This window comes from Sinohyriopsis cumingii, chromosome 15 (genome assembly GCF_028554795.1).
Source record: "Sinohyriopsis cumingii isolate HCF-2022 chromosome 15, ASM2855479v2, whole genome shotgun sequence".
In the NCBI taxonomy this organism is placed as follows: Eukaryota; Metazoa; Mollusca; class Bivalvia; order Unionida; family Unionidae; genus Sinohyriopsis; species Sinohyriopsis cumingii.
Window position 1 is genome coordinate 129375526 of NC_142975.1, and position 72089 is coordinate 129447614.

Consider the following 72089-nt stretch of genomic DNA (forward strand, 5'->3'; position numbering starts at 1 on the left):
ATCGTATATTTTAATTATTCCAAAGCTTTAAACGACTCTCATCCATAACATAATACAAATCGAAAATATTTTATTCATTTTATTGCAAAAGAAATACAAACTACACACTTCTCCAATCATCAAGATTTACTTATGACAGCACTGTACTGAAAAAACATAAATGTCAACTTTGTCTTTGTATTGTGTTTTACGACAGATCAATTTGAATCAAGTGTCAAGACACCATACGGTAGCCGACTAAGGATGACTTGAGGGTAGAATTTGAACCCACACATTTTCGATGGCGAGTCAAGCACGTTAACCTCTTAACCACTGTGGCTTCTTTGAAATGAATGCTGATTAGATTATATACGTTATAAAGACTTAAAGAATTGTACAATTGATAAATCTGCCAATTCGTGACTAAGATACCTGATAAAGTTCCTTATTAATCTTGCTTCAATAATGTTGTCACGAGCATTATTAATTAGCATGAATATAAATGCTGGTGAAGCTATCTTACGTGATGTTTACGGAATTGAACAGTATAAATCTTAGCAGAACTCAACGTGACCAGTGTATCTACAGGTCAACAGACCAACATGGTTGGGAAATTTACTTCTTTCGTTGTCGGCATCTAGTGTCAGCCATACTGTCACTTTAGTTTTTGAGGTTCAGCACAGGTATACGTTTAGCAAGATGCTGACAGTGATCACTTTTAATGCTAATGGAGACCAGCTGAGAATAAATATAATATTTACGAAACGTTTTCTAAGATACTATTAAATCAATGACTATCACTTTTGACTCTGTTATACCTTTTCCGTGCCCACACGAGGATCAGATGTTAATGTTGAAAAGGCAGTAAGTGATAATTGTCGCCTTTCGTTAAGTTCACACATTTCCCTCACCCCTTTTGATCCAACAGAATACATTAATAATTAAAGTAAACAGCGAAGTGTGCGTCAAGTTTGTTTTCAAAGAAGAAGGAAAGACTGAAAAACGCTCTGTAGTCAATTATGATGCTGATTTGATGATGATAAATGCCAAACGTTACGTTTTTAAACTCTGAATTCTGGCCGAAAATGTACGGATGATCTTTGAAAATTCAAGTGAAAAAGTGAAATTTTGGAAACTTAATTAAATCGTGATGTATCCAAGTCTAGTACTACCAATATTACAACTGATCATTGTATCCATTATTCGGGCAGGTGTTTCAATACAAGTCGGTAGTTCGTGATTTTTCACCATCTCCTAGCACAGGAATCGCTGTTTTCAGTTCCAGAATTTCCGAAACAATTACTTTTACAAGATTTTATAATAAATTGCTGAATTTCGTTGGTGACAATATTTACATCTTTTTCTATTCAATGCAGATCATTATAAGTTGAACAACGCTAGGTTTTTCCTATTCATCATCATTTAAAGCTTTTTTTTCTTGGCAATATGATCCAATCTACATTATTCAGAGAACCATAAATGTTCAGTCTCTATTCTTTCATGCCCGAATAATTATATGGGGTGGGGGGAGGGAGTGTGCATTGCCAACAACCAAGAGTGTTCCTCCAGTCCCTCTCAAATCCTATATTCTTTTCTAAGTTTTCGTTTCTTTTATTTTTAATCCCTAAATGTTCATAAATGTTTGAAGGGGGGGGGGGGCTTCTATTACAGAACTCTTGTCAATATTTCACTGTAACGTCTTCTCGATGTTGCCATTGTATGTTGTAATATAACTATGGTGAAGTAAAATAGAAGTTTTAATATGTTTAACCAGCTCTAGTAACATTTCACCAGTATGGTAATCAAATGACATGAAAAAATGCTGAATCAGAAATTTAAAGTGACTATATTGAACGCTAAAAGGTATTGACTCTGACTTCTCCCTACCTGTGCCAACTTCAACCTATTTTGACACTAGTCCGAGAATGTCTGCGACAGACTTTAATTGTGCCTCTTTATCAACTTACAAATTACATGTGAAAATCTCTGTATATGTGCACATAACATGTATAATATTGTTCGAAATAAAAATGTACACTAGAGAATCAAAAAATAATAGCATCACTTACTGATCTTGTACTTGTTTTTTTTATAGCAATCACTATTAGAGGTGTGCCTAAATTTCTCTCTGGCCTGAAGGACCAGCAGCTTGAAAAAGTTTCAGGTCCTCCAAAACTTTACCGGTCCTCCAGATTTGATTAACCTTGCATATTTGTTTTATCCGGCCACAATAACCAGCTAGTTTAATGCTTTGTTAGCCCAGTTTGAAAATTATTAGCATGATTCAGCAGGAGGAACATATGTTTTAATTTTTCTTACGATAAGGATGATTCAAAAGATTTGATTATATACAGATAACAATACATATGTGAGAAAATAATTGTAAACTAATCACTTTGAATATTATTTTAAGAAAACCAAAAACTGAACACTCGCAACAATGTATTTTAGGTCAAATACCTCAAAGGAAACGAGTCTAAACGTTACAGTTTGAAGCTGTAATACAAATTTCACAGGGTGTCATCAATGGCAAGAAAGTACATATGCGGGAAACTATACATTTGCGCAATACGCTACCAATTAAGATCAACAAACAGTTACGAAATATGGTTCATTTTGGCACCAATTAACATATATATACACCTTTAGAGTCATACCAAAGACTTATAAATATGGTACTAACAGCTGCTTGCCTGGCGCTCAGCTTTAAGAGGTTAGTGTTAGGACTGGTCGACCGGGTGTCAGGATAATGTGACTGGGTGGGGGACATCATGCTACATGTCGGCGGCATGATGTCCCAGTGCTAGATATCACTATAAACTGTCACACTGCAGACATCGTAGCGATATGACTGAAAAATTGTTAAAGCTACGTTAAAAATCCAAGAAACACACCAAATAAACACAGAGTATTTGACATCAGAAGTGATCTGGTGTTGCCCTCCACCCACCCACCCTTGAGACAAACTCATTCAGTGTACATACACAGTGAATGACATAGTCTTTACCAGTACAAGCATATTGTCCGGGTCAGATGCCTGCTGAATATCATTATTACCCCAAGAATTAATGTAGGTGAAACATTATTATTTCCTGTGAGATTTTAGTATACCAAATTGAGCTCGTACCTTACGATTGTTTGTATGTTCTGGACAGATATTTCTACATTGCATCACAAAAAGGAATCTTACATTACATCTTCAAATTGGGTTAAGAATTAAAATGACCTAATACATGGCACAGAGGTTGGACGTTTATCAATGTACATTTTATTTACAAACTCATCTAAAGAAAGTATATAAAATTATTGTGATGCCCAATGCTCAGAAAGGTGACTCTCCTGATAGTCAGTAATTACTATCGAATCTTACCGGCCAGTAGCAATTACCAAGTGCTCGAGCATATTGACTGTTCTAACATCGTGAAGCATTTGATAACTTTGCTATCATATCTGATAAATAGCACACCTTCAAGACAATACACAGCTATGAAACAGAACTGTATTAAATTATTGATAATTGGACTAAACATTTAGAGACAGGTCACCAAGCAGACATTTCTGTTTTTTAGCTTAGAGAAACCATTTGACACTTCCCTGCACGAATTGCTAAAGAGTAAACTATTTCAGTATGCAATTGCTGGCAAGAATACGCTTGATATACTCCATTTTATGTTTCTGAGCACAATGTGTGGTGTAATAATAAATGGTTTCAAATCTGTTAGGTCCAAATACAGCTTCTGGGGTATCTCAAGGCACAGCACTTGAACCAAAGATTCTCTCCTTTCGCATCAGTGACACCATATTGAAAATGACTTGGATATTCGCATCTTTGCATGATACCAACACATGACAAAATGACATTAGCAAAGTAGGTCACTATCAAACTTTTATTGACCTCTGTGCTAAATTTCTGCAAAGATTGCTGACTAAGCAAGATAATTATGCATATCTTTTTTCAATGTCAAATCCGCCTGCAGGTACAACGTTTGCTTCTGTAGTGAATTGTATATTGTTCTTTACTGTAGACAGAGTTTGGGCACAGTTGGTTCAGTACTCTTGCAATCGTTGAATAATTTATTTTAGAGGTCTGGTAAATCATTTTCACTTTGGGATATTTTTCTCTGCGCACGGTGGTACTCCTTGCAGTGGTAGTGTGAATGTTTTGGTAACTCAAAACACAAATCAACGATCCACTCTATATCAATAAAACGGGATGTTTAACGACGTTTATTCTATTCACATAATTTGGTAATCATTTCCCCTTATAAAGTGTTTACCGAGCATGTATTGGTGCCTTGCACAAACATATAAACTGTCTGAGCAAAGATACATAATATATGACCTTAACCTTGACTACACCATGTAATTTTAGCTTCCCTTCGTCATCATCATATGCATCACCAGCATTGGCATACGCACGCAGTGTCATAAAATCTCCACGTATAACTCCACTTTTAATCAGAAAAACATGTCCCGCCCTGTCAATAGTGCAAGTTCTATATACATAACATTTTTTAAACTGACACCATGATCTAAGTGTACTAGTGTGCTGGGTCACGTTTATAGTTTCCTTTATATATACATGCTGAACTATTCGAAACTGTCGTATAACATTAGTGTTTCTTTCCAAAGACAGAAGTCATGAAGGTCACCTGGTAAGTTCAGTTTGAAGCGTTACATCACATCCTGTGATTACTGGTAATCATTGCCTGAAATGTTACAGTAACTCCTGCGTTAATAAAACTTCCTTTTAGGGGCCATTCTATTTCGTTTAATCGTCCAAAAATTATATATGTATCCATATGGGTTAGCATCCTTTCTCAAAGATGTAGGTTAAATGTTTCTACATTGTTTCAATCACAGCGAATTTGTCATAATTTGAATTGTTACCCAACCATTTTAATGAATGACCCATGAACTCAAAGCTATTTATAAATCCAATTGTTAATTTAACTGGTTTTTCCTTGACATCCATCATGAACCTTTCAATTATGAATCGTTATGAATAAAATGCACTTCTTATCATTGTTTCGTATTTCTACCTGATCATCAAGATCGTAATTTGCTGTCAAAACCAGACATGTTATGGATAAATGAGGTGGGGGTGTAATTTGGGTCCAAAATATCTTATATAAAAAAGTTCGAAACTCGCAGCGGCATCCCAGTTTGTTCTTACTTTTTCTATTTTTATGTTCAAACCTTCGTTTAAACTCGCTCATCCCAATCTTTTTATCATTTTTGTACATTTTTTAATATTTGTATGTTAAGACTGCTTTTATTATTGATTTCAAACCTCACTACTAAAAAAAAAACCATGGCATTCAGATTACGTTCAGATGGAAGAAACAAATTTAAACATTGCACCGAAACGTATAATTCGTACGCATATTTTCCAGTTGTTGTTGTATAAACAATAGGAAAACTTCTTTAAACCGACAAATATTATATAAACAGCCAGCTTTGTCTTTCAGATCTGTGTGTAACGGCTGCCAAACAAGAGGTCGCTAGTTCGAAACTCGCGGTGGCATCTCACATTTCTTAAATACCGTTTTGTTCTCGGAGGGACAATTATCCTAGTTAAATTATGATCTCTGTGGGCAGGACCAGTGTAATTGACTGTTAAATAGTCGTGGTCTCTTTGACTTTTAATAGTCCACTTTCACAGATGTAGCATATATTTGTCGACTAAAATGTTGCTAATCTCCTTTTGCAAATGAAAAAGAGTCCTTGCATTTGTTAACTCCGTGGAAATTAGACACGCTATCGTACACAGACGGAGGCAAAACACGTTTGCAATACGTACCGCTGTAAAATGTGGACTATTACATTCGTAAATGGATTTGATGTACACAGAAAACCTAAAGGTAAAGTGATCATGTGCTTTTTATTCAAGGATGTATTGGTCTGAACTGTAGTAACATTACAGTTCTGAGTTAAGTAGCTGGACACTGTACAGTATGATGGAGATTTCAAAGTCGCATTAAACGACATATGAGACTTCCAACTGATGATGATTGTGTTGTTATATATATATATATATATATATATATATATATATATATATATATATATATATATATAAGTATTTGAGAAAACTGTATTTTGATGGTAACTACATTAAAAACTATATTAACAAATATTCCATCCTTATTTTGTTTTACTTTGCAAAATCCCTTTCAAGTTTCATCCATTCAGGTAAATCTATACAAGAGTCCGGTATTATTGACTGACACCGTGTCTGGGTGCAGTGTTAAATGTGCAAAACTCTCTGACATGCAACATGTTGTTTTGTTTATTTCAAGTGCATATTTGACCTGTATAATGTCAACAAACGTCAAGCTGCGTCATCCATTGCACATCAGTTCATGATGTTCAAAGGTCTTGGCCTGGCCTCATTGGACACGGTTAACTGCACATCGACCCTGTCCTGTCCGGAAACGGTTGAGCGTGGTCCACATATGTCGTAGAAGGTTGATGGCTCAGCTGCGAGCGACTGCTTTACATCTGTGGAAGACCACTCATCACTCCATGGCGAAATAACAGTCACTTAATATAGTCACGTGATTAATCAAACTGTTAATCCAAGGCACAAACGGCGCGAGTGGACGTTTATGCTTTCACCAGGGCCGCGGACAAGGGACGTCAACTAGGAGGAAATTCCGGGGACCCACCGCAGTCACAATTTGTGATTCATAGGGACCTATTGGAGAATTTTTCCTAGGGCCCACAAATCTTGTCCGCGGTCCTGGCTTTCATATTAATGAACGTGATAATAAAAGGGTATCTACTGCTGTCGCCTATGGGACGAAAGATTTTTTTAAAAATGGATAGTAAGGTATTCTCTTGAATTAAGCACTGTTTACATGTAGTTTTAGAGCAGTAGATAAGCAAGAACATTCTCTTAATTGGATCATGGGTGTAATCTCAAAGTGTTACCAATTGAAAGTTTACGTTCTCTCTCTCTCTCTCTCTCTCTCTCTCTCTCTCTCTCTCTCTTGTTATCAAAAAAAAATAATAATAAAAGGGTGAACCTCTATATGCGTATTTTCAAGGTAAACACATACTAATACGAAGTTCAACCTTTTTGAAAGCGTAATGTTAATAAGTGAAGCTGTATAAGAATTTCAGCTGGGACATTGAAGACAGATTAACCCCCACACGTAGATGGGGAAAGTTGATCCCATATAACGTCAGCTAACTGGCATGAACTAATAAAAGGATATATTTTGTATAGGTCGCAACTCTTGACTACCTTTTAAGAATGAAAGTTAGTTTTATTGAGGTTAATGAAATTAATTTGAAAGAATGAAGCATGATCTTGAAGATGACACAAACCAACTTCAGATCTCTACCTACAAGACATTAAATCTTTAGATTTTGACAGAAAATAACTATTCTCATAAATTGTTCCCATCCCAAGAGTTACAACGAAAATTTTATAATCGATTCGAAATCAGGCTATGAACTAGATCATAAATAATGAAGCCTTTTCAGTTAATTGTTTTGAGACGTCCTTCTTTTTTTCGTATCAACTTCAAGTCATTTTCCATTGGTTGGATACGTATAGCTCTGTAATATCGATTGCAATTTCAGCTGTTTATTCTTTCTCCGTCTTCGACATGATACTAATCCCATCTGTACAGACGGTTTTCCACAAAGCACATTTCCTCTTCTGTGCGTTTTCCTCATACTAATGTTAACATCGAATCATCATCTTTTTTCGGTAACAGCCGCAGTTCTTTAAATTTTTATACTTTATTCCTGTGCGCTATTTATAAACTACAAAGCTACGTTCGACGCTTTTCAAAATCGGAAAGTTTGATTTCGATTATTTATGTATACCCAAATGTTTGACGGTACTTTATGGGTCAGAAACTTTTGTTTTTGCAAGACTACATTTCTGTAAAGTTGTCTGGAATTTTATATTTTTTATATTATTGCTCTTTTAACGTGAATTGTAATGCTTATATTATAATATTGCGTGGAACTATTAAAATCGCAGTAGAAAGTGCTCAGCTATATGCTTAATTTATTCACGGTGTTTAAATGTTTATAAACATTTCAAATTCTTTGCCAGCTGCCATTTGTCCAAATGTGTCCAAAAAAAATTATTTCCGGAAGTACGTCCATGGTTTGTACCCATGAAATAAATGCCAAGTGACGTAAGACTGGAATATGACAATTAGGCACTGGTTTATAAAACTATCGTTTATGATCTCCCTGTATTGGTAATATTTACATCTGTGATATATTTCATTACACTGTACTTTCAAAAGCATATTAGCTGGAATAAAACACTTATAAATAATTATTACTAAGTATCACAGAAGAAATATGATGAAGGCGTATATATTTTATTTCAGTCTTTCGAAAGATGTATCATATTTCAAGATGTAGTAGATTTCTAAAAGATTTTGTATGCTATTTCATAACCAAAATCTATTTCACCCTTCTAGAAAATATTTCAATGAAAAATGCATTCTCCCTAACATGATATATGAAGTACATGTTCTATTAACAGAGTTTAGCATTGCCATCACATTGATCTCTGCAAGGGTTTCCCGCTAATACAAATATATAGACAACCAACTTGTGAACAGCCACTCTGAAATGAACAGCTAACACTCGCTCCAGAACCACAAACATTTGACAAATATGGCATTAGTCAGGTTGGACACTTCCATTGTGTTTTCTTTCTGAAATTCATTTGAACTGTATTACGCATTTAAATTGTATTTCGTTGAATATTTAGTAATCAGTGTTCACCGTCAATGTCAACGAAAGGTATTGACCCAAACGATGGCATTAAGTTCTCAAAACAAATGCGTGAGGTTGTGAGACACAATAGGCACGAATCTCAATCTGATTAAAATCAAAACTCCACTGTCCTAAGTGAAGATCTAACAGCGACCGCTTAGGGGTCGTGTTCTGGACACCTTTGAATTAGCCTATGGAAATGAAGCCTTCAAAAATATGAAAGCGAATCAAATCGTTCGGCACACTTGTGCTCTTGAAATCGTCTCATTGCCCAGTCTACAAGCGCGAAGATACAAGTTTTCATCTGACTGGCTGATAAAATTAGCGACTATGGTAATAACATATGTCACCAGAACATGACCGCAAAGCGGTCGCTGTCAGATCTTCACATAATATAGTGGAGATCTGATATTAATCAGACTGACACGAATTAAATACGTACGAAGCGAAGACGGTCGACGATAATTAAGTTAAGCCAACGTTTTATAACTGTAAACCTTTTTGTAGAACAGCAACGCCATGAATACTATGCGAGACAATGGTGTATATAGAGTAATTAATTATAGTGCACAATGCTTCTCACTGTACGGCTCACATGCTTGGTTAGGTTCGTTTGGATAGCCGTCTCGTACGTTATGCAAAGAGCGTACCACTCCGGTAGAAAAGAGATATCCCGGCCAAACAACGGCTTTGGAATTCTCTTTATATTTGGCTAGCATTTCTTTTTGTTTTGATTTTATTCTTTATTTGCCCGTTAAAAATTTGCGTGTATTTTTCTTTTGTATGCTAATGGAAATACATGAATAGTATGTGTGGAATATGTATACATGTGTGTGTATAGGAGAGGGTGAAATGTTAAAATGTACTAACAAAATAGTTGCTGTATATATTTCTCCAGATATAAAATTCTGAAATATTGCTAAGGCCACTACACTGATCTCCACACCCGGCACCCGTTCCAAGTAGATATACTACAAAATTTACTCGCTCAACATACAAAATGCACGGCACTTAAGAAAATACAATGTAGGAGTTTATAGCTGTATTAAAGAAGAACAATCTCTATCACTAAATATATAAATATCTGAGTATTTGTCATACTTTCTTTAGAAACTTATGGGCAATAAACATGTACTGTTAAAAGGAAGTTGTGACATACATTGTAAGTCATATATGTTATAAAATACTCCTACTTCACATTACTTACGACACCAATTTATTCTAGTGGTTTCTAAAATCTACAAATGTAAAGATCCAACGAACAATGATGCTTCCCCTAATCAAAAAAAGTAATAATGAAATTAACAATTTTCGCAAAACCATAATTAGATACTCACAAAAACAAACTGATTCAATTTATTCTAGGACTCCATATCAAACGAATTCAGTGTACTCTAGGACTCTAAACCAAACCGATTCAATATTTTCTAGGATTTTAAACCAAATAGATTCAATGTATTCTAGCACTCCAAATCAAAGGAGTTCAATATATTCTAGGACTCCAAACCAAACGGATTTAATGTATTCTAGGACTTCAATCCAAAGGAGTTTAATATATTCTAGGACTCCAACCAAACGGATTCAATATATTCTAGGACTCAAAACCATAGAAGTTCAATATATTCTAGGGCTCCAAACAAAACAAATTCAATGTATTCTACGACGTCAAACAAAAGGAGTTCAACGTATTCTAGGACTCCATACCAAAGGAGTTCAATATATTCTAGGACTCCAAAAACCAAACGGATTTAATGTATTCTAGGACTTCAATCCAAAGGAGTTTAATATATTCTAGGACTCCAACCAAACGGATTCAATATATTCTAGGACTCAAAACCATAGAAGTTCAATATATTCTAGGGCTCCAAACAAAACAAATTCAATGTATTCTACGACGTCAAACAAAAGGAGTTCAACGTATTCTAGGACTCCATACCAAAGGAGTTCAATATATTCTAGGACTCCAAAAACCAAACGGATTTAATGTATTCTAGGACTTCAATCCAAAGGAGTTTAATATATTCTAGGACTCCAACCAAACGGATTCAATATATTCTAGGACTCCAAACCATAGGAGTTAAATATATTCTAGGGCTCCAAACAAAACGAATTCAATGTATTCTACTACGTCAAACAAAAGAAGTTCAACGTATTCTAGGACTCAACACAAAACGGATTTAATGTACTCTAGGACTTCAAAAAACCAAAGGATTTTAATATATTATAGGACTCCAAAACAAACGGATTTAATATATTCTAGTACTCCAAACCAAAGGAGTTAAATATATTCTAAGACATCAAACCAAACGGATTTAATGTACTCTAGGACTTCAAACCAAAGGATTTTAATATATTATAGGACTCCAAACCAAACGGATTCAATATATTCTAGAACTCCAACCAAACGAATTCAATGTATTCTACGACTGTAAACGAAAGGAGTTCAATTTACTCTAGGACTTCAAACCAAACGGATTCAATGTATTATGTTATTCCAAACCAAACAAATTCAATGTTTTCTAGGACTCAAAAGCAAACAAATTCAGTGTATTATATGCCTCGGAAAGGAGTTGCATCAAGACACCATTGTAGAAACCCTGGCAAATTTCTGCATATAAAAGACATTGGCGATGTTGTACTCAGTTCTGCTATATTTTCTAAACGCATTTCCAGGTGACGAGTCTTTTTGGAATAGAGGATTAAATGTATGCTTGCCATCAGTGGCAACAACCAAATTCAACATAACACATTTTATGTTTTTATTTGAAATGTAACCCCAGTCATGCAATAATTCGGTCCATATGAACTACGTTTCAAAAACGTTTAGTACAGAAGGAGGAAGAAATAATGTAAACATCTCTCTGATTACACTGGACCTCTATGCCACAGGTGTTTCTCCTGTTAAGCTTGTTCAGTAAGACTGTGTCGTAACAAAATGTAACTTAAAACCTGAATATTGTTTAGAGTACAAAACAAACAATATAAACAATATAAACAAGTCAAATTATTTATTTTGAAAGTCATTAGACTATATAAAGTAGGTATATTAGACATATTACATGTAAACAACACGCTAATGTGCAATCGAAAATGTACAATTTGCAACTGAACACACTGTATGTGTGATTATTCATTTACCATCAGACAAAATATCCTGAATTATATCTGATCACAACAACACTACAATAGAGATATACATTAGTGTCAAACCCGAAAAAATGTCTAACTTAGAAACAATATAAAAGGTTTTTAACATATACTTTTCAGAGCATTTTTGGTGATACATTACGACGTATATCATTTTGTAAAAACAAGTAAACAAGCATGCATGTATGTATGTATGTATGTATGTATGTATGTATGTATGCATGTAAACATGTAAAGGGCATGGAATTTAACATTTATAACCGATGATCTTATATCTCTGCTTAGGGTAGAAAAATACAAGAGAAAAGCATGTACCAGTTTAATTAAGAACAAGAAAGGACTCAATTTAGCAGTTGTGTGTACGAGCCCACGACATCACAAATTTGTCGTGTTACTTGTATTTGTGTTCACTAGCACATATGTATGTATATGTATGTATGTATCTATGTATGTATGTATGTAGGTATGTAGGTAGGTAGGCAGGCAGGCAGGCAGGTAGGTAAGTAAGTAGATGCATGTATTTGTTTGTGTGTACATGCATGTATATCCGTCGATCCTTTCACTAAAACCCATCTGAACAAAACCTCTTGAATATTACAAAATGCAATACACATTCAAAACAAAAAAAAGCAAACGTAGGAAAACATATTCCTTGGACTTTATATAATCATATGAATGGTTATGCAAGAGAGTTTATTGTAAACCATCTTCACAGTTCCTAAATTGGTCTATGCAACAGAGTTTATTGTAAACCATCTTCACAGTTCCTAAATTGGTCTATGCAACAGATTTTATTGTAAACCATCTTCACAGTTCCTAAATTGGTCTATGCAACAGAGTCTATTGTAAACCATCTTCACAGTTCCTAAATTGGTCTATGCAACAGAGTTTGTTGTAAACCATCTTCACAGTTCCTAAATTGGTCTATGCAACAGAGTTTATTGTAAACCATCTTAACAGTTCCTAAATTGGTCATACAAGGTAATGCATGACAAACGTGACAAATTCAACTACAGCTGGTTGGGTTTCTTTCTTTCCTTTTAATCATATTACATTGTTAAAATGTTCATGAAAATAATCGTATTTGTTCTTTAATTCCCAGAAATTAAATGCAAATACGAGTCAGTGCACAACATAATAATTATACTTACCATTCATGTAAGTTTATAGACCAAATATATTTTTTGAATTCTGTACTTTTTATCTTTTGTTTCAAAAATGACAGGCATTACAAGTTTTCTGTGTCAAGGAAACTATTTACACATGTATCAATTAACATACATAAACTAATATCAATTAAAAAAGAACACTGCACAGAGAGAGAGAGAGAGAGAGAGAGAGAGACAGAGAGAGAGACAGAGAGACAGAGACAGAGAGAGAGAGACAGAGAGAGAGAGAGAGACAGAGACAGAGAGAGAGAGAGAGAGAGAGAGAGAGAGAGACAGAGAGAGAGAGACAGCATTATAATAGTTCATAAGAAAAATATTTATAAAAAAATAAACAGTAAAAACACAATTAAATAATTGACAAAAGATGATTGTCGACCAACGACATTTTTGGGCAGAATCTTTAAGTATATAACTCCATCACATGCAACAAATCGCTCACGAAAGTCCAATTTTTTTCTTTCTTACTTGTGTTGTTTCATAAATCTTGCCATACATTTTTTCTTTCATTCATTGTAAATGACATTTTCGAGTTGACTTTCTGCTGAGAAGATATTTAGATATAAACAGCATTTAAATCTACAAAGCGTACAATTTATGGCGAGAAACAATTTTCTCATTCTAGACCTTCGAAGAGAAGTCATATAGGTCACATAGGAATGGTTATTTGCTAGTAGATAACGTGGTCATGGATTACTAATCCAGGGATTAGGACCGTCTACCCATGGGGAATGGTTATCAGCTGGTAGATAAAGTGGTCGTGGATTAATAATCCAGGGTGTATGAACATCTACCCATTGGAAATTATTAATAATTATATCTTACCGCCTATAAATACGAAAATTACAACAAGGTGATAAGACCGTGTTAGACGGTAAGGCTCTTGATCTTTAGTGTACATGTACCAAATCATTCCGTTACAGAGCCTTCCAAGTGTGCTAATTTTGATACCGTTGTTCAAACAATTGTAAGTATAGTGCGTCTGGTTGTCCCTTAAGAAAACATGTTTTTTTATTTATAAAAGACAAAATATGTTTCAGTTTATCTATTCAACTGTTGTGAATATGATGCAAAATTTTCCCTTCTAGTATTCATTTTAACTGAGTTTGAATTCACCGTCATATGACTTTTTAAAGTAATAAAGAAATTTTAAAAAGCCCGCACTTAGGTCTTTTCCTTTCTCAAATTCCGCAAAGAGATCAAGCAGCTTGTTGACAGTTTTTGGTGCTTTCTTCCATTTCCTTATTTCTGTTCTAAAGAAATGAACACAGTCACTGGCCTGATCTCTGTTCGTAAAATGGCTGTTGACGTCTACAAAAACAGAGCAAACTAATAATGCACACTGCACAACTTTAGATATCGCAAGGACACTTAGTATTAAAAGCAATATTCATACAAATATACAGCATCGAAAAAAGTTTTCAACAGAACTTTAGAATGTAAATGTGCTGAATTTAAAACATTTTGTGAAATTGAAGTGATGCTTAAATACAAATAAATAATATTTTTATTGATATATAAATGCTGTTTTTCTTTTGTGATTATTCATCTTAGCTGGGATTTAGAAAATCTAAGTTTAAGTTTTACTAGTTAGGTAAAAAAAGAATCTGGGTAAAACGTACAGAGCATTTACATATAATAAGCAATGATTTTGTTTTATTTTATATTTAAACTCTTCCCGTTATTCATGGACTTAATTTGATCATTTGTTTTCATGACTTTTGGTTATGACACATTTTTATATTTTCACCATTATTTAACCCACACTTTAGTTTTTGATTTATGTTATGTATATTTGATTTAATTTAAATCTGATTTAATTGTTACTTAGTTTTAAAATATTTTATTTTTTTATTTCATTATATGTCAAAATAATGTAGTTCTGTTTACTAGGAACTCGATACTTTTTCCAGAAAATAGTTTGACCTTGACTGTTCATTTTTGTAAACACATAAGGCTGGCTTGGTTCCCGACCTTAATTCAAACTTAGTAACAACCACGTCAAAAAGTTTTTCTTTTATTTATTTTTATTGTGGGAATAATAAGGTCGAGATCGAGATCGTGTTGGATACGTGACCCTCGATTTTAGTGAAGTAAACAACGTCTTTTATTTTATTGAGTAAAATGATTGGTTTTAGTCAGAGCCATGCTGAGAGTAAGTGATGTAAACATGATCACGTGACCCTTATTCGGGCATCTGTTTTGTGCGATATTCAAGTTTATAAACCATTGCATAGAGAGAGATCTCACAGTTGGGCTTCTAAACACTGGGACGTAAGGGTGTTTCTTTTGTTGTGTCATTTTGGCAATGACATTTTAATGTTTATTCGAATTATTTGGACTCTAAAAGGATTAATTCATTTTTCTGGAAATATTTTGAGTGCTCATACAGAATTCTTGAACAAACAAATTTCATTAATTCAAACATCTGATTATGTCTTGTGTTTCTACAATGAACTGTAGACTTCAACACAGTACAGGATACAACATACGTCATCGCATTCCATCATGGATTCTTCGTCGGGACTCAAACTTGAATTCGTTAGAACATTTTTTATTAGGATTTCTAGAATTTTATTCGTGGTTTATTATTTTATTATCTTTGGATTTGGTTCTTAAAACTTTAAGTTGTTTTTTATTTTTACAGTATTTCCAGGAAAATAAAGAATTTGTTAAATATTTCAAAACTTGTTGCTTTCATTCTTTCTTGTGTTACTGTTTTTTAGAGCCTAAACACGTAACATAAGATTTATAAGAACTTTCTAAATGTAAGTAGCATGAGTTCTACATTTTAGTTTTGTCACCGCATGATATGCAACCCTTCATTGTGTCAATTAATCTGTACAACTGGGTAGAAGTAAAATAATTCCATCCTTACCAAACTTTTCAACACAAAAGCAAATTTTTTTAAAAAACTCGCTCCTCTTCCGCCCTTCAAGAAGTTTCTCTTTATACAGGTTGTTGGTCATGAACTGACAGACGTGCATCCATTTTCGGCCGTGGTACATGCAGTCCTCATGTACTGACTTCGGAGATGCCACGGAAGGGGACTGAGGTGACTTCGATGAAGCCATTGAAGAAGACAGAGCTGGCGTTGAAGATGATTTTGACGATGCCTCTGGGCAGTACTGAGTGCTGGATGTCGAAGTTCCTTTAAGGGCATCGGCATACGAAATCTGTATAATAAAAAAGAAGAAAAAAACGTGCATGGTTGGAGGGTTCAACGCTTGCTGGATTAATAGTAATTTGTGCCAAATGCAGAACGTTCTGCATAGAATACTAAGTAATATTTTGTGACAAAGTGACTTCTGATAAGAAGAACATTTCAGAAGTGTCACACGATGCCCACTACCAGAGATGATTCAATGAAATCTCAGATTGGTAATTCTTCTTTAAGGCTGCACGTAAAGCTGTGTAGGTTATAACCAAAACTTTTCACTTGCATTTCAGAAAACATTACAATTTATACAATGTCACCTTTATTTTTCTCTCTGCTCAGTATGATAAAGCATAATATTGAAAACATAGCCGGCTTAAATGACAATTAGGGCCACAAGCACCATTCTTCAGTAACTAAGTCTATGATGACACAAAAGTTTCATTTCTAAAGTACTGGCATAATACGGTGGTGCACTGGATTTGCAAATATAGATATAGGGCAAGATTTTCGTACAAAGAAAGCAGATAAAACTTGCCCTGACCGGAATCAGAGATTTTGTCCGACAATGGTATGCTTATTAATCTAGGATGAAACTAACTCAAAATTTGAATAGTAATTTCTCACGCAGTTAGTTTCAACATACTTTATTGTCACAACAACAGGACATAATGGAATTGGGCACAAGTTCTAACAACGTAAATAATCCCCTTCACTACATAATACAAGTAGCACCACATATTCAACAACATAATAATAATGTGTGTGTGTGTGTGTGAGAGAGAGAGAGAGAGAGAGAGAGAGAGAGAGAGACAGTGAGAGAGAAAGAGAGAGAGAGTACATTATTGAAATTGTCCGGTATTGGTAATATATCTGCATAAACGGTGTAACATTTTATATTTTTCATTTGCATCACCCTTTCCCCCAACGCAGTCAATCTAAGCAAATAGTTATATATAGCACTGACAGTAGTTTTCAAATCAACTCAGTTCCTTGTCTACTTTATTTGGGACAGATCATGAAGAAATGCATGGTGGTTTCAATGCCACCGAATGAACAAAAAGGGTTGTCAACAAACTGAACATGGTAAAGATCAGAATTCAGTGTACTTGCATTATGCCGTAATCTGGAATGGATAATATCCAGGGTTTTCGGAAATGATCATTTTTAATTTACTCAACTAGATTAATTATAAACTAGATTTATGTTTATAAAATACATATGCCTCGCCAAAAACATGCTGATCAAAAGGTACGAGTCCAAAAATTAACACAAAAATAGAGAAAACGAATTTACTGATATCAATTCATTAAATACTTACCCAGGCATCTTCGTGTGCATATGAACTTTTCATTTCTCTAAGAGATTTTCGTTTTTTCCTGCTAATACTTTTTTCTTAAACAAAGAGTCGAAGATTAAAAATATTGAACAAGGGTACCACGACCGGTACTATCTGTGCCTGCTGTCAAGTTATTTTATTTGATAGGCGCCTTTCGTGTCTCAAATTCAAGCCAGCCACAAAAAAACAAAAATTTAATAGTTTTATGGAAAGTTTCTCCTTCTTTCATACCCTGCGATCTTGACTTTGAACCTGTTGATTTAAAAACAAATATGTGTTCCTCTTTCTCAAGTGCACACAAACAATCCACAAAGCATGGTCAAGGTGAATAATAAAGAACTGAAGATATTGTGTAGATTGTAGAAACCAATATCTCTTCTTGGAGAAACGATGACCTTTGCCTTCGTCTTTTAGAAACCAGATTATTTTTTTAAATTTCTAATCAGAAATGCAAGAAATGTACAAACTTTGATGAAAATACTAGGAACAAAAAAAAGTCGAATTATTGCGTAAAAACAATTTTCCTTCTTTCATCCCCTGCTCTCCTAACTTTGAGAATTTGAGCCAAAAACTGGGTTTATTTACTTGCTTATAATGCAAATCTACTTAAAAAGATCTATGTATCAAATATTTATAGGCTACAGAGTGATGGATAGATGCAGTGTCAGACGGACAAAACGATAGACAACACCAACAAAAGATATTCAACATCAACATAGGATACTCCTCTTTAAGTCTGGCATATGAAAATAGGTGAATGAAACTATTCTGAGCAGCACATTATACTCGCACACCTTTGGTATGGTTGTCTCTGTAGATTACTGACCAACGGGTCTCAACGACCTGGAATTTTGGTCAAGGTATGAGGTATTGAACTGGACCTAATGTGAAAAAATTAGTTTTGCTAAATAACTTATTTTTGTTCTAGATTAAGTTCCTTGCACAAAAGATATAGATTGCAAGAACTTTTGGTTAAAAAAAAGAAATCTATAGATTCTGGGCTCAATATGTCAAAGGCCACGGTCAAGGAAAGTCTGATAAGAAGTACTAGCTTTTGTAATTTGATCACAAATGACCTTGACTTTTGATATTTTGACCACAAAATCAATATACCACTTCCGTGTTTTAGGCGCCATCCCTCCGAAAACTGTGTTCAAGGAACTTACTCAAGAATTAAAGTTATGCGAAAACCATTTTTAAACGTCAGAGTAATACTGAAGTTTTAAGCCTAGAGCAACAACAGCTTCTTTTTTACCCAACGTATAAGTCAGCCACACACTCTGGCAAAGGTACACTGCCAAGAACAGACACGGTTGTGCATAAACCATTTTATTAATTCAGTCTAAGTGACCTTGGTTTTTGGCCACTATGCAAGTGCAAACCATTTTCTAAATATGATAACTGTCGACATTAGAAACTCGAGTTGTGCAGAAAACATGTCTTTTTTCAGTCACAGTGACCTTTATCTTTTGCCGCAGAAAAATATAAACTACTTTCTTTCTAAATGCGCAGGATAACCAAAACGTTTGGTAACTATAGTATAGATAGTAGATTGTTGTTGTTGTTGTTGTTGTTGTAGGGTTTAACGCCATTTTTCAGCACACGATAGGCTATACATGGCGGCCAGTATTAATGTTGGAGGAAGAACCCGAAAAAAAAAACCCGGAAAGAACCACCGACCCACGAGAAGCTACAGGCAAGCTTTCTCACATACCCACAATAGCCGAATCCGAGACTCGAACCCACGCAGACAGAGGTGAGATGGCAGTGATCCGTAACGGAGACCGCTTTAGACCACTCGGCCACTCGGGGCCCCGATAGTAGATTGAAATTTGCAATAATCAGACAGTTGTGAAGTGTAGGAAAGAGATAAAACTGAAAATCTTAGCTCTAAGTTTGTGTTGGTTAGTATAGCATGGACCTTATAGGATACGCTCTGAGATTTCTTATAAAAGGAATATTACGAGGCGCGGCTTACTCTCTTTCCATCTGGGTTACAATATGAATATTGTGCTCTTTAAAATTCTTTATTGTTTATGTGTTCTTTAAAATTCTTTAGTGTTTTTAATTAATATATAACTTCACTTCAGTTAACATATTCAGGGACTGACATATTAGCTTTCCCATTAGTATGCGGTTTGCTACAGTTTACATCAGCTTTCCAGTAGCGTGTCCACTTTGTGGTAACTTCCCACCCCAATGTCCCAAACCTACAACAGATTGTACGGAAGCACTGGCACCATACCGAATCGTTCGAACGTATCAAGTGTATATTTCAGGAAGATCTCATGATTGTGTATCGTATACCTAAATATTTCAAGGACCATCTGGTACGTGCCATGGTAACTTCAAACAACACTACAAATTCAGGCACATGCAACTGCAGAGACAATATGCAAACATACGCCCGAGAACAATCTTTCAGAAGTTCGACAATATGAGTAAACTACACCATCAATCTGAAGTTGGTATGTCTAGCCAATAATACAATCTATCTTCTATCATGCAATATATGTGTCATTCAACATGTTGGCGAAACCACTGATTTCAGAAAGCGAATAAATATAAACACAAAAGTCGCATTCGCACCAATACATGTAGTATTATATAGTACACGTATAACTGACAGTTAAATTGTAATCAACGCTACTAGCTCCTATGGCTATGTGATAAACACACACACACACCAGAAAAACGAAAAACAAAAACAACGCTCGTCTATTATTTCTGCACAACTTTGTATAGTTATTATCTCGTGTTGTAAATAGGGTTGTTTAGCAGTAGCTTTCGAGAGGACGTCACGAATCAGCACCACATATTGGAAACTAGTGACAGTTTCGGATCAAACGTAACAAGTTCCAGTTTCTTTTGAAAACGGGTCATTTCTATTTGGGCATTAAGGGTTTGCGAAATACAAGCAAGATTAATTTACCTCCGAAATTGAAGAGCTTTACAACGTGCAAACTTCACAAGTTCCTATGCTTTTTTGAAGGGTGCAAGGGACAGTTTTGTATGCAGAAATTTAATGTTGCATGCACCTACCCAAGACGAAAATTCATAAAACGTAAAATACATGAGTGAGGTCAAAAAGGTCTATATTTCTGGATAGGTATAATAAAGCCAAACATGAGAATATCATTCACCTGACCTGCCAAGTCAGTGAGAATTCAAAGAATAAAAAGTAGATTCACCACCACCCACCACCCAAATTTATACACGCATGTCTGAAGGCCATTTTTGAGAACACGTAATGCTCACAGTGCAAACATAAGCCCCTTCCTTGGGTGATAATTTTGCAAAACACTGTGTACTTAATAGCTTCATGCAATTCAAAATAGTTGTCATCCAGGCAGTTTTTGAGGTATTCTACTTGCCCTGAACTTACGTGTCTACTGTTATAGGTGGCTAGCTCCGCTACCAACCAGACTATTGGTATTTCTCTGGCTAAATACTGTGCAGTGACTACATGAAGTAAAATGTCTCGCATCAACTTCAATAATAGCACAAACCGGAAAGGTCAAATTCACAAATATATCCATATCTTTAATTATTAAACAATAATAGCTCAAAAAGTCACACCATAGCCTTAAGTTAAGAAACTTGACAGACGCCAATTTACGAAATTGTCCTCTGCCACCTGAAGAAACGATCAGTTGTATTTAGGCATTATGGGATTGCGAACAACAAGTAAGATTTACTTATCTCCGAAATTGAGCTTTACAACTTGCGAATCTACGTACCTCCGAAAATTAAAATTCTGCCTAAAAATATCTTCACATCTCTGGCTGAATAATCTAAGAAATGTATTCTCATCATTTATGCCGTAAGTAGACCAAACAATGCCAAACCAAAATCAAAATAGGAGCTTTGTAACACTGTTTGCCCAGCAATCACAAGTTTTTCCCCATCTTAACTATAAATTGTAGCATTGTTACGGATATCTGACATTTACAGTACTCTTAGCCATTGTATTAAAATACGTTTATAGCTTATGCACTGCATACTAATTCTTCCTAATGTTTTAAACGAATGCATCTGGATTATACTTAGATGTACCAAGAATATATTTAAAATGACAATTTAGCTGTTTCAATATCATTGGCATCGTAAAAACCACAAACCTCAGCCCCATAGTTAAGGATGGAAATACTATCTTCGTGTCAAACAGAAGAAGTAATCCAGTTACGGGTAATCTGCCAAAGTTTGAAAGACTTGGCTTCAATTATATGCATAGCCTTCAGCGCCTGCAAGGATAAAGTTTTCTGGTACATATACAAAGAGTTTTTTGAAGAAAATATCCATCCTAAATACTCATATGATTCAATCGGAATCTCTGTATAACCATAGTAAACATTTCGTGACTTCTGATATAGCCACCTCTGCGAAATACAACCACTCTTGTTTTTTCTACATTCACTTTTAATTTCCACTTTAGACCACATGTATGCAACCTGTTGAGCATATTTTGCAACTGGTGAGCTGTATCAGCAAAGACAATTAAATCGTCTGCATACAACAGTAAAAATAGTTTTAAGGTTTCCACCGATGCTCACCTGTTTCCTTCAGCTAAAACGTGTTTCAAATCGTTCAAAAATAAAGAAAAGAGTAAAGGCGATAAAACACAACCTTGGCGTACGCTCAAAGGGCAACTAGACACATCGGTGATAAGGTTGTTGGACTTAACACATGCTTTTATATCATTATATATTTTCACTAACTAGATTTTGATAAAGTAAACGTATCTATCTTGCATCCCCTTTTTTCAAATATGGCATGATGACAGCCGTTGACCAATATTCTGTATAATATCCAACGTCTAATAGTTTATAAAATAATATTGTTAATATTAGCGATATTATGTCGCCTGCAGATATAAAAAGTCGCTAGATAAAGCATCGATTCCCCCAGCCTTGCCATGTTTCAGTTTACTAAATACTAGGCGTACCTCCTCTTCAATGATTGTTCTATCTAAAGTTTCATGAATTAGTTGAATGTGTTCATTTTCCTGTATCTGATCAACAGAACTGAAAAAATTAAATAATTGTGAAAAATATTCATACCAAGTTGCAGACCTGATGCTGCTTTGCATGCCAGTACTTTGGTTCTTACAAGGCGCCAGAAAAGTTGTGAACTATTAGAGTATAATGCAGATCAAAGACTATTCTTTTAGGTTTTAATTCATATTGCTTTTGCTTCTTCTTGTAAGAGAATGATACATATTTATATCAAATGGATAATCTTTCACGTGATTCACTTGTGCCTTTTAATCTGAACTGTTTTAGATATCTTAAGGCTTTGCTTTTGACGGTTGTGCAATCTGTGTCAAAACAAGGCTGACATTTAACAATTATTCTTGGATATGTCACAGCTAGGTTTTGATTTCTATTGATTGTCTTCATTGTGCTTGCTGCATCTTGGTAAATACCAGTAATTGTTTCAACGTATTCATTAAGTTTGGTATTGTTTATATCATTTAAAATCTTATCCATATCTTCAGAATACATCATTGCAATTCTGGATAAAAGATAGACCTTTTTTGTTCCATATGTGTTATTTATTTCGTTACCTCAGAGACACTTATAGCATTTTGCTCTTGTTCACCTACGTAGTTAAGGAAAAATACAATGGGCATGTATATTGATTCCAATCTATCAGCTATATCAAAGGATGATGTATGTTAAAAAACACATACATCGGCTAAACATAATCTATTGTTGAGGCTTAGTTGCCATGGATACATGTAAATTTCCCTATCCCTTTATCTGATCCACATCTACCATTGTCGGTTCTCAATCCAGTCATCTGGCATAGTTGTAGAAGTTTTTCTCCATTGTGATTTATCTCCCTTATATCTTGATTTGCCCAATCATACATATCTTCGTCTTATGTTTAAACAAATCCTTGAAGTAGGTCAATAATACTATCATATTTGATACAATCTGGCTCCGTACAAGTATAGGAATTAAAATCACCTGGAAATTATTATTTTATAGTCAGCATATTTCATGTTTAGGTGAGCTAACTCATATTTTACTGCTGCATATACATTTTCTTCGGAATGAATAAAGGCATCTTCAGATGATAAATAAAAAATCAAAATAAAATTAAGTTTCACTTCAGTAAGCCAGCCCTAGATCTAACAACTAACCAAATACTACTTTCTGAGGTATTTTTTTCTCTGGATATATTGAAATGCTTGAAGAGCGGTCCACGAACAAACGCCGAGATCTCCCTGAATTTTCTTTTTAACTGACTGTAATTTAATTTTTCCGATATCAAAGTTCTGTAACCGTTAGTATGAAACTGATCGTTAGTTTCTGCCCATGTTTCAACAAAGCCTATCATTTGTCTACAAGAACAGCATAATGTCTAACCTCATCAAACACATACGTGTAACCGTCTATTATTAGCATCATTTCTAACCATATCAAATACATACGTGTAACCGTCTATTATTAGCATCATTTCTAACCTCATCAAACCTCATCAAATACATACGTGTAACCGTCTATTACTAGCATCATTTCTAACCTCATCAAACACATACGTGTAACCGCCTATTAATAGCATCATTTCTAACCTCATCAAATACATACGTATAACCGTCTATTATTAGCTTGTCTAATTTGTAGAAAGTGTTTTTCCTTGTTCTATGGATCTTTTCAATGTCGGGTGGAGGTTGGCAGGAGCTTTTCTCACCCTGAACGGAAAATCTTCAGCTATACGTACGTTAACTGGTCTGCTAGTGACCGCTGTTTCGTCCTTCTCAGACATGGTCCTCTTGGCTGTTTCGCGGGTTTCTTTCCTTGTTTCTCTATAACGTCTCAACACTTTCTCTTTGTCTTTATAATTTGAAAATTTGACAATCACGGGTCTTTGGAATTTCTTTTGATCTCAACCGATGGGTTCTTTCATCTTTAATCCTATATGAATCTAAACCGAGTGCATCCCTCATATACACTTTAATCGAGTTTTCTGTATCCTCCCACTTCTATTCGCGGATTTCAGGCACACCATAAAACACTAGATTCTCTCCACGGGAATACTCCTCTTATTGCTCAAGCTTTTGTTACTTCGCCTGCAGTCTTGTTTCTAATTCATTAAATTTCTCCGCCAGGTTCTCAATCTTCTTGCATAGGACCATATTCTGATTTGCCAGCAAATCATTTTCTATTTCAGCTCATCTAGGGAACATTCAGCAGATATAAATCTTTCGTTAACTTTCCTTACTTCATTTCTTATCTCTACCATTACATTTCTCAGACTTGAATAAGTTGTTTCCGCCGACTCTATAAGGGTATCATAATTTATATCTTCCCTTTCTTTCATACTATCTGCTGATGCACGGGAGTTCTGCTGCGTTAGAATGAAACACTTGCCGAGATTGGACTTGGACTTGTCAGATTTGGTTCAGAGTTACCCATCCACGTAAATAATGTGTCTTGCGAGTTTGTCACCCATTCATGGGTATGATGTAGCACTGAGGGGGCTCTATGTCGTCTGTGACCCTTTTGGATCTGCTTTGCCTCCTTGACTGGCTTTCAAGGGTCTCCCCCCTAAGCCCAGGTAATTAGTCTCCACACCGTGGACAAATAACAGGAAAAAATACACATTTCACTGCCAGATAAACCACTGATTTCCATTTTTGTGACTGAGGTAGAGTTCAGAGATTTAGTTGGCTGGATGAAACATCCAATCTTGCACCTCCACTGCTCCAAACTATTACCCACCTTAAAACTTAACCGATGGCGAACAGTATACTCATGTCAAAACTTAACAGATGGCGAACAGTATACCCATGTTAAAACTTAACAGACGGAGAACAGTATACCCGAAGCCGCTTCTGCACGGGTTTGTACATGCATCTGACCTTTGTTCACACTTTCATTCTAAATAAAGTCATTTCTTCAAACATTCATCGTATTGTCTATGTATGTGTGATATGATAAAGTTATCAATAACACATCTACAAAAACTCACCATGTGTTATCTGTAACAATATCATAAAATTTGGAAATTTACGTGAGAACAATTATCGTCACACTCACCTCGTGTGTACCGGAAGTCCAACCATAATAACAATAATAATAATTATAAACACTAGTAATTCTTTCTTCTAAATTCAACTAATATTAACGGATGATACAACAGCGTGTGTAGAAATACTGTGTACAAATCATCTCGGCTACGAAATAACGTATGCATCGTGGTGGACCCTTCTAGCAGCAGAGGGGGCGAATCCGACATTTTGTCCAATCGTCATTTTGCTTAATTATTACTTCTGCACTCAGCGGATCCGGTGTCGTCAGCGCCTGGTAAAAAAAAAACGACGTCGTCGTCGAGGGGATCGTCCGGACGTCATTTGGTTTAATTAATACCTTCTGCGCGCCGATCCCAGCGTCGTCAGCGTCCGGTAAGCACATCGACGACCGCGTCGATGTCATCGCCCCCTCTGCTGCTATGATCTTACAAACAGAGTGATCACTAACTCCTCCTCTTGCAGATCAATTAGGTTATTTGACTGATCGGTAAGTCTGAAATTAATTCTCGTTAAAAACCGATTATGGCATCGCATATAGACCGGATTAATCGGACTCTCAACGATTAAAAATCCCGGAGGGGCTGTTGGTGAAAATGAATAAAGGATATACCCCTGTTGAGCTTGATTTGATTGCTTGGTATCCACCTGGTAACTCCCTTCGATAACATCACACACCAGATTGATCGCTATCACCGATGCAATATTTACGTTGTATGGAGCAATATGCCTACCACCATCTCCGTTATCGTATCTGAGGATAGTTGATGGGGCGAGAAAATCATTAAGAGATTTTCTTAGTTTTGGCGCGTTGTATCCTGGAAACCTAAAATCGGGTAAATTGGCTTCTGCGATATTATACTCGGTTAGGAATCGTTGTTTATTATCATCGCTGTTAGCGGATATTGTCCCGATGATTCGTTCATTGATATATTCCATGTCTGATATAAGTTGATTTAACGCGTCAACGTGTTTTTGTGCTTTTGTTTTCCGTAGCCGTTCTAGTTGTAATTGGTAATAATGATTAATCTCGATAAAATACCTATTAATATCACTTAATTTAACTGTGCCCTCGGCGGACAATTTAGGAGTTTCCTTATACGGAAATATCCATTGCATGGTATTCCTGTCTTGAAATATAAACCTACTGGGTAATAACGCGTTTTTCATAATAGACAAATCAATTTGATAAGCGGGATCAATCTCATGATACGATCGCGTATTTGTGTGCAAGTCCGCGGGGATTTCATGAGGTGGATTCTTAGGCCATCCTAGTATGGTTCTTATTGAACTGTTATAAATATCAACCATATACCCCGGTGTGCTTATTTCAATCGTCGACGATAACGTCGGTTCATGAACCGTAATAGCGATTTTTGATTCCTTTCCTGTGATCGATTTTATCCTGCGTTGAAATTCTTTATTGATTTGCTCTATTTGGTATGACCCAGTTGGTATTGTAACCTCCTTCCAGTCTGGGGTCCCATCGGGTTTATTTGTCTGTGCAAAAACCAGCGAGTTATTAGGTTGTTGTCCGTTAAATGCGTCCGCTCGAATATTAGGCCAACTGTGATATACTCGCAATTTTGCCAGCGCTATTTCCTTCACTGGAACCGGCGATGGGAAGTTCACACTAAATTCGGGTTTCGTTGACGTTATTGATATCATATTTGTTTGTACCGGAGTGGTGTTCTCCGCGATCCGCTGAAGCAACTGAAACCCTTCGGGGTTCAGTGACATTATTATTATTCGTTGTCTTTAGTGTCTAATTTCAACAACCAGGTGGTTCCGGCTTCCAGTTAAAAATCCTCGATTTTTGACATCGCGGAGCTATATAACTGGACCATCGCGGAGAATTCAACATCGGATACGAACAAATTATCAATCGATAATGAGATCAACCCGGATAATTTCGAGTACGCGTCGGATACTATTTGATGTTTTACTGTATACTCGTTGAGTTTTTTCTGAAAACACGATGATATCTTTTTAGTGATTGCGTTGGCGACTCCAGCAATTGTTGTCATCGCGGAGATAGCGATTGGAACAGCGATCGGGGCTATCGTGGTTACCGTGGATAAAATAACACCGGTGCCAGCTACTATACCCGACACCGAGTACACGACCGCGTCGATGGCAGTTATTTTACGACGGTATTTTTTTATTTTTGCACGGTATTGTTCGGAAAGCGTTTTTAAGTTCGCGGAGAATTCTTTTGCGGTATCGAATCGATATTGATGTGACGTCGGTGATACCTCTGATTCAATTACCCTGGTGGTCATTTTTATTTTAAAAGAGCTAGTGTTTTTAATTACTTAGATCCACTACAAATTCCGCATACCATGTGATGTTTGCCCTAAATAGACTGCTATCAACGGCTTTAATTATAAACCGTTCGATTGTATCCTTGTCGATGATTGTTGATATTGTATTGTTAAACCCGGATGAACTCGGCGATGATATACTGAACTGCATCGCCGAAATCAATGTCAATCGATAAATACCCTTAACAATTGCGGTGACATCTATTGCATTACGCGTAGGAGTCCAATCGAATGATCCGTATTGAACCGTGTATATGCCACTGCCGATGATCCCATGAGGTGTTTTCATTTTTTCGAGTTGCTCTGTCATTCTAGGTAGTCTGTCCTTAATCGCTTCAACATCAGTTTTGATTGTTTTTATTTCCCCTCCATACGCGTCTACATTTTTTTTGTTCGCTTCAATATTAGTTTCGAGTTGCTCTGTTATTCTCGGTAGTCCGTCTTTAATCGCTTCAACATCAGTTTTGATTATTTCTATTCTCCGCAAATTCGCGTCTATATTATTCTTGTTCGTTGCAACATTAGTTTTGATTGTTTCTATTTCCCGTGTATTCTCGGTCATACTTTTTTTGTTCGCTGCAACATCAAGTTTGATTGTTCCTATTTCATATGTATGCACGTCTATACCTTTTTTGTTCGCTGCAACATCAGTTTTGATTAATCCTATTCCCCGCCAATACGTGTCTACATTTTTTTGTTCGCTTCAATATCGGTTTTGATTGTTCCTATTTCCTGTGTATGCGCGTCCACACCCTTTTTGTTCGCTTCAACATCAGTTTTGATTGTTCCTATTTCCTGTGTATGCGCGTCTACACTCTTTTTGTTCGCTTCAATATCAGTTTTGATTATTCCTATTTCTTGTGTATGCGTGTCCATATTATTTATGATCGTTGTAACATCAGTTTTGATTGTTTCTATTTTCCGTCCATGCGAGTCTACATTATTTATGATCGTTGCAACATTAGCGCTGATTATTTCTATTTCCCGCTCATGTACTACTACACCATTTCTGTTCTCTGCAACATCAAGTTTGATTGTTTTTATTTCATGTCCATACGCAGTGATATCATTTATAGTTGTTGTAATCTCATCCGGTCTGGTATTTTTTTTACCAAAGAATTTATCAAAGTTGTCATCGATCCTGTTAACATTTTTCCGTAACGAGATAAATTGGCCCGACAGCGTTGCAAAATCCAAAATAGCACCCATTATTGCTGCAAGATTTGGTTCGGTTACCGCCGGGGTCCCGAAAAAACTAGCGGTAGTGAGTTGTATATCGGTGATAGATTTTTTCACCTCGGTGGCAGATTTTTTCACCTGCGCGTCAAGTTCGGTCACCGATCTATCCAACCTTATAAAACCGTCTTTGACTAATGTTACCGCCGATATATGTTCACCCGGTTTGAGTCGTCCGTCGCCGGTATACAGCGCGATAGTGCCCTCGGCGGCGTCACGCTGTCGTGTTAAAACGTCATTCAGCGACACATTACCGGATTTCAATTTACCCTGGCGGTCTTGAAATACAACTATTTCGCCTGGGTCAACACTGGTTAAATTCAACGTATCAGCGATTTCATCCTCGATTAGTTTTTTTATGTCATCGGTGGCGGGCGTTTCCGTGGATCCTTTCAGCGCCGAAACCGGTCGCCCCCAGATATCAATCATTATTATTGTAAAAAAAAACAGCGTTTCTAATTAACCCGCCGGGCCTCTACGACCCCACTAGTGTATTCGTTTACAACCACATGAGGTGGTTTCCGCGATGATGAAATCGCCGCGAGTACGTTCAATACCTCACGGCCGCATATCGGTGGGTCACTTAACTGCTGTGTTGGCAGCGTGGAATAAAAAACCCGGGCTGAACACGTCCGGATATACCGCATAAACTCGTTCGGCGGGGCTAACCCGTATGAATCAAAATAGACGATCGCGCGCGGATCAATCGCGTACGCAACCCAATGAGCTCCCGCTCCGGAGGACCCATCGAGGTTAATTATGCCGGTTTCAATATTTCTTGGTGCCGCCGGTAATTGATCCCTCATAAAAACACCTCTGAAGTTTTTTATCGCTAGCGCGTTTGCGGCGTCTATTAAATCAAAATTAGACATGGGAGTCATAGACTCCCGAGTCAATAAACGGTTCCCGGTAGTCTTAGACCCTTTCCCGAGTACCATGAATACGGGGTTCCCGGTAGTCTTAGACCCTTTCCGGCCACGGGTCGTTTTTTTTTGTAGCCTTTCCCGGTTGCCTTCTTCAATGCCATCCCCGCCGCGGTACCAACGGCTCCTAACGCCGCCGCCTTAGCCACTGCTGGTGCGGCCGCGGCAATCAACGCTGGAATCGCAGCTAACAGCGGAAATATCCCACCGGTCTTTTCCATGTTTTTAATTGCTGCGGCTGAAAAATCTATTTGAACACCCTTTTTATTCTTCATCGCATCATTGAAATGTTTTATTTGACGCGCCGTCAACGATATCTTATGATTACCACCTGCCATCTGTGACGGCTTCAGCGTTATTGTGGTTCCGCATTGTTTAGCCGACTTTGATCGTAATTTCTTGACTTGACCATCAGTCAACTCTACACTGACGACACTATACGACATTTTATTGTAAACGCGTTTGTGTTTTCAATTACATGTTTTCTACTGGTGCATCAATGATTCTCATTCGTCCACCAACACCTTCTAGCAGCATTGATTTATCGCTGAGAATGACAGCGACCGCTCTATAATTAACATTACCCGGGGCTATACGAGCTCGGAAGTGTATATCAACGACGGATTGTCTCGTTAAATCAAGATGTTCCAGCGAAAAATAATAAATCGGATACAGGTTTTTAAAATCAAGTTGTGATATTTGCAAACCGGTGTCGACGTTTTGATCACGACCCATATATGACAGCAATCGATGATACACACGTGCGACATGGTTGTCACCGTAATTAAGCTGTATATCCTCGGATGGTTCCTGTTGTCCGTTTATTCTCAGCGAAACATCCCTGACTCCTAATTGATCAAATATCATATGGCTGCGTTCTTGATTACCCAATCGATTCCTATTCTGTAGCGCTATGAATATATGACGCGGGGCTGAAACACCCTGTTTTGACGCCAAGTGCCATGTAAACGTATCGGCGACGTTATCCTCTTTAGCATCAGTTGTTACCGCTAGCCAACTCAACAACGATTTCCCTCCCTGTTCCATAAATGCTAACAATCGTGCTTCCGTGGTAACTGATGGAGTCAGCACCGGCATCCACAACGCCATTTTAGTTAAAATGACTTTACCGGCAGCGACGCCAGCAGCACGCCATATTGCATTGTTATCATCACCCCTTCGCGTCAGCGCGATTGTATGCTTAGCCCCATAGATAACCTTCCTGACATTTCTGCAGAATCCAAATATGTGATGGAGTGGAATCGCGCATGAAAACTTTCGGCGTGGTCCTTGCAACATTCCTACTCGTGCTGCGAATCCTAGATTGAAATCATTGTTGGTGCTTTTTATAACAGTGAAATTGTCACCTGGTTTTGCTCTGCGGTCTGGGTTAGCTGCTTCATCCTGGTCAGCTGCGGTATTTCGTGGTGTCAGCACGTTGATGTACTGAATGTGATCAGCATTATCGGCGGCGTCCTTCGCAAACATCATAGATGGGCCCGCCGATCTTGTATAATCATCCGAGTATCTCGCCAACCCAATTATCGTCGTTGCAACATCAACCTCGCGTTCTATTGATTCAATTTCTCGCCCGTCAATAAGATATCTGGCACTCTCAAATAACGCCATGATACCGTTGTTAACGAAACCAACTCGAACACGATGGTCATCTGCGTACGGTGCATTATCGGCAGCATTTGTCACGAGTTCTCCCTCAATTTCGATAAACGCTTCACACGGCAGAAAGTATTTACTGGTATCTTGGACTTGAAGTTCAATTCGCGATCGTAGGTCGGGTTGCGCTGCATAATAAGAATAATATTGATAATCACGGACAGAATCATCCCTGCGCACTGGGGCGTCCATATCAAACGCGGGATCAGCGGTACGCGCAAACATTCTATTATTTATCATGTTGATGTTTTCAATTGCGATTTTTTCGTCGTAAATTCTTTGAATTTAAACCACTTCCCGCTATCGCGTTCATGAGCGCGTTGGTTGCCGCATCGGCTGATGGCGAAGTCGCCAACGACGGAGTCGTCGCCAACGACTGAGTCGTCGCCAACGACTCTAATTTTTCTTCCACGGCGTTATTTATTACTTTACTGACATTTGCAGGCATCACTGTCGTTGATGGCATTACCGGTGGTTTCTGTTTTTTTCTCCTGGATTTTACCAACGACATTAGTTTGTCTCGTGCGGCAGAAAACGCCCTTCCGGCAACATCTCCAATGGCACTAATACCCTTATCACGAATAACATCAATAGCCTTCATTCCTAATTGTTTGGCTAACGGCGCTACTTTTGGAGCCATTCTTGTAAATAACCCCGCAATGGTGCTACCGAGACCATCTCCATAGTACGCGCGGTAAACAGGCAATCGCGAGTTTACCACGTAGACGAGTACTGGTTTATCATCGTTGTAGTGTATGATCATCCTTATTAAAAACACCAGTTTTCCAATTAATCATCCACGAGCTCGTCTATGAGCGTTCGATATGCATTAATGTCCATAATACCGCCTGTAAATAACCGCTTGCAAATATCAGCGGCCTCATTGATTATTTCCGTAGAGTTATTTCCGGCTCGTTTTCCTCCGATTAGTACTTCCAGCCGTGATATATCACTGAGAACACTATTAGGGCAGGTAACACTAGCGTTTTCAACTAGACCACTACCACTTGGATACCCCTCTCCGTTTGTTTTTTTAGAACCAGCTTTTTTTTGACGTTTTTCTCGGACTTCTTCTTTTTGCTGTTGTAGTATTTCTTGTTGTTGTCGTATATCATAATCATCAATTCCTTTTTTAAATTCTTTATATCCCAATTCTTTTGTATCCAAGCGATCAATCTCTTTATTCGTTTTATACAACCAATTAACCGAGTCATCTCGTTTTATATTACTGTTTTTATACTCGTCTTTTAAAAAGTTTTTTCTTGAATGATAGCTTTGAGCGGCAAAATTACCAAAAACCCTATACTCGTCGGATTTCAGTAATTGAGGTCGTTTTATTTGTGCTATAGCCCCTTCAGTGAGTTTATCTATAAAGGGGACTCCTTTTTGAGTGGAAATTTTTTGAAGTTCACCAACATCACCCTGTTCAGAATCATCAATATCAGCTAATCGTTCATACTCTCGTTGGGTTTTTATATCACTGGAAAGTTGTTTTATCCGTTGCTGTGTTTGTTCTGTCTCTGCTGCTATCTTTTCAAGTACAGGAAGAAGAGGCGCCTCTTTCCGTTCGCCCTCCTTAGGAATATCCCCGTATATTGCTCGTTCTGTTGCAGCTGTAACATCCTTAGTCGCTTTAGTTACCGGGGCAAAGAGTTGTTCGTTTCCAACAGTAAAATCGGTTTGCATTTGTTGTCGCGTTTGAAGTTTCTCTCTCACTCTGTCTCGTAACGGTATGAACTTTTTAAGCGCTGCTAGCCGCTCTCTGGTTAGCCGAGTAGTAAGTGATTCACCTACCATTATTGTAAATTGATCCGCAATTTTCTAATTTTCCGCCGAGTGTACCATCGGGAGCTCCACGGAGTTTTCGTCTATAATCCTTCTAATGTTTTTGATCTTACTAGAAATCTCCCGGCGTCGTTCATAAACACGTCCGAGTTTTTTTCGTATTATTTCAACGGCAGTGAATAGTCCAATGAATGCATTTGCGTCATTGTGGTACAGGTTCTCATTAATCGTATGTTGTAATCGTTTTATAAAAAAGTACTCGCGGGCCAGGGTAAAACGCCCCCGTTTCGACTGTTCGTTAATAATCTCATAATCGGATAATATTTTTTCACTGTCGAGACCATCAGATAATTCAATTCCTTGATTTTTTAATTTTGAAATCTCAGTAAATATATTATTGATGTCTTCGATATTCATTATTCTTATAAACATCTTATTTCTAATATCAAAAATTTTAATAAAATTTAAGTTTAAAGTTTAATAAAATTATTGGGGTCATTTTTGACCCCGTTTTTTGTATGGACAGTACAATGCCGTAGATCTCCACTCGAGTGTTGTGGCAGATTGCAGGCATACATGGACAGTACAATGCCGTAGATCTCCACTCGAGTGTTGTGGCAGATTGCAGGCATATACATATACTTAATTAAGGATGAATATATTTACAATGAAATGATTGATGGATGATGGGACGACACAAGACAGCACAAACATAAAACGGCGGGGCGGAACTCTACGGCCAATTCAACCAATCAAAAGCAACCCAATTAAATTAACCCGGTTGCATGATTGTGAACAAAAGACAACCACACGCCCGGGTCAAGAGCGTGGGTTAGTTTTGATTAGTTGAATTGGCTTTCGAAAGCCCCAGGCTTATAACGAGTCAACTTATATATAAAGTGACTAATACAGCGGCGTCAGTCACAAGGTGTGTGTTAATTTGAATTCCCTTGAATCGTTGAATCCTTAAATACTTATTAATGGTGTTTCACGGCATTTAAATGAAACCAAATACTCAAATAAAACATTAAAAAAAAGAATACAGCTGTTAGATAATAGCGTGTATTTCATTAGTTTTCATCGTAAAATGATTAATTAATCGCAACATTAATTGGACTTCAAGGGACATAACTCTTGTCATGCGACGCTATCACAAAACGAGTTATCTCCCTTTGATGTTATATATGAAAATCGAATTCTGTGACCCGTCTTTTTTGAGATCGCTGTTTGATATATTCGTTCTGCAACAAATTGTATTGAGGCAATACAAATGTCAAAATATTTTCCTGCCTCATTCATGGAGTGAAATGTTTTTTCCTCGTGAGTTGTTGTATCAAATGACTTTACGGGTTTTGCTTTCTTTGAGTATTTACCAGTTTGGCCTTTTTTACTATTTTCACTCTGAGAGATAGCTTGCAAGTTTGTAAGAGAATTATCAGTCTTATTATTATTAATATGATCAATAACAAACCCATTCTCGATTAATCCGTTAAATGCTTCAAATACCGCCCTATGAACAAAATACTTCTTTTTTCCGGCACCAAACATCAAATATCCCTGATTATTTTTCCATCCAACCGGCTTCTTCAGTCTACAATTTCTAACAACGCCGTCGCGAGATGCCTCGTAATTAACAAACACAGGGTGAGGTCTGAACTCTTGGTCCATTTGTATAATAATACTACTTGTCTAATTCATTATTTGGTTTAATTATAAACCTTTCAACGTAGTCTTGGGGGGTTTTAATGACGAAGTCGGCGGTGGGGTCGATGACGGCGTTTTTTATTCGTTTATCGTAATAGCGTTTTAGTTCCCTGTATCGCTTTCCGCCACAATTGATACACAACTGCGATTTTCCTCTTACACCGACGTGACAAACCAAGCACGGGAGGGGGCCAAGAGAACCATTACGAACGCTTTGTAAATGATACCCACAGAATTCACCTCTGCATGATTTATTGCACGGGGTTGTCGACCCAATCATCAACCATTTGCATTTATTCATTATACTATATTCTTTTATTTAAATACTTGTTTTAATTATATGGATGAGTTTGAGAGATTAGCAGTAATTAAGCCCTGGAAAAATATTAAGTTCAATCTCGATAGAGTCCTCAAGGACACACCAAAAGCGTTAATAAACGATAAAACCCTGTTGAGTAAAATACGCGATTGTATCAATGAATTCAAGCGTGATGGTGCATCTCATAGTTGGTCAACATTTCGAATTGATGGTGTTGTTGATGCTACCATGAACGACAACCGCGCAGCAACGATAATATCACAACTTGACGGTAAAAGGTATTTCTTCAGAGTAAAATTCATTGTCCGGGTGGAATCAGGCGATTGGATCATGCGTGATAAATTTGAACCAGTTCTCAGCGACAAGAAAACAGTCACTGTCAGCCGCGACTCCAAGCCGGGGTTGTTAACCGGAATTGACAGACCATACTATGAACGAGCGTATCCTGAAACAGCAGTTGTTTATGGAATATACCCGTTAAATAAGAAACCTGATATCGGAAAAATGAAACCGATGAAACAGTCAACTGGGATAAATTGTGTAGCAGAACGAATAATAGAGCATTTTACAAATGCATGTCGAGGAAACAAATTGACTGATTTACGACGTAGCAAAATCAACCAGTGGGAACTAACCGTAAAAGAGCGTGGAGCAACCATCAGCGACATAGCGAGATTAGAAACGTCGTTGAGATTTCCAATAACCGTTACAACAATAACCGGTGAAGTATTATACGAATCAAAGTACAAATCAAATGGGGCCCCAATCAAAATTATTGATCATAACGAACACGCATGGACGCCCGCGATCACAGTGTTTCCACGGGATAGAACAGTAAGGTATATACCCGAAGAATTCCTGGGAGAACAATTCTCCAAGGACGGTTTTCTCGCGGAGAGGAAACTATTTGATGCTATTGCCTACTTGTGTAAAAACGACCCTGTATCAGTGTGGTTACTTCGCAGCGCTGAAAACGATGCGGATACCTTTGATCAGTTTGTAAGACCAAACGGCGAATTATATCGCACTGAAGCATTTCACAACAGGATGAAAAAAACCGCCATGGAATTTGAAGAGCATGATGAACAACTGCTAACAAATTGTTTTACAATTCCATCGGTTGTAGCTCGTGTTGCAGCAAGGAAAAATGCGTGGAGACCAACGCGCAGGGAATTTCTACCGGATGTACAATCCAGTTGTTTGGAATACTATCACGGTGGACTATGGAACACTGAATACAACCGCGACGCTATGATCTCGGTTGATATGGTTGCCTGTTATCCAGCGAGTTTTCTCGGGTATGGATCCACCGCTGAGTACTTTAGACGATTTGGACACCCCAGTCATGAAATGACTCGTGTTGCTATTAATGGACCACTGCCTGATTTTGATTTAACCGGATTCGCTCGCATAGTATCATTTGAGTTCGCGGCAGGACTCCATCGCTGTTGCTATATTTGGATCGGTAGACACATGGCTGAAAAGAAGTGGCTGCCAATAGCGCTGCTACGGTATATGATTGATTGTAGCATGCTAGTTTCGTTGATTGTCAGTGACGCGATTATATCATACCGGGCACAGACTGAAGTCTGGTTACCAGAACCGGAGCGTCTAGATAGCATAATTGACGAGTCCAGAAAAAACATTGATGCCGACGAGGAATATATCATCGAATGGTCCAGGAGGATATTTAACCAACGAAACCGCGAGGCAAAAGATCTCGGTAGAAGAATAATTGGTAAGTTCACACAAGGTGGAAAAAACCACGACTACAAACGATATTGCTCACGGCTGATTATAGATGACGCAGAATATGATTTCGTAATCAAGGACGCAGTGGCAAAAAATAGATACGTGAACTGCAAAACAGCTTTCTTGTCCAATGGAACGAGGTTGGGTACAGTTGTTACCTACAGCGATGGAGACAGCCCGGCGTATCCACATTTGAGGGCGTCTATGCTGGGTTATGCCGCTATCAATTTATTCTCGATGATAAATAGATTCCCCGATACCGCGGTTAGAGTAGCCGTTGATTCATTTTATGTTGACGTAGCGTATAAGGGAAACGTAGCCGAGTTTACTAGTCCGGACGAGAGTTGGGGTACATGGAGAATTAAAAATGAAATACGACGCGATTATTCCCCGTCAGCAGATGTCACCGTTGAGAACAACTACTTACGCGGTGATAAATTGTCAGAATGGTCTAATGCACCATCGTGTTCTGATCCAATTTGTAGACACAAGACGGTTTATTTAAGCGGCTGTGGCGGGTCAGGAAAGACGACTCGGGCAATTGAATTATTTCGAACGCGGGCAAGTATAATCGTGCTTACACCGACCCATAGACTAGCGCGAGAGATAAAACAACGAAATGTTGACGCCGTTACTTATCACAGCTTTTTTCGATACAGCGGCGGTGAGTGGACTCCTGATCGAATGGGTGAAAAATTTATTCCCGACATTATCATCTGGGATGAGATATGTACTGTTTCGTTAGATACTTTACAAATGTTTCTTGAGTGGTTGCTGCGCGCGAATACAGCGGTAATCATGTGTGGAGATCATGGCCAACCACCACCATTTGTCGGCGAGGGTCCACATGATTGGTTAAGGGGTTTTGTGGACTATTATGAAGAAACCGATACTGATTACCGAGCACTTGATGAACAACTGCGCGAGGTTAAAAAACTAATCAGATTACAGCCGGATAGAGTTCAGTGTGAAATAATCCGCGAGGTAATTCCGGAAACGCCGTTGAATGAATTCTGGGAAACATGGAGACCAAACGATTTGATTGTAGCGAGTAGAAAGATAGTCAGAGACACACTTCAGCGGAAGTTGTTTACGTTGCATAAGGAAAAGTTTCCAACGCGTCCAGTGCCATTATGTTATAGACCCGCGGACACACGGCGGCAGAACATTGAAGTTGAAATTCCAGCCCCGACAGCGTCGGGGACAAAAAAAACAAATTCTCGTGCTGAATGATATCGTGCTCGTTGATATCGGTGTCGTCGAGGACGCGCTACGTGCTGATAAATCCCCGTGGACGCTAGGATACGCAACAACAATACATTCCTCGCAGGGACTAACCATCACGGACACAATTGTTTGGATAGTTGATAATCGCATCGAATGGTCGAATCTAGTCTATCTTGCAGTGTCCAGAGTACGAAGGATAAATCAGCTTCGAAGAATTGTTATTGACGGAGCCGGTGACGGAGTCACTGACGAAGCCGGCGACAAAGTCACCATCGATGCAAGCGTCATTGATAGAAAACTCTCGGGTTACCGCCAACAGGATAAAAAAAAACAGCGGCGTTTTGATATTGATGCCGAATTAATAATCTCGCTACGACAACAACAGAATAATCACTGCGCGAGTTGCAATTGTATAATGAGTTGGCGTTATTCGGATAAAGACACTCGCCAATTTACCGTGGATAGGATCGATAACAGTCTCGGTCATGTCAAAAACAATGTGAGGTTGACCTGTCTTGAGTGCAATAGACGCAACGGCGCTAGTTAAGACCACGTGGTGGCAATTGAGTATCGTTAGGTATCACTTGTAGTTGCTCGCGTGTAAATCCGCGCTGAGGAGCAGTTGAATCCAGTCTATAGATCGGTGATCTACCAGTTGATCGTGTTATCGTTGATATGTTATGTGTGGTAACACTCCAAATAGGATCAGTAGCCCTTTTTTTACCGCCTTCAAGCTCTCCTGGTTCATACAGATATCTAACAGTGACATCGCCGAGAATCGGCTTGGAAACGCTATTTATTTTTGATTTTCCGGGTATATACTCGTATTTAATCGCGTCGCTGGGCTTCATGTTGATTGCTCGGGTAATCTCGTTATTTAACGCTGCAATTACACCTGGCAACCTTTTAACCCATTCACGAGATCGTTTTTCTTGGATGAATTCCTTCGCGTATTGATATCCAAATAACCGTTCAGCGAGAGTCCGATTGAATCGTTCAACAATTGCCTGATCACGATGTAGCGCAGTATGACCTCGTCGTATCGCGACGCTATGATGTTTCAGCGTTGATAAAACAGCGCCGCGAAATTCACTACCGGGATCAACTTGTAATAGATTTGGCCAGCGCAGAGGGCCTCTTCGATAAATTCTTTCAAACGCAGCGGCTACTTCAGTTGCCGACTTTGTTTTTAACGGCTCCGCTTGTTTGTATCGACTCGCAACATCAACTATGGTTAGCGCGTATTTGTAACCGTTGTCATGCGGCAAAAATAGTATATCAGCCTGATGAACTTCATTAGGTACGCTGACATCAAAGCGCGAGAAGTTGATTTGTTTAGGCGGTGGTAGATAGATTTGCCATATAGCCTGTTTGGATAACCAATTAGCCGCAGTGGTCTTTGTTACCTTTGCAGCGCTTGCAAGCTTACCAATTGCGGCCTTCCCCTTCCAGTATCCTCTCGGAGAATAATAGATGGAATCCATGTTGTTATTATAAACGCTATCGTTTTCAATTACCAGCGCCAGAAGCTCCGCTTCCAATCATTAATTTACCTTTCATAGCCGATTTTACCAACCATGAGGCTAATTTTTCTTTGACGGATTTATCGGGAATAGCATTTAGCGCGTGAATTAATTTTACATCCGCGATATGACGCTGTTGCAGATCGCTACTTTTGTAAGCAACATCATGAGCATGACACGCCTTATCGATAGCGTTTATTGGATACTCACCGGGTTTGGGCTGATTTTGATCATCGAGTCTAATATCTAATCGTGTTCCGGGGCCACAGTAGTTATATCCTGGGAGGTGCTTTTCTCCTGGATACTTTGCCCACGGTGTTCCGGGGAGTTTTGCCAATTTGGCTGCGATGTCACCTCCTCGCTTTTTTTTAAAACATCTCCGGGTCTAATAGAAATAAATCTAAATTTCTTTGTACCGCATTGTACACACTTACCAGTAAGCGCCGATCTGTTATTTCTTGTTGTAGCGGTTGTCATATCATTTGTGCCAGTACGCACTCTACACTTCACACAATATAGATCCATAATTTATGTATAGAGATATGAATATAATTGATTTTTCGGCGACTAAAACAAGAGAACCAGTTAAGCATGTTGCAGCGTTACCAAACTCGATCCGGATGATTATCATCGGACCATCTGGATCCGGCAAGACGCAATTGTTACTCAATTTAATAATGAGATGGATGAAGTGGGATAAGTTGTATTTAATCGCCCTCAGCGTAGATGATCAACGATGCTACGAGGTGTTGAAAGATTTCAACGAGAATGCATCAGCGATCGCTAAAAAAAATGTTATTGAGTTTATTACGGATATCAATGATGCACCGGGTATTGATGATATTGATGGCGACGTTAACAATCTAGTCGTGTACGATGATGTTATGTTAGACAATCAAAAAAACCCAGCTAGGATATTTTCCAGAGGCAGGCATAAAAACACTGACGTGATATATGTCACTCAACGATACACTCAGATTCCAAAAGTAATTAGAGACAACTGTAATATTCTTGCTGTGTTCAACGGCGTTGATACACACACGCTACGAAATATTTGGCAGACATGGTGCGGCGGTGACATGGACTTTAATGTTTTTCGAAACTTTTTTAGTCATGCTCAGTCGACCCCACATGGATTCGTAACGATAAATTTACATGATCCTCGGACACGATATCGTATCGGACTTGACCAAATATTCGGTTAGTTGTAAATAATTTTCATTGTAAATAACTACTTAGCAGCAGAGGGGGCGATGACATCGACGCGGTCGTCGATGTGCTTACCGGACGCTGACGACGCTGGGATCGGCGCGCAGAAGGTATTAATTAAACCAAATGACGTCACCATCGTGTAAGATGGACCGACGTCGTTTTTTTTTTTACCAGCGCTGACTACACCGGATCCGCTGAGTGCAGAAGTAATAATTAAGCAAAATGACGATTGGACAAAATGTCGGATTCGCCCCCTCTGCTGCTCTTCTGCTCGCCCCCCCCCCCCCAACGCCACCTGAATTTCTGTCAGCATATTATCGTTTATTCATTTTTTTTAAAGTGCGTCGTAAAAGAGGATATGTGAACTTGCAGTTTTTTATGACTCCAGTCCCTTAAGTCTTTGTCTCATTTATGTAACATAATGGAAATCAATTGACAGACATCGTAGCGATATGACCGAAAATGTTTTAAAGCTACGTTACAAATCCAAATCACACACACACACACACACACAAACACACACACCAGTCCTAGAACTGTTATGTTAGATGTCCATACATTGTGTAGGTTTACTGGTTGCAAACTCTGTGTACAAGTCCCCTGCTTACTAACTACTGAGTCCAACTCTTCAGTTTAAATGTGCACCTATTTTTTTTTTAGTTTTAATGTTCTATAGCCGCGGAGTGTATGACCTCAGGTAATTAATAACTATGTACTGCGATGTTAGTTGCATCAAATGTACAATACTTCAGTTGACTAATTACTGTCTCGATGTCCAATGCCGTTATATGTCCATATATTTTGGATGTTTCATTTTCTTTTAGCTCCGTGGTTTATAATACCTCACATAACTTATAATACCTCACATAACTTATAATACCTCACATAACTTATAATACCTCACTTCACTATGACTGTGAACTGTGAAACTATATGTTCATCCGTTGTGTAGTTTTATAGACATAAATTTGCAAATAATCATGTCCATTTATTGTGAGGTTGCATGTCTAGACCTTATTTTAGTTGTAGTGTCCTTTAGCTGGCGAATTTAGACTGCACCGTACTAATGAATATGTCCATGTACTGTGAGGTTTCGATTTTATACATTGTGTGGGTTAATAGTCCTCTATATGTACATGACATTAATGTGTTAATTACTAACTTATTGTCCTTAATTGGCTGTGGTGTGTACAAGACTCTCTCTCTCTCTCTCTCTCACACACACACATCTCGCTACAATGTATGCAGTGTAGCAGTTTATAGTGATGTCTAGCACTGGGGTATCGTGCTGCAGACAAGTAGCATCATGTCCCACCCAGTCACATTATCATATTTTTAGAAGTCTTTGGTATGATTCGATCGAGGCTCGAACCAGTGACCTCCCGTATCCAAAACAGATGCTCTAACCATTTAGACCACCGGAGTGGTCTGTGCAAAATTTGAACCTGCTAATTACTATGTCCAAGTATTGTGCCGTTAGATGTCTTGTAGTTTTACTGTCGTTAGCTGTTAGGTTTATACCATTTCAACTTATGAATTATCATGTCCATGTCCAGTGAAGTTAGATATCGAAACAGTGCTATGTTTTATTGTCCATAAGCTGTTGGGTGTATCAGACGTCATCTTGTGAACTATTGTGTCCAGTCCATGTTTAGTGAGGTTTGCTACAGTCTATGCGGACACCAACTGGGGGTGGGGAATCGATACCTCACCTCTACTCGGCATAGGTGAACTAATACAAACTGCAATGGCTACTGTATTGGAATTAAAAAAATAACATCTTATAAAAAAAATTTGTTGACGATTTTTTTGGTCTGTTTTTAAATATATAAAACCATCGTGTAACGTAATTGTAATATTAGGTGCCTACGCACAATGAAAATCTTAGGAGTAGTTTGCTTACATTTAAAACTTTCTACAGAAAGTTCAATGTGAAACAAAAAGAAAATACAGTAATATCATAGGGTGAACTTAACCAGGATTAAATCTTGAAAAAAAAATAATATATTTAAAAATACCTTAAATGAAATCTTAACGTTAAATGAATTTTACAGTATTTATATTTTATATTTTAAGTTTATAAAATATTGATTCAATCAATATCAAACTGATTTAATTAAAATCTTAAATTTATTTAAAAGACGAACTAAAATGGATTAACGTAAGCAGCAGTTAATGAATAATACAACATAATATTTATATAAAACTTATTTTGAACTTATACATAGAATACAACTAATCTCTGCTCCCAAACAATGTGCACTTTTCATGACTTAACGTCTTGATAAAATGAACATCAGGGTTAGCCAATGTTTTTATTTTCCACACTCCAAGAGAACCATGACTTTTCTGACTCCCCACCCCCATTGCATGAAAATTCACTTGCGTCTAATATGGCGCTCTTCACTGAAAGCCTAGTTCGCTTATAAGGAAACAGATCCGAATTAATAGTTCCTGTTCAGTAGTCCCTGTCTATTTTTAGAGCATTTTTTTCCCCTGTCTCCTTTTCATGGTGATACAAAAATTAGATTTAGGCATTTCTGGTATGTATTTAAAGGCAATTGTTTATTCCTAAGAATATTGTAATAAATTAGGAATTGCGCATTTGGTTATAGCGCCCTGTTTTACAGAATTCTTAGATTTTTGTGATTACTTGTCTGATTATTGGAATTCAGTGCAATGGAAATATCCCTTAGCCTAAAATAATTAGCCAATTACTAGGAGCAAACGTCAAGGAGTGAAGTGTTAGTGAGTTCCATGATGCCACGGTTCACTAGTAGTGAATTCAGCTCAAAACCGAATGAGTGACCCTGAAATACCATAGTCCCAATTACAATCTAGTGATGTACATTATGGTAGTGTGTGTGTGTGGTTTGGATTTTTAACGTAGCTTTAACAAATTTTTCAGTCATATCACTAAGATGTCTGCAGTGTGACAGTTTATAGTAATGTCTAGCACTGGGGCATCATGCAGCAGACATGTATCATGATGTCCCACCCAGTCACATTATCCTGACACCAGACCGACCAGCCCTAACACTAATATCTTAATGCTGAGCGCCAAGCGAGGCAGCTGTAAGTCTTTGGTATGACTCGGCCGGGGATCGAACCCACGACCTCCCGCATCCGAGGCGGACGCCCTAACCACTAGGCCACCTGAGCGGTTATTTATGGTAGAAAACTGGTAGATTACACAAAGGAATAAATAAGAAGGGACTGAGCAGATACCGTTTATGTCGCCATGATGACAAATGTGATGCAGTTTTAATGGCGAAATGTGCCTGGAAATCAGTTTCACTGGTCTAAGGTGGCGTAGTTAAAATAGTTCCGTGTTAAGGGATAGTTGTATAGTTTCTGCGGCGAGAACTGCTGGCGGTACGGAAACCTAACGAAGAGAAACCATGCAGATGTGAGGTTGATAGATATCTGGCAGGCTGTGAGATCTGTGGTCTTTCATTGATTAGAGTAAAATTTATGTATAGAACGGTCTCTTCAAATTTCCAAGTGAAATTGTATGGATGTCTTTGGAAATTTGGGGTAAGCTTATGACTTATAGTGGGAATCGCGCCTGGGTTTGACACCGATCGGTCAAGTAAAGACCACTGGCTTGTAACAATATGAGCATATGGTGTGGTTGTCTGTGTGTGTTTTGGTGACAGTGTACAGTGAGTAATAGGGTCTTGGTGATGATCCGGAAGTGAAATCCGTGTTTCATTGAACGCTGGTTTGTTTACAGTCCAGCCTCTCAAAAACATACCGGTGAACCTATGACAGGAACTTCACCGTGAAGTCATCTTGGAAGGTATGTTAGATTATCATATGATTTGTATTGATTGTCACACAGTGGAAAGTTTAGTACTGAGAAACAAGTGCAGAGAATATATAATAAAATTCACTGTGTTCTGGGTCCATATGGTCGGGCGGGCCCGATCGACATTCTACATTAACACAGTTTACGAGTAGCCTCTAAAACGACGTACGAGTAAGAGCAACAAAAGCGCACAAAATGGGCCATTTTTAGATAAATTCAAGGAGTCGTGCTGTGTCACAAATCTGACGTTCATATGCAATGCCCTATAACTGAGTTCTCCCAAACACTAGTGCCAGGTGTTTTACAAGAAAACATTGTCAGAAAAGCAGTCTCTAGGTACTCAACACTGAAACAAGATTTCACGCCTCATGGTACCTTGCTTTCAAAATTTCACATTAACTGTCAAGTCCGCTCGTTTCCTAAGAAAACCGAGCTTTGTTCTAGCTTTGTCAAATCCACTTGTTTAAGCTAACCATCAAACATCAAAGTCGGTACGTACAACATACATAACTGTTTCCAATAAGTTTTGTTATTTATTCTTTCCCGTGATTTATATTTAGATTAGCCAATTTTATCTTCTGTTAACTTCTATCAACAGCTAAATCTAGCCCTTTGTTATACATCTATAAGTTTTCTACACTAGAAATAGCCAGAATTATACCGTCATTCCCTACCAAACTCCCAAACGAGGCTACATCTACTGTATTCTCGAGGTTTTCTGGTTACAACAGCAGCGCCCATAGCGATAGAATGTCAATAGTAGCAGTAAACAAATCTTTCACAGCGACGTTAGCCAAGAAACCTCGAGTCATATGTAAAATATCTGAATGGCCCAACCGTTATTTTGCCAAGACAACAATAATAAAAAGACAGCTAAAGGTTCGTCTGGAAAAAAATTACATTCGGAAATCACATACCAAAACATTGCTGTACTGTACAACCCATTTACACATGTTCATAATTGGTAAGCTTCATGGGTTTCCCGCAAAATGAATTTGAAATTATAAATATTATAATTATCTCAAAATTTATGAGTATATAAAAAATATCATCCCAATAACGCGTATGACCGTTTCGTTTTCAGCATGAAAATTCCGGATCATGGCTCCACGCATTGCGTATCGTAATGCTCCGGATTTTCTGATGCTGACAACTTGGCGTTATCTAGCCATTCAAGATCGCGATAATGTGATAACAATATATTTGTATTACCAACCACATTACTTTTTGCTATGGTCAATAGGGTAGATGAGTACACAGTACACGCACACTGATTAAAGTATTCAAACAGTTGAGCTAGCGACTTTTTGTATGAAGGTGTAACGTCCAAATTGAACAGACTATTACATTTTGTCCCCAGATATCGGAATATGGGTTAATAGAGTCCATCATATGCATCGGAGATGGATAGGTAAATTCCACCCGACGGACAGAATTTTGCGTCAGACACGAGGCCTTACCGAGTATCTGATGCAAATATTTGATACTGATAGTGGAATTTTCTTATCCTACACTAAAGCATAATGAAGGATTCTTTTTCTCACATTTCTCAATGAAAATCAGAGCCGAAGTCAAAATGGATTATTGTGAACAGTGATGCAACTTTCTAACAGCAAACAATCCAGGGAAGATTTCTTTACATTAAGATGGGACGTAAAATGATGTGTTTACACTGAAAAAATGCAGTGTAAACTTTAAATGAAGTTTAAACACGCTTTATATTCTTGGTTGCAACAGTTATGGTAATGGCAGTAGACAGCTTCCGAATTGTGTACTGCAGAAAGCTTATGCAGTTATAACATGTTAACAATTAAAAAAGTTATCTCTTATCCATAAAATTAATAGAGGCAAACCCAAAATATTGATATAGTTATCGTTTTAACTCTTAACATTGTTTAACCCATACGAATTAATAATGAGAATTTTAATTTTTTTTAAAAATAAACAATTAAAAAAATGCTTTTTCAACTCGAAATGAAACTAAGGAAAACGTAGACGTAGCTAAGTCGATCAATGCCGAGGTAAATTTTGTTGCAATTAATGTGCATATTGCTTATTGTGAAAGATGATGACGGAAAAATCGTCGGGAAATGTTTGTAACTGTGCATCATGCTCGCATTAAATGGTCAAGATAGTTCACGAGTTAAAATAAAGGTCCCGTGTGACGCATGATAGAGCTATTCTGCACAGGTGTTCTACCGGAAAACATGATCATGCACAGGTAGGAATGTGAGAAAGGAAACTACATAACCCAAAGGGTCGGGCTTACCCAAGAGAATTCTTTTCTTCTAAGACAAAAGATAATGACGTTCATGGACATGTTGGTTGGTTGTTTGGTTCTTATTTAACGGCACGTCAGCACACTAAATGCTTAAATTGTGTCAAGGGCGTCATCAGAAAATATATGGTGATGACGTGAAACTTATATATGGGGATTGCATACAGACACAAGAGACCGATAACTCGTTAATAGCGCTCACTTTAGTAATGTTATGAAATTTTAAAAATACATCCTGTTTTTGCAAGCACGGTGTGAAGAAGGGGTGTTGTTTCAAATAACTAAAACTAATAATTATCGTAAACTTCTTTGCAAAACAAAGAAAACTAAGGCTCGATAACGAAGCGAGTGAGGACATGTATAATTTAAACATTTTATTCGATGGGTTATGATACATACTGTGAAAAATAAACCTATTGAATATGACTGGACATGTCGTGGAAGATAAATAATTTATCAGCTCTAAGCGAAAGAATATTAGTGATTATATCTCTTATAGTGACGCCCGACACCTTGCATCATATTACAAGGACGTCTTCTAGAAAAGTATGGCGTTGCGAAGGCTGACTAGTGTTCCTTAGGGATGTCGCTTATATTTTTATTTCGAATGTCATCTAAACATCTAAACTGTTCCTTATATGTATCCAGTGTGTGTGTGTGAGAGAGAGAGAGAGAGAGAGAGAGAGAGAGAGAGAGAGAATGATAGATAAACCACGGTTTATGTATCAAGCCCACGATCAGAGCATTGTTGAAAGGCTCAAGTGAAAACGTTGGCAAATTCGTAATGACACCGACGACGCTGGAGCACTGACTGCAACATCTCGCAGTCCACTGACTTTGAGCTCGATAATAAATAGACCAAGAGATGATGGAAAGATGGATGATAAAGAGAATAAAAACTGTAGAAAGGACACACACACACACACACACAACAGAAATATTTATCCAGAAAAATACATGTCTATCGGGGGCCCAGTCCTTTAATTTGCGACGCCTACGAGGCCATGCTGAAATATGTCATACTGTTTTGCCAATTAGAGTGCCGGACAACCAACCGCCCTGCCCAACGAACCGATCCTGGAAACACGCACGTAAAGCATTAACATTAGGTGCCCGTACTACGTTTGATTTCGTGGCGACCTTGAAATCATCGACAGTACGTATATAATGGCTTGTACGGTTTACCCTGCACAATTGCACAATAACGGCGTACAAAATTATAGATTTAAGTACGCGCAAACGATACATGAAGAACCCCTTTTCCATTGATAATTATAAATTTAAACAATTCATATGAAAGCTACGAGGTCTTAAACATAAACTGACATAGGCTACAACTAAAAATGAACATAATTAACTTGGTTGTATTATGGTAAAGAAGTCACCGAGAAAACGTTAATCTTACCTTATCCGCCATATTGTTGATTTGCCGTATGTATCAACTTCCTTGTGTCCCACAATAGGCATACACACATATTGAGTTAACTTTTGATTTGTTGTATAATCAGGTTACGTTTCTTGTATTCTCTTGTAATTACTTATGTTGTAAACATAACGTTCATGCATATGTTGTGATGTAAAAGACAAAGAGATCATATTTTCGACATTCCACCGATAACCGGAAATTTGGAAATTACAGAAAGTAATCGTAAAAACTACTAAAATGAAAATGAAATTAATAACCTTTATTCTTAGTTGCGCGCGTGTGTGTGTGTGTGTGTGTGATATTTGGATTTTTAAGTAGCTTTAACACTTTTTCAGTCATATTGCTACAATGAATGCAGTGTGGCAGTTTATAGTGATGTCTAGTACTGGGGCATCATGCCGGAGACATTTATCATCATGTCCCACCCAGTCACATTATCCTGACGCCAAGCCGATCAGTCCTAACACTAATCTCGTAATGCTGAGCGCCAAGCGAGGCAGCTGTAAGTAACATTTTTACAAGTCTTTGGTACGACTTTGCCGGAGTTCGAATCCACGACATACCGCATGTGATGAGTACGCTCTAATCACAAGGCCACCGGAGCGGTCTCTTGGGGTTACTTGAAACACCGAAATTCACTGAAAACCCGAAATACACCGAAATACGCACCGAAATACACATGTATTTACCTGTTCTGTTTGTATATATCGGTTTCCACACACAAATTATTAATTTTTTTGTTTGAATAATAATATAAAGCAAAATAAAATATGATTTATATGATTTTGATACGAATTATTTAATTTTTTCCTACTTATAACACTATTCATGTAATGATGTCACTCGGTCGTACTCGATTCGACAGACCTATCCGTAACGGAGATTAAATTCGATTCGGAACGATCAATCGTCATCAATAAAGTACGACCAATTCACGCGTGCCATAACAAGGAAAAAGTAAATAATTCGTATCAAAATCACTTAAATTATATTTTATTTTGCTTTATATTATAATTTAAACAAAAACAAATAATAATTTGTGTGTGGAAGCCGATATATACATAGAGAATATGTAAATGCATGTGTATTTCGGTGTGTATTCCGGTGTATTTCGGTTTTTCAGTGTATTTCGGTGTTTCTAGTAACCGGTCTCTTGTTTACGTTAAGTTGTCTCATCTTTTTGGTACTTGTAAACCGTAAGACACCTGCTATCAAAATAAATGTACTCTTCCATATTAAATAAAGAAATGATCACCTTTACATGTGATTGCCAGAAAATGTGCTTATTTCAAATTTTAGTTTTTTGATTTTGCAAGCCTTTGCTATCTTATTTTCGCGTTTATGCCAGCATATACTTCCTAGGTCGCTATTCCTCTGCATATGAAAAAAGTAAAATCCAAGGATATGAACGTGATTATTTTTCATCTCTTTTAGACTGCTACAAAAATGCATCATCCATCTTTCCAATATCTTCGCTAGCCAATGTTCTGATATGTTAACCCTATCTACATCTTGGCGGATCGAGCAGATATTTTATTGCTTTGTCCTAGTGACATCTATTGGATTTCATGAGTTGCCTCCCTTAGTCTTTTTAAATAGCCAGTATAACCAGTGATGAAAACCGGGAAATTATATTTCTTTTAAAATCTAACCCTAACCAACATACGAAATTGTAAAGCGCCACCTTACTTTTAGCCCAAGAATACAAATAGTGTGAATGACCCTGCTTCGCATTTCTAAAATCAATTGAATTATTTCTGGTGGTTTTCAGAACTAGTCACTTCTATTTAGATATTATGGAATTGCGGACCATAAGAAAGCTTTATCGGCCTCCGAAATGGACGAACGTGGAAAAACTACGCACGTCTGAGTCTGATGTGACAAATGAAGAGCATCAGTGAGCATGGGCAATTTTACGCTTTGCAAAAACACATATTAACACATTAATATAATTTTTTTTACTTAGTTCAAATTACAGTCAATGCATATTCTAACCTGACTTTAGCAAGTCATCATAAGAAACCACCTAAAGGGGCCAAGTGTTTTAAGCTGTTTTGATAGACCCTTAACATACATGCGTGTCCGCGGAGCTGGTCGGCGTAGGTATAATATCCAAAGTTGGATTGTAAATCGCTAGATAGATTTGGGTCACAATTATTATTTACGTGTCAGTACGAATATAGTACCAGTCTATTTTAGAGCATTTTTTTTTCCGTCTCAATTTTGATGGTGATGCAATAGTTAGGTTTAGGCATTCTTGGTATCGACCAAAAGGTAAGCGTTCATTCTTTAGAATTTGAGCACTATGGTGTCGTAGTCTGTTTGTATTTCAGCGACAGTACACGGTGAATAATGAGGCATTGGTGCTGATTCGGAAGTGGAATCTGTGATCCATTGCACGCTGCTTTGTTTACAGTCAAGCCTCTACAAACGAAATGCCCGATAATCTATGAAAAGAAATTAACCGTGAATTTCTCTTTGACGTTATTTCATAATAAGATGTGATCCATTATGATTTGGACACAGTGAAAAGTTCAGTACTGAGAAACAAATGTAGATATTATATAGCAAAAAATAATTGTGACTCGAGCCCAGACAGCAGACACACTTAGTGGCAATCGAGCAGAGTGCTCTACCACATAATTCTAAGAACTGATAGAGAGTAATTTACATATACCATAATATACTCATAAATGCAACAACATGTGTGTGCGTGCAAGTGTGTGTGTGTGTGTGTTAGTCTAATACACGCCAGTTTTCGTACGATCAGCAAATGGTTCCATTCATTTATTTTATCTTTTACTATATGTCTTTCACTACGTACAGAAAGGGACCCTAACACTAGAAAACGCATCGCGTGTAATTGTTTTTCTTTTCTTTCTTTTCGAGTTTTTGTTTACATTATTTTTCTTGTTGTGTCCTTCATTCTATAGAGAGGTGGTGAATAACACCTATAACTTACCTTAATAAAGAATACAAGACCCATTTCATTATTGAAATACAGTTCCCAATTTCTATCAATACACAGGTAATTATTGAAAGTTTATTAGCAATTTATTTTAAGACCCGTTTTATTCTTGACAGACAATTGGTAATTTATATCAATACACATCTCATTATTGAAAAAGTATAAGCAATTTCCATCAAGACCTGTTTCATTACTGAAGGACAGATGGTCATTTCTACCACGCAGGCAGACCTCATTGTAAAACAAAATACATAATTCAAAAAGGGACAAATATCGATCAGATGAAATGTTATATTTTGATCGATATAAGTTTAAAAACTGTGACTGAAAGACGAGATATAATGCATGTGCAAAATATGAGAGTTACAAATAAACAATAGCACAACAATGTAACAAGGGGCTGACCATAATTGGGCGGAACAGTGGCAACAATGTTACAAGTGGCTGATGTGAATACGCGCTACTCTAGAGAGAGACCAAAACAGGAGAGATATAGATATTTATTATATGCTCATTTTTTTCCCCGTTTACTTTACATTGTCAGAATCCCCGATACTGAACGCGCGCGACAATACACATATAGCATTCACGTGAATAAAGGAACTACTTTCTTTTGTAAACAAACAATGGACTCAGACGCCAGCACTTTTGATTTGTACACAAATCATGTACACTCGCGTAAGAGGCTCTTTACGTTGTGGTTGTTTAAATTTGTTTCTGAATGAACTAAAAAATGTTTCGTGGACTGCAAAAGGAAAACCCAGCCGTTTTGGCACATTCCGCGTTGATACAATGTTTCGGATTTAGGCTAGCTACATTATATAAAAGACGGAAGATTAGGTCCTTACAAATAACATACAAGTGACAAGGCATATACTCTTTTATTTAGCTGGTGATAAGAATGGCAAAATAAAATATACTTACAGTTTTACATCCTGAATTTCCTCAAAATGTATTTTCTTAATTCTGCAAATCCGAATTACATGAGCCATGTCATCGGTTTTCGATCTGGATTACACATTTCGAAATTCTGCTGTAATTTCAAAGATAAGTGCAATTGCATCGTCCTTATTGCACTCAAAATGAAATAAACATTAAATTCCATAGCGTCTTTTTGATAATTGCAATTGAAAGACTTCATATTTTTCTCACATTATGATTTCAAACATTCAATGACAGAAACAGACACATTTGCAGACGTAAACACGCTTCTCCCGCGCCACTTCAATCCGATGTATTTCATGTATAATTTCCACAGATGAATCCAGTCCAAAATCACAAACTTTCGTCGAATCCAAACAAAATACCAAAATATATTCATTCCAGATCAAATGGAACAGTTGTTGCAATGCGCATTCATTAACAATATGACTGCAAATTTCAATTTTAACTAGACACGCCGTTTTCTTTCGAAAGTTATGTCGAGCTCGCGACTAAGTTCAAATTTATCTAGGCGGTGTTATGTGCGCATTAATAATGATGTCATTGTGTAATGACAAATCTGCGCTTGTGTATTTAGTTTGGAATACGGCATTCTTTCATTTACGTTGTTTCTTGTAGTGTGTTTTGTTTATATAATTAAACCTTAGGTAGAATTAAAAAAATGAGCATATAATAAAAAGGTTACTGCATTTGTATGGGAAAATATGAACTCGTTTTGTCGGAAGGATATAATGCACTCACAAGTTCGTGCAGTATTCCATCCAAAAAGCTCGTTCATACTTTTCCCATACAAATGCAGTAACCTATAAAATATAACACATCGACATAGTTTGATACATATCAGGAAAAGCACACTGGTAAGGTATAGGGGCAATTAACATGGGGAATTCAAGACGGGTGGGACTCAGGAAAGTTTAACATAGGTTGGGACTGTCTGGGGACAATAGGGAAATTTTATAAGTAGAGCCCATCTAGGGACAATAATGATTAGAGGGTCAAACACAACAGAGACAGAAACAGACATATATTAATACAAGCCCGAGATTTATATATAAAACGTTACCTCGACCTGAAATTATGTTAGCGGTGCTCATAAATTTGCATAATTGTAATGATGCTATAAATAGTTATAATCAAGGAAAATGCCAACGCCAGAATGGATGTGACTAAAAGTAACGCTAAAATGACAAAATTGTCCCAGAATTTAAAGGAGACTAAACATATCCCCGACCATTAGATTACATTGGTTTATACTAAAATGAGTAAACAAAGTAACTATTTATAGTCTCAACTTGTGTGACTATCGTGGATAAACACTCATGTATATATTTATAGCTATAACGTGTTGAAATTCCAATGAAATCCCACTGTTATAACTGTAACTTGTGGGAAATTTTTTTGGAAAACCCACTATCTATCTATAGCCTCAACTTATGTGACGTTTCTGTTTAAAAACAATAGTATCTATTTATAGCTATAACCTGTGGAAAAACCCAAGTCTATATTTATAGTCTCAAAATTTCCAGCTTGATTGACGTCTCTGTACTGAACACTAGGGGAATAATGATGACAGTGTTGCAAGTAGCTGACCTGAATATGAGCTACTGTAGGTATGTAGGTAGGTGAAATGTATTTGATAGGGATAAAGGGAGTTTTACAGAGGCAAAGACCACTACATACACACACAACATACGCACACACACACACACACACACACCACGGGAGGAGGAAAAAACAAACCCCAAATATACTATCCAAACAGAAGAGAAGAGGGAAAACCGAATATCTACAATCCACACAAGCGTACGCGAACGCATACAAACAAATACACACAAAGAGCACGGAAGGAAGGAGAAAAAACCCAAAATCTACTATCAAAAATACCCCAATATTTACTATCAAACACCTCAATATTTACTATCCACACAACCTTACGCGCACGCATACAAACACACACTTTACTATGCACACCTCAGGGAAGGGTAAAAACCCTATAACTACTATAAAATATACCCCAATATTTACTATAAAAAAACCAGTATCTGTTATCCACACAAACGTACGCCCACGCATACAAACACACAATCTACTATCCACACAAACGTACACGCACGCATAAAAACCCAATATATACTATCCACACAAACGTATGCGCACGCATATTAACACACACTCTACTATCCACACAGAAGAGAAGGGAAAAAAATCCAATATCTACTATAAAAATACCCCAATATTTACTATAAAAAATCCCCAATAGCTACTATCCACGCAAACGTACGCGCACCCATACATACACACAATTTAGTATCCACACAAACATACGCGAACGCATACAAACATAACATATCTACTATCCACACAAATGTACGCGTACGCATACAAACCCCAATATCTGCTATCCACACAAACGTACGAGAACACACACTCTACTATCCACACAGACGTACGCGCATGCATACAAACACACAAATATACACACACAAACAACAGAGGGAAGGAGAAAAAACACAATATCTACTATTAAAATTGAACCAATATTTACTATGAAAATCCCAATATCAAATCAACACAAACGTACGCGAACGCATACAAAAACACAAATACACACACATAAACACACACACATACACATACACACACACATACACTCACACATACACCACAGAGGGAAGAACAAAAGCCGAACCCAAAATATACTATCCACACATAGGAAAGGAAATAAAACCAAACACACAGTCTAATATTCACACAAACCCAAATATACTATTCACACAATGTACGCGCACACATGCAAACACACACTCTATTATCCACACAAACAAACTCGAACGCATGCAAACACAACATCATCTAGCCACACAAACACACACTCTACTACCCGCACAAACGTACGCGCATGCATAGAAACCCAGTATATTCTATCTTCAAACGAAAAGAAGAAAACAAATAAACCCAGAATATACTAATCACACAGAAAGGAAAGGGGAAATGTCCTTAAAAGGTATAAAACCTCGCGTCTTGTATGTCTTCGCGTCAAAAGTGATATTCCCTGAACTATGGTTACATCTGCCGTCAATGCTCCCTCTTCATCCATTTTCAAATTCATCGACGAACACTTTGATCGTGCTTGTTGGGAGGCATTGTATCTTCGCCATCCTTTACCATGTTAATTGCCAGACCTAGCGGTTTAGGCAAAACTGATTTTTTTTTCAAACGTTTTATTGAGAATAAACATCATTTGATTGATCATTCACCTCAACGGATCGTGTGGTTTAGAAAGAGTGGCAATCGGCGTACAGTCTCTTGCGAGAAAGTCAAGGCGATTCCATCGTGTTTGTGGAAGGCATTCCTGGCGAAGACGACGGGATCGTGTCTGACTACAGTCAATCCCATCTGGTCATCTTCGACGACATGTTAGGAGAAGACGAAGAAGAAATTAAATTTTGGTTTACGCGCAAAGGTCATCATCGCAAAGCCAGCGTCATTCACCCCCAATTTGTTTCAACAAAGTAAAGCCCATCGTACCAACAGATGCAATGCTCACTACGTTGTCTTGTTTAAAATCCCTACAGATCAATCGCTAGTGAAAGTCTTAGCCAAACAGTTAGGAACGCCTTGGCTAACTCATGCGTACGACGATGCCACTCAAACCCCACATGCATATTTACTCGTGGATGTAAAACCTACTACCTCGATTATTTGCGATTTCGTACACATTTGTTTCACCACTGGTGAGACGTTGGAGGGCCTGTCGTTCACTTACCAACGACGACAACAAAAATCTATAAAAACCTCAGACACTTTTGGTCTGTCTCACACAGCGTCAACATGACGTCCCTTCAGTCTCATCTTCCCGTCAAATTGATTCGTGCCTTGTACGGCGTCACTCGCAAAAAAGCAATCCACAAATATGTGTTCATGTCTTAGAAGCCAGTTCCAGTGAAGTCTTTCGATGGTTTACGATGAGACAGCACGTCAGTTACAACAAGGCGTCATTCACATTGCACATCAAGCCAAACGCGTTTCTGGGAGAAACAAAGTAACCTTGACGCAACTGTCTGATTCCCGCATCGACACTCAAACCAAAAAGCAAATCGTTTTGAAATCAGGAGGTAGCGGTTCTCTAGGAGGTGTCATCATTAACTTCCTCTTAAAATGGAATCCCAATGCCCCCAAAGTCCTCCCCAAGAAAAACGTGACTCCCAAGAAAGCCAAAGAGACCAAGAAGAAGAAAAAGAGCAGTGGTGGCAGGACCAGGTCACAGCAACAGAAATAGAAAAAGCCTTCAGAAAAAGAGAAAGAAAAAGAAAGGCCCCCAGAAAAGACCTCAGAAAACAGCTTCATCCCGCAAGAGACCACGACCTACAGCGACGGTGAAACAGTCTCCAGTAGCCTCAGGTTCTTCCACTTCACCGTTGCTAGTGATATCAGCCAAGCCCATTTTGACACCCGTTCTTCCTTATTTGATGAATAAAATGGAAGCCCGCGTCACCAAGAATTTCTCTTCCAGCGGTGACACCCTCTTCCATTTCAGCTGCAGTGGTAGCCGCTCATATAGTACCTGCCCCCAAAAACAAAGTCCAAGAAAGATCGGGCATGTTACAGGGTTTATTAGATTTGTCCAAGCAATAACTGTCCCGATTTAGTCCGTTGCGAACTTATGCACAACGTGTAATGCCTGTATTAAGTTGATACGACGTAAAGACAATTAGTGGCGACGCAATCCAGTATAAAAAAGACCTGCGGTAAAGGATGGGGATCAGGGTTTCTTTGATCCTGAAGATGTCCCCTAAACGAAGTGCACACCACTCTATGGCTAAAAAAGAAAGAAAAGGAAAGCACTTCCTCCTCAACATTGGAACATGTTGCCTGTCCTGTCCAAAGTTCCTTCACCCATGCGAAAAGAACTCATTTAAACAGCCTCCAAAGACGTCGTCGATACGATGTGAGAATGTTGCCTGAATATCCCGAAAGGCACAGTACCTTTGTCTCCACAACAGAAAGAATGCATAGCCAAGCATTGACACGTTCTTTTCCAAATGGTCCAAAATAAAATACCCATCCGTCAAAAGGAGAACATGTTGGTACAAAGCAGATGAATTTTGCCCATGTTGTTAGGACCCTTGCTGAAAGGAGTATTGGGAACCATGCTAGGAGAACTCATGGGAGCAAGATGAAAAAAGGAACAAGAAGATAAAAGGGACCTCTGGAGTCCAAAACTCTCAGACGTGACCATTGAAATCCGATGGAAGGACGAAACCTGGCTCTAGTGCCTTACAAAAGATGGATAGAATACTATCATTTGCAAGAACAACGGACCCCGCATTTGCCTCCCAATCCTTATTTGACCGTGATGTCCCAGTTACAACACGAATTGCAATCGTTGATGGATCGCAACGATTTGTCCGAAACAGAAAAATCGCAAAGGTATGGTCAACTGTTGCTACGACTGCAACTCTTTCACCAGAGAGCTTTAGACGAAACAGTTCTTCCAACTCTGAAAGATTTTAAGACCCTGATGAAAAGTCCATCACCACCATCACCGCCGTCACCCCACCCCCCAGTGGTCATGACGGACGCAGTACCACGAATGCCTGAGGAAGAAGAGGTACGAAAAATCTTTCAAACACCGTCAGCAGTTCCCATTCCTAGTAAGATCTCAGAGTCCTTGTTGACCCTTTCCCCCACTCCCCAATAAGAGCTTAAAGATTGGGTTAAAAAGATGATGTCAACTCCTCCTTCGACAGAAGTCAAAAAGACAGAAGAGAAACCAGAAGACCAAAGCCATCCCATTACCACCACCACCACCACTGCCACCACTACCCTAAACTTATACTCCCGTGGCACATCGGAAACGTAAAGCCGTTTCCAAACCACCATTTCGCTCAATCCAAAGTAGCATCAGCGAAGAGTGGGTGACTTATTAAAAATGGAGAAGGTGTTAGTCAACATTTACTACGATCCAGCCCCTTCTGCATGTTACGGAGGAGTTCAGAAATTGTATCGTGCTGCCAAATACCGGTCTAAAAAGTCTCCGTTTACCTCAGGTGCTACGATGATTACAAGAAAGCCACGTACTATTTACACAAACCCATTCGACAAAAAATTTCCAGAACTCTCACCCGCGTGGATGGCATCGATTATCAATGACAAGCTGATTTAGCCGATGTCTCTCATTTGACCACCTAAATTCGTGGCTACAGATATTTGTTTTGTGCCATCGACGTCTTTTCTAAATTAGCCTGGGTCGTACCATTGACTTCCAAATCGAGCAGTTAGTTGGTACGAGCCCTCATACAGGTGTTAAAACAAAGTGGTCGTCACCCACTTTGATGGCAAACCGACAAAGGCACCGAATTTCTGAACCAAGCTTTCCAAAATCCAGAAACCAAAGCCAGCATCGTGGAACATTTTCAACGTACCTTGAAAGAACGCATGTGAAAATATTTTACGCATCAACATACTCTCAAATACATCGACATTTTACCTCACCTAATCCAAGCGTACAACCAATCTTCCCATCGGAACATCGGATGTGCCCCCCCCCCCGCCCCACAAGTGACTCCCGACAACGAAGTGACTGTTTTTGAGCGCCTAGTTGGTACGTCATTGCAAGTCATCGACTATAAAAAGAAGTGACCATCATGCCCTTCAACACAGCCTCAACCGGTAACACCGCAGTGACCACTCCTTCATCGAGTTCTTCTCTGCAAAATCTACAAAAGTAACTGTTGTGTTTGTGGTGTGGAGAACGTGTGCCTAAAGGAAAATCGACCTTTTCTGCCAAATATTTGTGGCTCATTGTGTCATCGGTGCGGTCATTGTCAATTCGAGCTTGCAACATGGAGACAAACAATTGTGGACCATTTTACTGAGCAGTTGCATTGTTTACATTCTCTCCAATCCTTCCCTGAAATACTCCTCAAACGGAAACAACGGGAGTCTTGTGTTCAACGTCAGTCACCACTCCAACAATAACCACAACAGCAGTCCCCTTTTAGACACTCCTATGATTTCGAGTGACCCATCGAGCAGCAGCAGAACTCTGAAATTATGAACAACAACAGCCAATTTTACTTAACGTTACCCAGTGACAGTTCCAAAAATGTGTTTCCAAAACTACTTTGTGTAGTTACGCGGCCAAATTACATCAGGCCATCCAGTTCGATCATGAAGCCCATTGTGAAGTGGCTTTGGTGGAAATGATTTACCCTACACAAATCAGAAACATCTCTGAATCTCAAAACACCTTCCAGGCCAAAATCCTGAACGTCCAGTTGCAAGAAGAAATGCATATCAAAGTGAATTCTACCACGACCAATGGCCAGGAAGGTGGAAACACATATCATGTCCACCGCAAATTTGTACATCCTCACTATTTACCTGTCATTAGGTCGTATTTTGATACTGTCAACATTGCTATAACGGGAGATCTGGGACAAAATATTCCATTCTCCAAAGGGAAAGTCACGGTAAAACTCCATTTTAGAAAACGATTCTCTAACAAGTTGTAATTCATGTATTCCCTGTACCGAAGCGTCGCTAGACAGCGAGAACATGGTTTATGAGATATGCTTAAATCGGCCTTTCGTTCGGTGGCACCAGTTTTGAAACCGATGATGACACGAGGATTGCACGCTTTGAAAGATTCTGCATTGACGCACGGCAAAGACTTCCTCTAAAAAGTCATCATTGACAATCGAAGCCCCAAAGAAGCTTTCTTGAGAGCAGGCAAAAATGTCTTGCTTCAAATAGGCAAAGACATTTTGGACCGATGAGAAACTCTATAAATGCCATGGATGCTGCCGATTCAGGCACTCCTGCTTCCCTGACTCCATAGCAAGGACAAGGCAGAAAGAGACGACGAAAAATACCTTCCAGAGGACTTCAAACCCCTAGAGCTAGAATGACCAAGAAAAGAAGAACCGTCCAAGACTTAGACGTTTTTGATCATTAAAAACATAGAGAAAAAAGAAAGAAACAAAATGATGCTCCAAGAGTCTTGCGCCTGTTCAAGTCGAAGCTGAATTTTTTTTGTCATGCCACTCATCATTATGACGATGCAATAATCCCAATGTATCAAATATCATCCTGTCTCCTCTGTCAAAGACTAAGGATCAGACCCAATCGACTTTGATATCATAGGACAGCCCGAAGATTACATCGATCTGAATAGCAGTTATTTGTATTTGAAAGTGAAATTGATCATTCCATCGAAGGAGTGGATTTGCACTTGAATAACAAACTGATCAGTAGCAACATGGGCACTTACCCTTACCGAGTGTACCTGGAAAATCTCTTGATGTACGGAAAAGAAGCCTAGAACACCCATCTTGATGCTTGTGTGGTATGGAAACCTGACACAGCAGGCAAGTTCAATGATTCGAGTACAGATAAGAACCAGACGTCAGTGTGTGATGCAAAAGTCGAAGAAACAAAATCAAAGGACCTAACAAAAGTTTAGAACTGATGGATCGTTTGCATTAAGACACGTGGTTGCAAGAGAAGTATTTGCTGAATGGAGTGGTTGTCCGCCTGAGATTGAATCGTAGTTGTGCAGCTTTCCATTTGATAGCTGAGTCTGCTTATTACAAAACAGTCATTCAACAAGCCAGACTCTACGTACGATGTGTGGAAGTGTTACCTAAAGTGGGAAACGACATCAGTCACACTTACAGCAGAACGACCATCAAGTATCCAATTCGACTCATGCAAGAGCAAACTTTTACTATTCCCGCTGGACATCAAACGATGATGGAAAATCATCTGCTCCAAAGACAGTTACCCAAACGTTTCATCATTGATATCGTCAAAAATACAGCCTTCAGTGGAGCCTTCGATGAGAATCCTTTTGAGTTTCAGCACTACAACGCGTCCAAGATCAAAGTCAGTCGAGATGGCAAATCCTTGTGTTCCAGGCGTTTCAAACCTGACTTTAGTGACGAGAAGAAGAATTACTTGAGATCGTACTTGTCCCTTTACGAAGCCATGGGACAGTTAGGAACCAAAACCAATCACAGCATTACTTACGAGGATTATGCAGAAAGTTACACTTTGTGGGCCTTTGATTTCACTCCAGACCAAGGCAGAGACGAGGGACATTTCCACCATATAAAATACGGCCAAAGTCGTGTGAAAATTTAGTTTGCAAAGCCAATACCCGTAAACAACACGGTGAACGTCATCATGTATGCTGAATTCGATAATACGATAGAAATCAACAGTTTTAGAGAAGTCATTGTGGATTATTAGAAACTATGGAAGCTTGTAATTCCTCTTTGAAAAGTGGAGAATCTATGGAAACTGAATGGAGGATATCGTGGAAGTGGAACCCGAAGACAAAGACGAATAGAACATAGTAATGAAGTCCAGAGGGCCAAAGCAAAAACAACATTTAGTCTCCTATTCTGCTCACCACCTGACAGAAAAAAATACGGAATTGATCAAGAAAGACTGATATGTGTGTCAAAACGATTATTCCAATCAAATTAAACACTATAAATGTATGATGCTGAGTCAAGAAGAAAAATTGGACGAGGTTCTGGACGAAGCTTGGAGTCTCATCTTGGAAGAAGCAGTGTTACATCAGTGGTATATAGACTTGTGATCATTCCTCTCCTCCAATGATGGTTCTAGAGATCCATTACATCGAAGCTCTCTTGGCTCAGGGTGTGGAGACGAAGCGAAGAAACGGTTACTTTTCAGATATTTTCAAGCAAAAGGTTCGGATTGAATTAATGACTTATCATTACCTGTGAAAAAACGAGGGGAAAAAAACCCACTAAAAATGGAAACCGGTGAACTTTACTTCTTTTTTTAACTTCAGTTCGTACATTGCTTCTTGGAATCCTATCGTGTGTACTAAGGATGTACTACCTCATTGCTTATCTCAAGACCATCAAGTCTATGTCATCAACACGGAGGACAGTCATCTCCCATGAACACACTGGGTAGCCGTCTACTTTCCTAAAGAAGGTTGTGTGGAGTATTTTAATTTGTATGGATTTCCAACTTTGGATGACATCATCGACTTTGTGAGAGGGCACAGATTCCATAGTGTGTGTACAATATTGTGTGTGTTTTCTACATCAACGCATTTTGGATATTCTTTAGAACATTTTGTGACTATTTTGATCGTCACTTTTCTAGAAATGATGACGTATGGCTGGTTTTGTGAACATTATGGTTATCTCTTGTCTTTTGCTAGGAAACGTAGTGTACATCAATGGCCCAATGATCTCCATCAGTGGAAGTCTAGCGTGACTTCACAACGTTGTCAACCTTGCCAAAAATAGTTTATTTTTGTTTGAAAAATTGTGTGTTTGTTTGTTTGAGAAGAAAAAAATGTGTTATGGTTAGTTGTTGGTTGTCAGTTGTTTGAATAAACAAAGTTGTAGTTTGAAAAATTTGTGTCTGTCGTTTGTTTTCAATATTTATCAATATACATGCTCTTTGACTTCTCTCCATCCCTCACCATAAAATCAACTCTATAGTATTCCTACCCAACAAAAAATCGTAGGGATATTTTTATCACGTCCGCGCTTGAACATTATAAAGCGAGGTAGTCTCCAGTCTGACCATCCCACTGTTGATTCGTTCATCTATGAAGATGCCTTCTAATTTAGCTAAACTAAACGAAGGGTACGTGTATTTGCATCGTGTCAGGCAAAGCCTGATATCCAGACCTGAAGAGAAAGAGAATGTCAAGATGCTGAAAGCAGCCGAAGACCTGATAGAAGAGATTATCAGAGAGGAAATCAAGAAGGAAAAAGAAAATTCTACGGAGAAGTACAGGCCTCAGAAGCAGAGACAGCAACATCAAAAACAGCAGGAACCAGACAGATGATTTGTCGACAGCCGTGTAGACACGAAAGAGTTCGTCTTCTCTTTCCAAGAAGCAGACCCTATACTATGGTAAAGCCTGCCGCTAGACGCGGACGGAATCTTAGACGATAAAAGATTGCCATAACTCCCGTCCACAAAAATAGCCCTTTTCAGGGCTACCCCAATACTCGAGAAAAGAGACTATTCAAATTGCCAATTGGTATGAGTGTGGAGTGGTGTGACTATAAACACTTGCTCCATTACTGATATGTGTTTGTATTTGTGTGTTTGTATGCGGTCGCGTACGTTTGTGTGGCTACTTGAGTGTGTGTTTGTATGCGTCCACGTACGTTAGGATGGACAGTATCTTTTGGGTTTGTTTTCGCTCCCTTCTGTGTTGTTAGTCTATTTAGGGTTTGTTTTATTTTATCCTTCCCGTGTGTCGATATTAGATTCGGGGTTTGTATGTGTGCGCATACATTTGTGTGGATAATAAAGTGTACGTTTGTGTGGATAATAGTGTGTTTTTGTGCTGATATTAGAGTGTGTGTTAATATGCGTGCTTGTACGTTTGTGTAGATAGTTTATTTCGGTTTGTTTTTTTTCCCCTTCCCTTCTGTGTGGATAGTAGAGTGTGTGTTTGTATGGATAGTAGAGTGTTTGAATGGATAGTTGAGTGTGCTTTTGTTTGGATAGTAGAGTGTGTTTGTATGCGTGTGTGCGTACGTTTGTGTGGATAGTAGATAATGAGGTTTTTGATAGTAAATATTGGGGTATTATTTATAGTAGCTATTGGGTTTTTTACCCTTCCCTTCTGTGTGAATAGCATATTTTGGCTTTGTTTTTACTTCTTCCCTCTGTGGTGTGTGTGTTTATGTGTGTGTGTGTGGTTTTGTGTGTTTGTATGCATGCACGTACATTTGTGTGGATAGGATATTTTGGGGTTTGAATGCATTCGCGTACGTTGCGTGGATAGTATATTTGGTGTTTGTATGCGCTCGCGTACATTTGTATGAATAGTAGACATTGTGTTTTTTTTTTCTTGATACCATGTGTAGATAGTATATTTGGTTGTTTTTTTTTCTCTGCCCGTGTAGTGTGTGTGTGTTTGTTTGTTTGTTTGTGTGTGTGTGTGTGTCTGTGTGTGTATATATATATATATATATATAGAGAGAGAGAGAGAGAGAGAGAGAGAGAGAGAGAGAGATTGAGAGAGAGAGAGAGAGTTGACATAAACGAAAATGACACGTATGTGCTGTGATGCTGCTTATTAAGTACATCTAAGGAAAGAAAATTAGAAAAAAAGTTTTTGGAGGAAAATAAATTTAAGGCAGAGAAGTTAAAGCTTTGCTAGATAAAGAAAGTTTTGAACATAATTCAAACAATTAGGGTTCTACAGTAAGCAGCCTGCCCTTACTTCACCTATCAAAAGATTGTGAGCTCCACCTGATTCTTTTCTCTTCTTGGACCTAAAGATACATTTTAGAAAAACAAACAAACATACACACCTTTTGTTTTTAATTAATGATTGCCCAAAACCTAGAAGATGTAGGAAGAAACAACTGATCTAAAGTATTTTATTGAACGGAAGACATTACCAGAGAGCAGCGTGGGTAATTGTTAAGAAATATCATTGAGTTGTTAAATACATGTACTTTGTTTTAATACAGAATGCAAGAAAATATATAAAACAATGAATATGATGTGTCGAGAATTTCCTTCTTGTCACAAACTGGTAATAAGGTATGTTATACTGTAAGCCATATAAGGACTGCGTTGTTCATCATAATATTGAAAATTCAATAATTATATGAAACGATTGCTATCATTGTAAGTGTTCTTCAGTTTTTGAAATAAATATTTGCTATACATTTCAAATTGTTTGTTTTTTACTATACTATTCGTCATCCCTTATATACCTTTCTGTCTTCTTCGTCAATAAAAAACAAAGTTTACTTTCTAAAGCGCTTACTTATCTAACAGACATTCAACATGACCAATGTTTAATTAAATCTGTAATTGTCTTATCTACTGACGGATGCTAAATATTTCATCTTCCCAGTAATCGTCACCGGAATGGTGCTGTAAATGCTATGTCTACGTTATTACTCTCATGCAATTTTGTTATTACTGGCAAGCATGCTTTTCTCACATAGCCACATGTATTATTTCATTTCTAATTTACAATAGTAGAATGTATACATTAACGATGTCCTCAACTCATGCATTTTAAATCCACCAAAAACAGGTTTATTCTGTTTCCACATTTGTTCTTCAGTCTAACTTATTCTTTTTGCAAATGGGTTTTTTATCCTGGAATATACTGGAAGCATACCAATAGTATATTTAATTTGAATATTTGTGCGGCTAATTGAGTTTCCATCCTACCTGTGAACAAACGTCTTAACTGAAAGCTCTTTTTCTGATTGCTGCAAAATAGCTTGGAATTTCGGGATTTTGGCATGCATATGCTTGGTTTTTTCCTCTTGGAAAGGGTTTAGTATCCCAGAATCTGGTAGCTACATACACCTAGCTAATTTCAACTGAAATATAAGAGCGCATGTCCACCTTTACAATCATTCTACCAAACCAGCTCATGTTTTAAATAAAACCATGACTTGTGGTAGGAAGCATAGAGCATGCCAAACTTTGATATGCAAATGCTTTGTCCTCTTGCAACAATGCATTATCCATCCAGGAATGTGAGGGGCTCACACTGCTAGTTATGTTCAATTTAAATATAAGGGCAGGTAACTGGTGTTTCATCCTATCAGTGATCACATGTTTTCATTAAAAGCTCGTGATTTGTGGAAGGAAGTGAGAAACTTCCCGAAATTGTAATTTTTGTGGTATTCATCTTCCTTTTGGCAAACAGCTTCCCTTTCGGTATTCTGGTGGACTCATGCAAATAGTTTACTTCAATTCGAATTTAACAGCGAATAACTACATTTTAATCCTATTTAAAGAAACTTTTCTCAACAAAAAAAAAATGATTTGAGGAAGGAGGAATGTAGCTTTCCTAATGTTAGCATTCTAATGCTTGGATTGTTCCATATAGCAATCATATCTTCTTATCAATCACCTGTAATAAATGTGACAGGTGTTACGAGTATATCCTCTTAAAATAAGTAATAGAAAGACTGAAGGACAAAAAGCTTTGTAAAATTTAACAAATAATTTATTTAACTAGAATACCAAGTGAAAATGAGAAAAAAGAACTTATGGCTTTGCAAATTAAATCCCATATAATCCAAGAAGTACAGACGCAAGTCCTGAAAATTTAAAGTCCTGAATAAAACTCAGTACCAATCCCAAAGAAATCCAAAACTGAAGGCAATGATGTGTCTGTTATAGCTTATAGAGTGTTGTGTCAATGTTCTTTTGTTGAAAAACATTAAGATAATTCCATGTTTGAGTTCAGTATAAATTCCAGTGAATGTCTTTATCCAAGAATTTTATCAGAGCACTTTTGTATTTCCAGAGACAATAATCAATTAATTCAATAATTTGAAGAAAAAGATTCATCCCAACTGGACACAACATAATACAACTTGAAAGTGCTAGATGTTAAAGAACGAATGACCAAGTTCTCACAATTACACGATTATATAGTTCTCTACTTGACCTTAGGTCACAATTAGCATTTTCTATATATAAAATATTACCTATTGGAAAATAACCTTCTAGAATTAGAATAATCCTGATGTTTACAAAATCAAAACCACAACCTGGGTTACACTCAGAAAATTTCAATACTCTGACCCGAATAAACATATTTACTTCTTCTATAATAATAATCCTGATATTAAGCCCATATACAGAGAATAATTTACCTATGTATTACTTGTTACAACATAACAAAAAAAGTCAATCAGGTCAAGCAGAAATGAACTCAATTTTGGACATGGTCAAGTCCAGTATACAATGTTACATTACAATAGCATGTAATGAAATAAACAAAAAATTTAAAATTAACAAACAAACAACTAAATTAAATATACATAACACAGGAATGTCCCCAGGTGGTTGACCTAAACACAACTCACACAGCTTAATTCGGCCAAAACAAAATAATTCTTCAGTGACTTTGATACTATCCAAATCAGAGGTGACACAGCAATTTCAGCATTGTTAGAAGCTGCTGATGCAGCAGTTGTGAAAGCTGTGATGTTAGGGGCTATCATAACTGCATCTGTTATAGCCCTGAAAAAGGCAGTGGGTGGTTGCATATAGCGCATCATGGACCTGGTATGTCTATAAAAAGAAAAAGGCTCTCCATTACTAGGACAATTCGCCGAATACCAGGTTAGATAATGCATTCTTATTAAATCTCTAAAAATCCGACGAGAGTAGACAGAATGTATGGAGGCCATGTCCCGACTTTTTTAAGATGGATTTTAATGTAATTTAAAGTAGCACGTGTCTGTCCTTTGCTTTAAAGTATAAAAGGGGTCATCCCGATAGCTTAGTTTGTAATGGACACTTAAGTTTTAAGTTAAATAGGCTCATTCTTTTTTTGTTGGTCCTACCAGCAGTTGTAATACATTATTGACTGTAACATGCCCAAAACATGGTGGTTAGGTACCATTCCTATGAACACACTGAGGCAGCAGAATCGATCTAGCGAGAGTAAGTATCAAACTTGCGACCAGTGAATTATGAGCCCTGCATTCTTTCAAATTAGCTGCGGGTCCTGGCTGGTCAAAAGTAATTGTGTATCAGATCTTTATGTCTAGTCCTTGGTTGAATTATACCACTCTCCATATCAGGCTGTGTTTACTGCGTACAAGATATAATTGATGTGACTAAGTTTTAAGCCATGGTTGATATAATGTAATTATTTGTATAGGGCATAACCGAATTGGGTGTGTGTGTGTGACACTCTAACCAATATGCCACCAGAGCAGTTGGGCATAATTGATATCATGTAACTACGTTATAGCTGGGCATACTTGATATCATGTGTATTTGTGTAACTGTGTTGTAGGGATAATTGATATCATGTACTTGCATAAATATGTGCTATAGGGCATAAATGATATCATGTGCATTTGTGTAACTACATTATTGGCATAACTGATATGCGCATTTGTGTAACTAGATGATAAGGTACAGTTTATATCATGTAATTATTGATATAGGGCATACTTGATATCATGTAAGTACATTAAAGTGTATAATTGATATCATGTTTCAGGGCATAACTGATATCACATGTTGTTCATTAGTTGAAAGTTCAAAAAGAATATCTAAATTGCAAATTGTGTGACACTGAATCTTAATTGTCGGTGCGGTTGACATTGTTAAAACTTGCACCTCATGTAAGAAGCAGCATAGTGCACTTTCCAAGATTATTCATGCCTACGCTGTAGGGAAAGTGATATACTATGACATGTGGCATATGAACAAATCTTTCTTTCTTGCCTTCAGCAGTCACACAATATTTCAGTGCTGTTGGCCATATTTTTTATTGGACCAGTATCAACTAATTACATTTTAGAGAGACCCATACCAGGATGCAGCAAGTATATTTTGATTTAATTATGTATAGCAGTGTTGAATATGAAAATCAAAGAGTTGTTACATGACATGCGTGAAAACAAGGGCTATACCATGATCTTATATGATCTTGTAGCCAGTTTAATTAAAATTTAGTTTATATTGTTATGTACAACTATCACAGAATAATCAATATTAACATGCACTTACATGTCATGTAATCAAAATAGAGTATATTTATAAAAGAATAATTTAAGTTTAAATAATTTCCTAAACAACCAACTTTAACATTTACCTATCTGTGAGGCAATCAAAATGTATAAAAATAATTTCTCCTTTCATAATTATGTACAATATCACTGAATACCAACCTATGATCCAATGGAAATTAAAAATATTCTATAACACAATACAATTGTCATGCAATGAAAATCAAATATATTTCTGAAAAATAATTTCAACTTAATTATGTACAGCATCAATGAATAACCAAATTTCACATATGCCTGTCGGTCAACATAAATAAATTATATGTGTAATGTTAATTTCGGACTATTATAAACATTCAAAACATTCAGCAAGAGTTTCCAATGCACAATATTCATGCACACTGATATTTCATTAGGTAAGTTGTATTTCTCTGATAGTTTATGAATAATTAGCACAAAGATTTAACTGAAATGATTAATCTGCAATTTTAAGATCTCCTTCTGCAGTTTTAACACTTCTGTCTCTTCGATAATTTTCTTATATTTCATCTTGATAAATTCAATTTCCAGCTTTAATTTTTCTTTCTCCAGTTGCATCACATCCCACTCCAGACTTCTAACTGATGACTTTCTGGAACTTGAGGGATCCTGTGACTGGATAACTCTTTGGCCATTGTCGCCTGATAGATGGGATTGCACTGACTGTTCATCTAGTCCCTCAACAACTGTATCTAAGCTGAAATAATTTATAGCTATAAAGATATTACTTATCAGTTCAAGCAAAGTAGACAAATAAAAACATATAATCACATAGTTTCTCAGACAGAAGAAATCTGAAACCTATGGGGCTACATTATTAATTATTTTAATAAATGTAAAATGTAATATTATCCAGACACAGCAAAAGATATATTGTTAGGTCATGTTATAAAATAATCAAGTGTTTTACTCACTGTTGCTATAATTGAACGTATTATTAACAGCACTTTTAGTATTGCAAATGAAAATATTACATCACAATGATAGTATTTTAAGTAAATACAATGTTGATTAATAATAACTGGCATAAAATACATTCATTTTTATAGGATATGTTATACAGCTTCAGTCAGTAGTACTGGCTCAGATTTTTTTGCCTCCGTCCTTCATTTTGATGAGGCCAATACAAGATGGTGACATAATATTTTCATTGTGTTCTGAACCAACCAACAACCATCAGTGATGAAACCATTTATCATCTGTCCCAAGTGTCAGTCAATGAATCACTGGAAGACCCACCAGCTAGTCAGAGACCCAGAAAGCAATAGAACTGCTCTCTAGCGGAAAGGCTCCTGATTCATATTCATACTCAATCCCAACTGAGATATACAAAGAAGGCAGTGCAGCTCTGACTCAAGAGCTCCATCAGTTCAGCTCCTATTGAAACATGAACGATGCCACAGGAATTCAAGGATGCCACTATTATACAACCATAAAAGCACAAAGGAAATCATCAGGTCTGTGACAACTACCAAGGTATATCTTTGCTCTCCATAATACTAGCCAGGATTCTCCTCAACCATCTCACACCACACTTTGAACATGGACTCCTACCAGAAAGCCAGTGTGGCAAGTACTTATGCCCAAGGAAATATATCACCATGGTGCACCAATTGCACAACTATATGGAAACTAGAGTCCAGGACAATGGTGAGACATTAAAGCCTTTTCCTGTCACAAATGGAGTGAAGTGAGTCTGTGTACTGGCACCAACACTTCTCAGTCTCATGTTCTCAGCCATGTTCACTGATGCCTTCCAATATGGTGATGTGGGAATTGGCTTCAGATACCAGATTGGTGGCAAACTGTTCAACATCAGGAGGCTCCAGACAACAACCAAGGTTACATAAGAACAGACATTGTCAGAGACATTCTATCTGCTGATGACTGTGCCCTTAAAACTGGCTCTGAAGCTGACATACAATGCAGCACTGACAAGTTCTCTCATGCATACACAAATTTTGGAATTATGCTTAAAAAAAGAAAGACTGAAGTAATGTATCAACAAGCTCCAGGAAAACCAAATGCTGAGCCAAACATCACAGTCAAGAGTTACAAACTGACCGCAGTAAACAGGTTCATCTGTCTTGGCAGCACTCTGTCCCAAAATGACTTTATCAATGATGAAGTTAATGCCAGGATTGCAAAAGGCCAGTGCAACCTTCAGCAGACTACATGTCAATGTCTGGAACAGAAGTGGCATTAGTCTACAGACAAGCTGAAGGTGTACATAATGATTGTTCTCCCTACGCTATTATAAACTTTCAAAACCTAGACAGTGTACCAGTGGGATGCGAAAAAGATGAACCACTTCCATACAACTTGTCTCAGAAGAATATTCAACATCAAGTGGCAAGACACAATCATGGATACTGAGGTCCTTTCCAAAGCAAACCTGTCCAGTATCTACACCATCACGATGTAATCACAGCTGGGATGGGCGGGCCATGTTGCTTGCATGCCAGACCACCGGCTTCCAAAAAAGTTCTTTTATGGCGAGCTTTAACAAGGAAAATGCAACAAAGGAGGCCAGGGCCCCAAGTGGCCAAGTGGTCTAAAGCACTTTCAAATTATTGATCACTGCCATCTCACCTCTGTCTGCGTGGGTTTGAGTCTATGATTCGGCCAATGTGGGTATGTAAGAAAGCTTGCCAGTGGCTTTTCATGGGTCGGTGGTTCTTTCCGGGTTCTTCCTCCACCATTAATACTGGTCGCCATGCATAGCCTATCATGTGCTGAAAAATGGTGTTAAACCCCACAACAACAACAACAACAAAGGAGGCCAGAAAAGAATGTTATAAGGACACAAAGAAGGCATCATTAAAGAA

At 37.8% G+C, this 72089-nt stretch overlaps 1 protein-coding gene across 1 annotated transcript; it reads right to left on the minus strand.

Moving 5' to 3' along the window:
* Positions 1–11729: 11729 nt before the first annotated feature.
* On the minus strand, positions 11730–48866 carry LOC149782767 (uncharacterized). Its single transcript, XM_089934262.1, has 3 exons — positions 48757–48866; positions 15928–16225; positions 11730–14360 (listed from the first exon to the last, which is right to left on the minus strand). Exons 1-3 carry the CDS (start codon positions 48766–48768, stop codon positions 14146–14148), a joined length of 525 nt encoding a protein of 174 aa, XP_089790388.1. The 5' UTR covers positions 48769–48866; the 3' UTR covers positions 11730–14145.
* Between the last annotated feature and the right edge of the window lie 23223 nt (positions 48867–72089).

Coding starts and splice junctions, on each gene's coding strand:
- LOC149782767 (XM_089934262.1), bottom strand. Junction 14,361..15,927: donor CTTTTGTGTTGAAAAGTTTG/GTAAGGATGGAA, acceptor CTGTTTTTGTAG/ACGTCAACAGCCATTTTACG.